The sequence below is a fragment of the Oncorhynchus masou genome, chromosome 8, assembly GCF_036934945.1.
Source record: "Oncorhynchus masou masou isolate Uvic2021 chromosome 8, UVic_Omas_1.1, whole genome shotgun sequence".
Classification (NCBI taxonomy): domain Eukaryota; kingdom Metazoa; phylum Chordata; class Actinopteri; order Salmoniformes; family Salmonidae; genus Oncorhynchus; species Oncorhynchus masou.
The window spans coordinates 44,065,453-44,129,894 of NC_088219.1; the positions used below are offsets into that span (position 1 = coordinate 44,065,453).

The 64,442-nt window shown below is 44.0% G+C and overlaps 1 protein-coding gene across 3 annotated transcripts; it reads left to right on the plus strand.

The window, feature by feature from the left end:
* Positions 1-254: 254 nt before the first annotated feature.
* LOC135544719 (volume-regulated anion channel subunit LRRC8A-like) lies at positions 255-45,396 on the plus strand. 3 transcript variants are annotated; one of them, XR_010456366.1, is made up of 7 exons: positions 255-374; positions 19,699-21,820; positions 38,928-39,134; positions 43,502-43,667; positions 44,049-44,151; positions 45,154-45,231; positions 45,385-45,396. XR_010456366.1 is itself a non-coding variant. In XM_064972561.1 (3 exons), exons 2-3 carry the CDS (start codon positions 19,709-19,711, stop codon positions 33,480-33,482), a joined length of 2,163 nt encoding a protein of 720 aa, XP_064828633.1. In that variant the 5' UTR covers positions 255-374; positions 19,699-19,708; the 3' UTR covers positions 33,483-33,847. The 3 variants fall into 3 exon arrangements, 2 of the variants coding, with proteins under 2 accessions (XP_064828633.1, XP_064828632.1); XM_064972561.1 differs by lacking the exons at positions 38,928-39,134; positions 43,502-43,667; positions 44,049-44,151; positions 45,154-45,231; positions 45,385-45,396 and adding an exon at positions 33,432-33,847; XM_064972560.1 differs by lacking the exons at positions 38,928-39,134; positions 43,502-43,667; positions 44,049-44,151; positions 45,154-45,231; positions 45,385-45,396 and adding an exon at positions 28,610-30,166.
* The last annotated feature ends 19,046 nt before the right edge of the window (positions 45,397-64,442 follow it).

Genomic DNA, 64,442 nt, shown 5'->3' on the forward strand with positions numbered 1-64,442 from the left:
TGCACAATCCAGAGGTTAGTCTGTACAGTGTATATAAGTATGCCCCCAATGAAATTCTGAATTCAAATACATCCCCATCAACTGATTTATACTTTTGGGAGGTTCAAATTAACTAATAATTGTATTTTGTTAATTTGTATATAATTATAGTTCAATTGTGGCATGTTTTGACTTTTTATCCGTTTGCATCAGTTTCAATTGCAGACTTTTATTTTGAAGGCGAACCGCCGATTCCACTATATGCTAATGTTGCTCACGACACAAACGTGCTGCGGATGGTTAGTGTGAACGGTAACATTGCCCGTCTGTGAAACAATACGAAATGTTTCAATTATGTGCTGAAGAGGATAAAGACAGTTACTGTAACAAATTAGGTGAGTAAGGACTTTACACATTATGATGTTCAGAGAAAAAATGCGACTCCTGTGTATGACATCGTAACAGCGTCACCGGGGTGTTGTTTAGGAATCCAACAAAGACTGTCGGTGATAACGTAATTCTACCTTTGTTATAGACACGAAACGACTTTATATATAAACTTAAACTGTATTTTGTGGCTTGTTGCTTCATTATCAGATTGCATTTTGTTGGAGCCATAACACGTGCCATTCAACCGGCACCTGGCACACGCATTTAGACTGTTAGTCTTTTTATGATTTCACAGCGGGTTAATGTTACACCAGTCTATAGGTAGGCAATTGTATATCACTTTCCTATAAATCGTTTCAATGTGGATAAAATGTTGGTGACGATTATGAATGATTTCTGGATATACACTTGTTAAATTAATGTCATGGGATGATATTTCAATATGGAATGATTATTTGGAAAAATGTAAAGTAGGCCTTTACAACATGTATTGTAAAAAACAACAACTAATATCAGCTCAAACAATGGCACACAGAAGCACATATTGAGTGGGCCTTCAAATGCTCAGGTCTTGGATTATCTACAGTCTGTAATAGCACATCAGTTGAAAACATGTCATTCTATGCAATTGCATTTCAGCAAATAATGGATTTGGATAGTGATGGGGGAAGAATGTATACAGTTACATGTCGCGATATTATTTTGGACGACATATCGATACTTTGACTCCAAGAATCGATTTGTAAAACAACAAATAATAATGTTTTGCTAGTTAGCGTTAGTTGGCGCTAGTGCCAAAAGCAATATTCTGCTGTCTGTTGGCATTTTACCTGCCCTGGGGGCACCTCAGGTAGGCTACTGTCCAGAACATCATATAGGACTGCCAGCCAGGCCACTTAACATTGTCCACTGAACCTCATGGAGAAAATTATAAATGAAATGCACACATCACATTGATGCCATCAGAACCCTGTATGTGAGTTAGACATCAAGGCTAAATTGGAGTGTTTTTATTTCAGAGGTTGAACTGTTCACAAACTTGCTATTTATTCCAAAAGAAACGGCCACCACTACATGTCCCCCTCCACCCAATTATAACACCTGAGCATGGATGCCCTGACATAAAATGATGATGACATCTTGTCTCTCTGTGACACTGTCTGTCCCCAGGGATGGACATCGGCGAGGTCACTGGAATGTTCTGCAGAGTGTTATTTTTGAAGTTACTCACCAGATCATAACAAACACAAACAGCCTTCATGCTAATCCTATGCACTGGACTGTGCTACTGTCTCAGCCTTGGTCTCCTTTCAAAACATTGTTGAAGAAAGTCAACATCTCTTTTACAAGGCTGACATAAAGAGGGACACAATGTAATTACCCTGTGTGTAAAAATGTTACAAACAACTTGACCTCTAACTTCTTCGTCGAGTACGTGGTGTTGATTAGGTTGCTAACAAATGGCTTGTTTGTCTGCTACGCACCACCATGTTTGTAAATCAAATGTCATTTGTTTTTAAATGTTGAGTCTCTCAACTGTCCTTGGATCCTCTTGGCAGTGCAAATCACCCTCTGATGAATTTCAGCTACATCACTCAACATCTTAATGCTCTTTTAGAGGTATAGTATTTGTTCCCTATTTTCACAGGGACCATTCTTTGATATTTTCTCTAAGATTGTCTCCCTGTAGTTCCAGGTAAAGAGCAGTAATGCCCTTGGAGGATGTTATTTGGCCTTGACTCAGGGATATAAGTTTGGCTCAGGTTTGGCCCCATAGAAATATAATTATTAGAACTAGCATCTCCAATTAGTGTACCTATCATGGTACATACAAATCGCAGTGGTGACGGGCCTTCTAGTAATTATATTTCTATGTTTGGCCCTTTTTCTAATGTATGCCAGTCAACACTGCCTGGACAAAGCAGCCCTGCCTGGACAATGGTAGCTTTGTCTTCAGAAGGTGGGAGCACTGACTCACTGTACCTACATAAGGCTGAGGGTAGGATCGGAAAACCGGCCACCAAATTCTCTTATTTTACTCCTCTCCTCAAAGCCTTACATAAAACAAGCCATAGTATTTAACAGACTCGTCATCATCTTTGCTTGTTCTGGATGGAGACCGAAAACAGACTCAGGTAATCTCTTACTGAAATGCATTACCGTTCAGTGTTCAGCTGGGCATTACTATTCTCCTGTACCCCCATTTCTACACAAGGACTGTTCTGTTAGGGGTATGCTTTCAGATTTCTGTAGCCCAGACGATCAGACTACGTCGATCAATCTACCGGGGAATAACGTAAATTAAGATGCAGGAGGGGTGGCAGGTAAGCCTTAAGCTCTCTACCTGCCTACTTGAATACTATGTCAGGCAACTGTCAGGGAAACAATTTGAGTGGTAAAGATATGTTGCAGTTCAATCAGGCTTCACCATGTGATTATAATGTAATATATATATATATATATATATATATATATTGCACACACACACACACACACACACACAGTGGCAATACAGTATGTGAACCCTTTGGAATTACCTGGATTTCTTCATAAATTGGTCATAAAATTTGATCTGACCTTCATCAAAGACACAACAATAGGCACACACAGTGTGCTTAAACCAATAACACACAAATTATTGTATTTCTCTAGTCTATATTGAATACATAATTTAAAAATTCACAGTGTAGGTTGGGAAAAGTATGTGAACCTTCTCCAAAAGATAATTGGAGTCAGGAGTCCGCTAACCTGGAGTCCAATCATTGAGACCAGATTGGAGATGTTGGTTAGAGCAGCCTTGCCCTATACAAAACACTCACAAAATGTGAGTTTGCTATTCACAAGAAGCATTGCCTGATGTGAACCATGCCTCAAACAAATGAGATCTCAGAAGACCTAAGATTAAGAATTGTTGACTTGCATTAAGCTGGAAAGGGTTACAAAATTATCTCTAAAAGCCTTGATGTTCATCAGTCCATGGTAAGACAAATTGTCTATAAATGGAGAAAGTTCAGCACTGTTGCTACTCTCCCTAGGACTGGCCGCCCTGCAAAGATGACTGCAAGAGCACAGCTCAGAATGCTCACTGAGGTTAAGAATAATTCTAGTATGAGTAGTAGAGTGTCAGCTAAAGACTTACAGAAATCTCTGGAACATGTCTTGAAGCTATGGAGGCGCTATTTCATTATTGGATAAAAAGAATTGCCCGTTTTAAGCGCAATATTTTGTCACAAAAAGATGCTCGACTATGCATATAATTGACAGCTTTGGAAAGTAAACACTCTGACGTTTCCAAAACTGCAAACATATTATCTGTGAGTGCCACAGAACTGATGCTACAGGCGAAACCACGATGAAACTTCAAACAGGAAATGAGCAAAATTTTTGAAGCGCTGTTTTCCAATGTCTCCTTATATGGCTGTGAATGCGACAGGAATGAGCCCACAATTTCTGCCGTTTCCCCAAGGTGTCTGCAGCATTGTGACGTATTTGTAGGCATATCATTGGAAGATTGACCATAAGAGACCACATTTACCAGGTGTCCGCCCGGTGTCCTGCGTCGAAATTGGTGCGCAAACCTCAGCTGCAAGTATTTTTCCATGGAATTCAGAGAAGAAAGCAGGCTTCCACAAACGATATATCAATGAAGAGATATGTGAAAAACACCTTGAGGATTGATTCTAAACAACGTTTGCCATGTTTCAGTCAATATTATGGAGTTAATTTGGACAAAAGTTTGGCGTTTTGGTGACTGAATTTTCGGTTTGTTTTGGTAGCCAAAAGTGATGTACAAAACGGAGCGATTTCTCCTACACAAAGAATCTTTCAGGAAAAACTGAACATTTGCTATGTAAGTGAGAGTCTCCTCATTGAAAACATCTGAAGTTCTTCAAAGGTAAATTATTTTATTTGAATGCTTTTCTGGTTTTTGTGAAAATGTTGCCCGCTAAATGCTACGCTAAATGCTACGCTAGCTATCAATACTCTTACACAAATGCTTGATTTGCTATGGTTCAAAAGCATATTTTGAAAATCTGAGATGACAGTGTTGTTAAGAAAAGGCTAAGATTGAGAGCTAGCACATTTATTTCATTTTTTTTGCGATTTTCATAAATAGTTAACGTTACGTTATGCTAATGAGCCTGAGGCTATAACTGGATACAGGTTTTTTTCATAGCCAAACGTGAACAAAACGGAGCGATTTGTCCTACACAAATAATATTTTTTGAAAAACTGAACATTTGCTATCTAACTGAGAGTCTCCTCATTGAAAACATCTGAAGTTCTTCAAAGGTAAATGATTTTATTTGAATGCTTTTCTTCTTTTTGTGAAAATGTTGCTGGCTGAATTCTAGGCTTATAGCTATGCTAGCTATCAATACTCTTACACAAATGCTTGTTTAGCTATGGTTGAAAAGCATATTTTGAAAATCTGAGATGACAGTGTTATTTATTTCATTTAATTTGCGATTTTCATGAATAGTTAACGTTGCGTTATGCTAATGAGCTTGAGGCTATAAATAGGATCCCGGATCCGGGATTGCTCGTCGCATGGAGTTAAAATCTCTGTTGACGAGTCTACGATATGTAAAACACTGAACAAGAATGGTGTTCATGGGAGGACACCACGGTAGAAGCCACTGCTGTCCAAAAAACCCATTGCTGCACATCTGAAGTTCGCAAAGGAGCACCTGGATGTTCTACAGAGCTACTGGCAAAATATTCTGTGGACAGATGAAACTACAGTTAAGCTGTTTGGAAGGAACACAACACTGTGTGGAGAAAAAAAGGCACAGCACACCAACATCAAAACCTCATCTGAACTGTAAAGTATGGTGGAGGGAGCATCATGGTTTGGGGCCTCAGGGCCTGGACAGTTTGCTATCATCGACAGAAAACTAAATTCCCAAGTTTATCAATACTTTTTGCAGGAGAATGTAAGGCTATCTGTCCGTCAATTGAAGGTCAACAGAAGTTGGGTGACGCAACGGGACAACGACCCATAACACAGAAGTAAATCAACAGAATGGCTTCAACATAAGAAGATTCGCCTTTTGGAATGGCCCAGTCAGAGTCCTGACCTCAACCCGATTTGAGATGCTGTGGCATGACCTCGAGCGGTTCACACCCGACATCACAAAAATATTGCTGAACTAAAACAAGGGTTCACATACTTTTCCCACCCTGCACTATGAATGTTTACACGGTGTGTTCAATAAAGACATAACTCATAATTGTTTGTGTGTTATTAGTTTAAGCAGACTGTGTTTGTCTATTGTTGTGAGTAGATGAATGTCAGATCAAATTGTATGACCAATTTAAGCAAACATCCAGATAATTCCAAAGTGTTCACATACTTTTTCTTGACACTGTACACTACCGGTCAAAAGTTTTAGAACACCTACTCGTTCAGGGTATTTCTTTATTTTTACTATTTTCTACATTGTAGAATAATAGTGAAGACATCAAAACTATGAAAGAACACATGGAATCATGTAGTAACCAAAAAAAGTGTTGAACATATCAAAATATATTTTATATTTGAGATTCTTCAAATAGCCACCCTTTGCCTTGATGATAGCTTTGCACACTCTCTCAACCAGCTTCACCTGGAGTTCCCACATATGCTGAGCACTTTCCCTTCACTCTGTGGTCTGACTCATCCCAAACCATCTCAATTTGGTTGAGGTTGGGGGATTGTGGATGCCAGGTCATCTGATGCGGCACTCCATCACTCTCCTTCTTGGTCAAATAGCCCTTACACAGCCTTGAGGTGTGTTGGGTCATTGTCCTGTTGAAACACAAATGATAGTCCCACTAAGCCTAAACCAGATGGGATGGCGTATGGCTGCAGAATGGTATGGTAGCCATGCCAGTTAAGTGTGCCTTGAATTTCAAATAAATCACAGACCGTGTCACCAGCAAAGCACCCCCATACCATCACACCTCCACATCCATGCTTCACAGTGGGAACCACACATGCGGACATCATCCGTTCACCTCCTCTGCATCTCACAACGACTTGGCGGTTGGAACCAAAAAAATCTCAAATTTGGACTCATCAGACCAAAGGACAGATTTCCACTGGTCTAATGGCCATTGCAAGTGTTTCTTGGCCCAAGCGACTTTCTTCTTTATTATTGGTGTCATTTAGCAGTGGTTTCTTGGCAGCAATTCGACCATGAAGGACTCATTCATCAGTCTCCACTGAACAGTGGATGTTGAGATCTGTCTGTTACTCTGAAGCATTTATTTGGGCTGCAATTTCTAAGGCCTCTAACTCTAATGAACGTATAGTCTGCAGCAGAGGTAACTCTGGGTCTTCCATTCCTGCGGCGGTCCTCATGAGAGCCAGTTTCATCATAGCGCTTGATGGTTGTGAAAGATGGCGTCAGCAGAGAGTGTGTCCTCGCTTCCAGTTCTTAGGAAACTTTGCAGAATTTCGTTTTTTTATGTATAATTTCTTACATTGTTAGCCTAGAAAATCTTAAGTGTTATTGCATACATCCAGGAAGAACTATTGGATATCAGAGTGACGTCAACTTACCACAACCAGGAATACGACTTTCCCGACGCAGATCTGTCCGCCCCAGGGCATTTGAACTGATTCCAGAGGCCGACCCAAAGCAACGCAGCCGGAGAAGAGAGAGACTGGAGCGGTCTTCTAGTCAGACTTCGGCGGCGCACACACCACCCACCACTTTCGAGTATATTACTCACTAATGTCCAGTCCCTCGATAACAAGGTAACAACACAATCAGAAAACAACAAAATCAGGACAAGGGTTGCTTTCTAGATTGGCATCAGGGATTTTAACATACTCTGTTTCACGGAAGCATGGCTCTCTCGGGATATGCTGTCGGAGTCGGTACAGCCACCTGGATTCTCAGTGCTTCGCGCTGACAGGAATAAACATCTCTCCGGGAAGAAGGGCAGGGGTGTATGTTTCATGATTGATGACTCATGGTGTAATTGTATAAACATACAGAAACCCAAGTCCTTTTTGTTCACCTGACCTACAGTTCCTCACAATCAAATGCTGACCGTATTATCTCCCAAGAGAATTCGCGTCGGTTATTGTAACAGCTGTATATATCCCCCCTCAAGCCGATACCACAACGGCCCTCAAGAAACTTCACTGGACTTTATGCAAACTAGAAACCATATATCCTGAGGCTGCATTTATTGTAGCTGGGGATTTTAACAAAGCAAATTTGAGAACAAGGCTTCCTAAGATCTATCAGCATGTCGACTGTAGCACTCGCGCTGGGAAAAACACGAACACTGTTACTCTGACTTCCACAATGCTCACCCGCCCTTGTTTCAGAAAATCTGACCATTTTTCTCCTCCCTTCCTATAAGTTGAAACTCAAACAGGAAGTACCCGTGCTAAGGACTATTCAATGCAAGGCTGACCAGTCGGAATCCACGCTTGGAGATTGTTTTGATCACGCGGACTGGGATAGGTTAAGGTAGCCTCAGAGAATAATATCGACGTATGATTCAGTGAGTGAGTTTAGAAGGAAGTGTAAAGGAGTTGTTGTACCCACTATTATTAAAACCTACCCAGAAACCATGGATAGATGGCAGCATTTTCACACAACTGAAAGCGTGTACCACTGCATTTAACCGTGGCAAGGCGACTGGAAATATGGCCAAACTGTGTAGTTATTCCCTCTGGAAGGCAATCAAACAAGGATAATGTCCGTATAGAGACAAAGTGTAGTCGCAATTCAACTGCTTATACATGACTTATGTGGCAGGGTCTACAGACAATCACGGACCACAAAAGGAAAACCAGCCACTTCATGGACACTGACGTCTTGTTTCCAGACAAACTAAACACCTTCTTTGCCCGCTTTGAGGATAATACAGTGCCACCGACGCGGCCCGCTACCAAGCACTGTGGGCTCTCCTTCCCTGTGGCCGTCGTGATTAAGACATTTAAACGTGTTAACCCTCGCAAGGCTTCCGGCCCAGACGGCATCCCTATCCACGTCCTCAGAGCAGCTGGCTGGTGTGTTTACGGACATATTCAATCTCCACCTATCCCAGTCTGCTATCCTATCCCCACCCTATCCCCACATGCTTCAAGATGGCCACCATTGTTCTGTACCCGAGAATGCAAAGATAACTGAACCAAATGACTATCGCCCCATAGCATTCACTTCTGTCATAAAGTGCTTTGAGAGACTAGTCAAGGATCATATCACTTCTATCTTACCTGTCACCCTAGACCCACTTGAATTTGCTTACTGCCCAAATAGGTCCACAGATGACGCAATCACCGTCACATTGCACACTGCCCTATCCCATTGGGACAAGAGGAATACCTATGCAAGAATGCTGTTCATTGACTACAGCATTCAACACCATAGTACCCTTCAAGATCATCATTGAGCTTGAGGCCCTGCGTCTCAACTAAGGATGCCCGATATATTTCTAAAAAAGCCAGCATCGGCCCAATGTCTAGTTTAACACCAATGTGCAAAACTAATGTCAAAGCTGACCTGCATACCTAATAAGGTATACTGAATAAGTTTGGCATGTCACCTAAAACCCTCACAAACTTTAACAGATGCACATTTGAGAGCATCCTGTCGGGCTGTATCACCGCCTGGTACGGCAACTGCATTGCCCACAACCGCAGGGCTCTCTTGAGGATGGTGTGGTCTGCACAACGCATCACCGGGGACAAACCACCCGAGCCACTGCCTGTTCATCCCGCTACCATCCAGAAGGAGAGGTCAGTGCAGGTGCATCACAGCTGAGACCGAGAGACTGAAAAACAGCTTCTATCTCAAGGTCATCAGATGTGTTAAATAGCCATCACTAGCACAGAGAGGCTGCTGCCTACATACATACTTTAAATCATTAGCCACTTTAACACTAGTCACTTTAATAATGCCACTTTAATCATATTGACATATCTTGCATTACTCATCTCATACTGTATTCTATACTATCAATTGCATCTTAGCCTTAGCATATTCCGCTCATTCATTGCTAATCCATATACGGTGGGGCAAAAAAGTATTTAGTCAGCCACAAATTGTGCAAGTTCTCCTACTTAAAAAGATGAGAGGCCTGTAATTTTCATCATAGGTACACTTCAACTATGACAGACAAAATGAGAGAAAGAAATCCAGAAAATCACATTGTAGGATTTTTAATGAATTTATTTGCAAATTATATGATGGAAAATAAGTATTTGGTCAATAACAAAAGTTTATCTCAATACTTTGTTATATACCCTTTGTTGGCAATGACAGAGGTCAAACGTTTTCTGTAAGTCTTCACAAGGTTTTCACACACTGTTGCTGGTATTTTGGCCCATTCCTCCATGCAGATCTCCTCTAGAGCAGTGATGTTTTGGGGCTGTTGCTGGGCAACACGGACTTTCAACTCCCTCCAAAGATTTTCTATGGGGTTGAGATCTGGAGACTGGCTAGGCCACTCCAGGACCTTAAATCTTCATACGAAGCCACTCCTTCATTGCCTGGGCAGTGTGTTTGGGATCATTGTCATGCTGAAAGACCCAGCCACGTTTCATCTTCAATGCCCTTGCTGATGGTAGGCTTTGTTACTTTGGTTCCAGCTCTCTGCAGGTCATTCACTAGGTCCCCCAGTGTGGTTCTGGGATTTTTGCTTACCGTTCTTGTGATCATTTCGACCCTATTATTTGAGCTGTTTTGCCATAATATGAAGTTAGTCTTTCACCAAATAGGGCTGTCTTCTGTATTCCCCCCTACCTTGTCACAACACAACTGATTGGCTCAAACGCATGAAGAAGGAAAGAAATTCCAAAAATTAATTTTTAAGAATGCACACTTGTTAATTGAAATGCATTCCAGGTGACCACCTCATGACACTGGTTGAGAGAATTCCAAGTGTGCAACGCTGTCATCAATGCAAAGGGTGGCTATTTGAAGAATCTCAAATATATTTTTATTTGTTTAACTCTTTTTTTGATTATGACATGATTCCTTGTGTTATTTCATAGTTTTGATGTCTTCACTATTATTCTACAATGTAGAAAATAGTAAAAACAAAGATAAATCCTTGAATGAGTAGCTATTCTAAAACTTTTCACCGGTAGTGTAACTCCAGCAGAAAGAGAGAAAGTATGTTGTGTGTTCTGTTGTTGGATGGATATGTTTAATACCCCAGGGGCAAACGGTAATGATTTCTCAAGCTGCCGTATAGTGATCCATGTGAACTGCCTTTACAGTGTCAGATCTGCCAGATAGTGCTCAGTGTGCAGCTAGGTACACTGTGAACTGTGCAGCTGTATAACGGCCTGTTTGAGTCACCCAGTAGGCTGGCACACATTATTCATTATGCTCTCAGACGGAATTGTAGAAGTCATGCCACCACGACTTGAAATTTGTGCAAACAAAGACTTCATTTGATAGGTTACTTGGTTCGTGCTACAGAGGGGAGGGGGTGGAGGGAGGGGGGAATGGACAGCGTAGAGAGAGAAACAAACCTTTTTTTCCCCGGTCACAATCGGAGTGTTTAAACTAGACTTCTGACAAACTGGGAGCTACTGTAAGAGTGGGCAGCGATCCAAAGAAATAGAGTGACTTAAGATGTTTTTTTCTGACTGGTTTGGACTGGATGAGGCTCTTTTGTGAGCTTCCATTGACCACACTCCCTTATTCTCTTCCTGTTAGTTCGTGCAGGTAGAAGGGGAGGTGCACATGGAGAGAGGGAGCTGGAAACTAAAGTCTACACCCAGTCCACCCCAACTGACCTCACACATACAAAAAGGAAACGGGAAATCTCTTTCAACTGATTAGATAGCTTATGTCTGAAATTTGTCTGTGATACTGGAAGGGGTTTTTCTGCTGGGGGTAGGCACTCTAAGCTTCACTATGATCTCAGTTTGAGATGTTTTCATTGTTTCCCCAGTAGACCGTAGTAGTATTAATTTCTCAGGACAAAGGTGTTTCTGACCTCTTGTCCTGACTAGGGTAGAGATTATTTTCCCTAATCAGGTCATGTGATCAGTAAAAACTCCTGGCCCCAAAAATGTCCTAATAAATGGGTCGTTCTCTTTCAAATATTAATTTTGATATCTCACATGTGGGGGTTCGCTACGACCGCCTATTCTCATGGAAGTACCTATCAAAAGCGTCTGTTGGAGACAGAGGTAGAGTGGTGAATGAGGTGAGACTCTCACTTCTATAAAAGGAGCCACTTTCCCACCCTCTCCTTATTCTTGCTTCTCTTCCTCACGAATGGTCTCACTACTCTAACTCGCCGCATATTGACTAGATACCCAGAAATGAACCCTGAAGGATAACTTCTGACTTCAACTGGTGGTCTTCATACCCTGTCGAGAGGTTGTGTACTAACCGGAAGGTTTTTGTTTTGAAATCCTTTTCTACTTCTCAGTCTCCGCTAGCTACTGAGACTCAGTTAGCCCACCCTGCAAGGCTAATTTGGCTACCTTGCTGAGAGGCAAGCTAACCTTGCTAGCATACCCTACCTGCAACACGGTAGCATTGTGAGCACCCTTTTATCGTCAACATTCACCTGTTGTGTTTTACTAGACTGACCATCTCAGCCTTCACGGCATCTTCGGATGAAGGCTAACTTGGCCAGCACTGAGCTAGCCACGGCACACCTTCACCACAAGGTAGCTTCTAGCTAGCTAACGCCCCACTAGCCTCCACTCTCTCCCCTCAATGGCTGACGACATAGTGTCAGGGGAAGGCGAGTTGGGTGATCACAATGGGATTAATATCATGGAGATCCTTCGATAGAGTGCCGGAGATGGGGACTGACGACCCCGTTCTCCCACCCTCTCAGGCCCACAGACTTTTATGTCTGAAAGCGGCTGCGGCCAGACTAGACATCGAGTGGCCATCCCCTGTTGTGGCTCAGCGCCCGTCAATGGATCTATACAATGGGAAAGCCCAGATTTTTTTTTTCCCCACAATTTTTTTATTTATTAACTGCTCCCCGCAGTACCAGTTTGCCTTAGCCTCAGGGAAGCTAAGAGGCCCTCACTAGCAGGATTCTTGCTAAGGCTATCCTGAGCCTGGACATTGGATTACTCAAACTCAGTAATGTAATCTCATTTGCTTTCCGTTACTTTTGTATTACTTTCGCCTTAAGATGCATTAGAAGAAGACAAAAAGGATATGTGATCTCTGACTTGTGGTCAGACTCACTCAGCTGAAACAAACTTCAAATTGTGCCTTTTTTCCAATGCTGAATTGAATGTCATTGAGAACAGAAAGGTGTCTTTTCTTTCACAAACATTCTTTCTAAATTTAAAAGTAATGTTTTTGTAATCAGTATACATTAATCAGTTACTCCCCAACCCTGGCTGTCGTCATGCAGGGTTTAAACCCTAGCGAACGAAGCAATTCTCCACCCTCACCCAGATTCTTTAGAAAAAAAGGGAAAGAGACAGGCTTGCAACTCTTGGAAAAGAGTGGCAGCCACTTATGCAAGCTTTCTGTTTTCACAGTTGGTGTGTTGTTTTTTGTGGAGAAGTGGTGTAACTAGACAGATTGTTTTTCACTACACTGTTTTCCATGGTCCTATGCTCCTTGCAGGATTTGTTGAGGTGAGAGAAGGTTCATCTTTGTTATGGTCCTTTAGCCACTTTTTCACCCTTCCAAGGCTCAAGGTTTTCTAGCGGCAGGGATTGGGAGACTAGTCAGGATCAAGGCAAAGATGAATGGAGCAAAGTTCAGAGATGCTTGAAACAGATTATCCATAACTGTTGTGTAGTCTCTAAACAGGGCACTTTGCTTAAGCCCAGTCTGAGATTTTAGCTCGTCCTGGGACGTGTCTATTATTAGCCACTGGAAAGTGTGGAGATGTATTATTCCTCCTTCTTTACTAAGGCCTTTGGCATCACGAAACGTATGTGTGGACTGTGCTTTACCAGTCACTGTTCGCGCCAACAGTCTGCCCTGGGGTTTTTCAGGTCAATGTACCTAACCCTATCTTTGGCCCGGGTCGACTTTTTCCCATTGTTAGCATTGGATTTATTATAATCAGACAGGCTGTCTATGACATTTAGCTGTTGGCCCATAAATACCGTCATTAAATCTCCTGCATTGAATAATATGTCTTCATAAAGTTAACATTTAGAAACATGTTCACTCTTGCAGCCAGTCCCTGTTTTCTTAATGTACTTTTAAAGGCCAAAGTTCTCAAAAGCTCGCCTTCCTGACAATGTCAAGTTTGCCTACCTGATGGGCTTGTCCTTTTTAGAACTTTGTGTTTTTAAAGTACGAGTCACAATGATTACTCATTTTTGTGCGGGGTCTTCTGACAATACATTTATTGCTTACTTTAGCATTTGTGTGCTGTGTCAGTTTCTGTTCCCCTCTGCATCCAGCTTCCGCTGTCTTCTTGGAGCCACATAGTGTTCTCTGTCTGCTCACAGGATGTCTGGGATGTCCCTGACATGGAGTACACACCCCCCCCCCCCCCCACACACACACACCACTCTGGCAACCCACACACTGGCTTGACCTGAAAGTAGCTGACTGGGTTGTAGGCCTATTGTAAAAGGCATCATTACTTCCTAATTGTTTGAATTAACTTGGTGATGAAGGGTAGCCTAAACATTTGGCTGGAGCAGGGTTTCCTAACCTTTTTTCCCCAAGCCCCCCTTTTGGACAATGTTGTTTTGAAGCTAATTTCCTGAAATTGTACTTAGTTTAAAAAGACTGACATATTTTAGGCAGGCTATTTAATGATGATGAATGAATCCAAGATGGCGTAGCAGTCAGACGTCTTTGTTCTGTCGTGTCCCTTGTATATATCGTGTTACATCTTTTTCGTCACATATCCTTTAAAATATTTTGCTAAACCTCAACATCTAAATACTCTCCTGCAAGCTGCCTCACCCAATGTGGCGTGGATCTGCTTTTTTCCCCTATTTATATTTACTTCGGATCTGGAATCCCTCAACTGAAGCTAGCCAGCTAACTACCAGCGATCAGTCAGCAAACCATTGCCAGCGGTCATCAGCTAACCTTCAGCTCGGAAAGCTCTCATCAGTTTGAACAACGTGACTCTAACCAGAGCATAACGGATCTGTTATTTTTATCTCCGGAGTCCTACCGCAAACTGAACATTTTCATCTGGATCTTCACAACTAGCTAACCGCAATCCCGGATGACTACTCCCGGCTAGCGTTTCCATCCCAGAGCAAGCACCAATTAGCTTGAAGCTTGCCCGGCCAGGGCTCCTGTGCTACCACCGAAGTATACTTCTGGGCTACAATATCCGGACCCCTTCTACAGCCGGTACGGGGCATGGAACCCCGCAGATCCCCTACGACTGGAATACCGACATAATCTGCCCGAGGACTCCAACAGGCCCCTCAGGCGCGACGCCCGCTGAAGGTCCATTATGCTAACCAGCTAGGCCTGCTAGCTACCTAGAGCTACTTGTAACCCTACTAATTCCACGACTGGTCTATCGACGTCACCGCACGAAGAGGCAAAAACATACTTACCCCCATCGCGACGTCCCCCAAAGGCTAACTTTCTAGCCCCTGCTATCTGCTTGCTTGCCTGCCCGGTCTGCTAACTGCTAGCCCTTGCTAACTGCTTTTCTTGCTAACCCGGTCTGCTAACTGCTTGCTTGCTAACCCGGTCTGCTAACTGCTGGCCCTGCTAACTGCTTGCTAACCCGGCCTGCTAACGGCTAGCTTGTTTAGCCCCGGCCTACTAACTTTTAGCTTGTTAGCCTGCTAACTGTCTGAATCGCCGTGTCCCCAGCCAGCCCAACCACTCACTGGACCCATATGTTCACTTGGCAACGCATGTCTCTCTCTAATGTCAATATGCCTCGTCCATTACTGTCCATTACTGATTACGGTCTTATTTCACTGTAGAGCTTCTAGACCTGCTCAATATGCCTTAACCAACCATGTTGTTCCACCTCCTACATATGCGATGACATCACCTGGTTTAAACATCTCTAGAGACTTATATCTCTCTCTTCATTACTCAATGCCTAGGTTTACCTCCAATGTACTCACATCCTACCTTACCTTTGTCTGTACACTATGCCTTGAATCTATGCTATCGTGCCCAGAAACCTGCTCCTTTTACTCTCTGTTCTGAACGTGCTAGACGGCCATTTCATATTAGTCTTTAGCCGTACCCTTTTCCTACTTCTCCTCTGTTCCTCTGGTGATGTGGAGGTTAATCCAGGTCCTGCAGTGCCTAGCTCCACTCCCACCCCCCAGGTGCTCTCATTTGTTGACTTATGTAACCGTAAAAGCCTTGGTTTCATGCATGTTAACATTAGAAGCCTACTCCCTAAGTATGTTTTACTCACTGCTTTAGCACATTCTGCCAACCCAGATGTCTTAGCCGTGTCTGAATCCTGGTTTATGAAAACCACCAAAAACCCTGAAATTTCCATTGCTAACTATAACGTTTTCCACCAAGATGGAACTGCCAAATGGGGCGGTGTTGCAATCTACTGCAAAGATAGCCTGCAGAGTTCTATATTACTATCTAAGTCTGTACCCAAACAATTTGACCTTCTACTTCTAAAAATTCACCTTTCCAGAAACAAGTCTCTCACTGTTGCCGCTTGCTATAGACCTCCCTCTGCCCCCAGCTGTGCCCTCGATACCATATGTGAATTGATTGCCCCCCATCTATTTTCTGAGCTCGTACTACTAGGTGACCTAAACTGGGACGTGCTTAACACCCCGGCCATCCTACAAAATAAGCTTGATGCCCTCAATCTCACACAAATTATCAATGAACCTACCAGATACAACCCCAAATCAGTTAACACGGGCACCCTCATAGATGTCATCCTAACTAATTCACCCTCCAAATTCACCTCTGCTGTTTTCAATCAAGATCTCAGCGATCACTGCCTCATTGCCTGCATCCGTAATGGGTCTGCGAGCAAACAACCATCCCTCATCACTGTCAAACGCTCCCTAAAACACTTCTGCGAGCAGGCCTTTCTAATCGACCTGTCCGGGGTATCCTGGAATGACATTGACCTCATCCCGTCAGTAGATGAAGCCTGGCTATTCTTTAAAAGTGCCTTCCTTACCATCTTAAATAAGCATGCCCCTCTCAAAAAAAATTTGAACTAGGAATAGATATAGTTCTTGGTTCACTCCAGACCTGTCTGCCCTTGACCAGCACAAAAACATCCTGTGGCGTTCTGCATTAGCATCGAATCGCCCCCGTGATATGCAACTTTTCAGGGAAGTTAGGAACAAATATACACAGGCAGTTAGAAAAGCTAAGGCAAGCTTTTTCAAACAGAAATTTGCATCCTGGAGTACTAACTCAAAAAAGTTCTGGGACACTGTAAAGTTAATGGAGAATAAGAGCACCTCCTCCCAGCTGCCCACTGCTCTGAGGCTAGGAAACACCGTAACCACCGATAAATCCACTATAATTGAGAATTTCAATAAGCATTTCTCTACGGCTGGCCATGCTTTCCACATGGCTACCCCAACCCCGGTCCACTGCCCGGCACCCTCCACAGCAACCTGCCAAAGACCCAACCATTTCTCCTTTACCCAAATCCAGATAGCCGATGTTCTGAAAGAGCTGCAAAATCTGGACCCTACAAATCAGCCAGGCTAGACAATCTGGACACTCTCTTTCTCAAATTATCTGCCGAAATTGTTGCAGCCCCTATTACGAGACTGTTCAACCTCTCTTTCGTATCGTCTGAGATTCCCAAAGACTGGAAATCTGCCGGGGTCATCCCCCTCTTCAAAGTGGGTGACACTCTAGACCCAAACTGCTACAGACCTACAGTGGGGCAAAAAAGTATTTAGTCAGCCACCAATTGTGCAAGTTCTAATTTTCATCATAGGGACACTTCAACTATGACAGACAAAATGAGAAAAAAATCCAGAAAATCACATTGTATGATTTTTTAAATGAATTTATTTGCAAATTGGTGGAAAATAATTATTTGGTCACCTACAAACAAGCAAGATTTCTGGCTCTCACAGACCTGTAACTTCTTCTTTAAGAGAATCGTCTGTCCTCCAATCGTTACCTGTATTAATGGCACCTGTTTGAATTTATTAGTATAAAAGACACCTGTCCACAACCTCAAACAGTCACACTCCAAACTCCACGATGGCCAAGACCAAAGAGCTGTCAAAGGACACCAGAAACAAAATTGTAGACCTGCACCAGGCTGGGAAGACTGAATCTGCAATAGGTAAGCAGCTTGGTTTGAATAAATCAACTGTGGGAGCAATTATTAGGAAATGGAAGACATACAAGACCACTGATAATCTCCCTCGATCTGGGGCTCCACGCAAGATCTCACCCCGTGGGGTCAAAATGATCACAAGAACGGTGAGCAAAAATACCAGAACCACACAGGGGGACCTAATGAATGACCTGCAGAGAGCTGCAACCAAAAAGTAACAAAGCCTACCATCAGTAACACACTACGCTGCTAGGGACTCAAATCCTGCAGTGCCAGACGTGTCACCCTGCTTAAGCCAGTACATGTCCAAGCCCGTCTGAAGTTTGCTGGAGAGCATTTGGATGATCCAGAAGAAGATTGGGAGAATGTCATATGGTCAGATGAAACCAAAATATAACTTTTTGGTAAAAACTCAACTCGTCGTGTTTGGAGGACAAAGAATGCTGAGTTGCTTCCAAAGAACACCATACCTACTGTGAAGTATGGGGGTGGAAACATCATGCTTTGGGCCTGTTTTTCTGCAAAGGGACCAGGACGACTGATCCGTGTAAAGGAAAGAATGAATGGGGCCATGTATCGTGAGATTTTGAGTGAAAACCTCCTACCATCAGCAAGGGCATTGAAGATGAAACGTGGCTGGGTCTTTCAGCATGACGATGATCCCAAACGCCCGGGCAACGAAGGAGTGGCTTCGTAAGAATCATTTCAAGGTCCTGGAGTGGCCTAGCCAGTCTCCAGATCTCAACCCCATAGAAAGTCTTTGGAGGGAGTTGTAAGTCCGTGTTGCCCAGCAACAGCCCCAAAACATTACTGCTCTAGAGGAGATCTGCATGGGCCAAAATACCATTAACAGTGTGTGAAAACCTTGTGAAGACTTACAGAAAATGTTTGACCTCTGTCATTACCAACAAAGGGTATATAACAAAGTATTGAGAAACTTTTGTTATTGACCAAATACTTATTTTCCACCATAATTTGCAAATAAATTCATTAAAAATCCTACAATGTAATTTTTGGGATTTTTTTTCTCATTTTGTCTGTTATAGTTGATGTGTACCTATGATGAAAATTACAGGCCTCATCTTTAAGTGGGAGAACTTGCAGAATTGGTGGCTGACTAAACCCTTTTTTGCCCCCCTGTATATGGTTACTCCTTCAAGACTGTTGGAAAAGCATTCCAGGTTAAGCTGGTTGAGAGAATGCCAAGAGTATGCAAAGCTGTCATGACAAAGGGTGGCTACTTTGAAGAATCTCAAATCTCAAATATATTTTTATTTTAACACTTTCTTTTACTGCATGATTCCATATGTGTTATTTCATCGTTTCACTATTATTCTACAATGTACGAAATGGTACACATAAAGAAAAATCCTTGAATGAGTAGGTGTGTCACCTTTTGGCAGGTACTGTGGGTCTACACCATCACTGGTATTATCAGGCTGTATAGCTAGTTACGTTTGCTCTGACTCAGTACATTTATTAGCTAGTTAGAGATTAGCATTAGCGGCTAACAAGATTCAGGCCCAATTTGCTAAGTAAAGACAATCTAGCTGTTTGCAGATATAAGAAACACAAACTAATAGAACACTAGTGGATATATATTAAGAAACAAAGTGAAAACAGCCTCTTTGTCTTCAACATTGTTTAATGTGCTGCATTAATCATGCAGAGACTGAATGCAAGAATCTCGTGGTTGAGGAACAACATCTGCTTCTTGAGTGACGGGGCGGGGCTAGGTCTGTGTGGAAAGAGGCATGGAGAGAGAGCAGAGAGAGATGACTTAAGTAGCGAAGTAATCTATAAAAATGTACGTTACACATGGCATATCACATTTAACAAACCAAACATTCAAATACGTTTTTTGAAGGTAAAGTAAAAACCCAAACCGGTCCCTGAATCAATACCGGTATATCATAAAATATACATGGCGCAGCCCTAACTCATGCTGACATGACGTATTTCCCCACAACGGAAATAATTCTCTGACTTTATTATGCAATCCTGTCCGATTTGATGAGCTTTGTTGGAGCCAACCTGAGAACCTTCTGAAGCTTTTACTCTAATGAACTTTGAAGTATACGAGTGGCGTTGTGAATGTCTTGTGTTACATTTTTTCTCTCTCCCTTTCTATAGGTAAACCATCATGATCCCCATCACAGAGCTCCGGTACTTTGCCGACACACAGCCGGCGTACCGCATCCTGAAGCCATGGTGGGACGTCTTCACAGACTACATCTCCATCGTCATGCTCATGATCGCCGTGTTTGGGGGCACGCTACAGGTAACCCAGGACAAGATGATCTGCCTGCCCTGCAAGTGGGTGGTCAACAAATCCTGCGAGTACCTCAATATGAGCTTCCGTGACCCCTTTGATCCAGAGCCAAAAGGCATCCAGTATGAACTGGACCGGCACCAGTACAACTACATTGACGCGGTCTGCTATGAGAACAAGCTGCACTGGTTTGCCAAGTACTTCCCCTACCTGGTGCTACTGCACACCCTCATCTTCCTGGCCTGCAGTAACTTCTGGTTCAAGTTCCCCCGGACTAGCTCCAAACTGGAGCACTTTGTGTCCATCCTGCTCAAGTGTTTTGACTCGCCATGGACCACCAGGGCTCTGTCTGAGACTGTAGTGGAGGAGAGCGACCCCAAGCCTCTGGGGAAGATGAACGGTACCATGGACAAGAAGGCATCATGCATCAGCGAGGACGTGGAGGCCAGCGTGCCCATGCTCCAAAGGACCAAGTCCCTCATCGAGCAGGGCATTGTTGACCGCTCCGACACGGGTGTCCTGGACAAGAAGGAAGGCGAGCAGGCCAAAGCTCTTTTCGAGAAGGTCAAGAAGTTCCGGATCCACGTCGAAGAAGGGGACATTGTCTACCGGCTCTACATCCGCCAGACCATCATCAAAGTCATCAAGTTCATTCTGATCATCTGCTACACGGCCTACTATGTGCACTACATCAAGTTCAGTGTGATCTGCACGGTGGACATTGAGAAGCTGACGGGCTATAGGATGTACCACTGTGCTCACCCCCTGGCCACACTCTTCAAGATTCTGGCATGTTTTTATATCAGCCTGGTGGGGATTTACGGTCTCATCTGCATGTACACCCTCTGCTGGATGCTCAGCCGCTCGCTTAAGCGCTACTCCTTTGAGTCAATCCGCGAGGAGAGCAGGTACAGTGACATACCAGATGTGAAAAACGACTTTGCCTTCATGTTGCACATGATAGACCAGTATGACCCGCTCTACTCCAAACGCTTTGCGGTCTTCCTGTCGGAGGTTAGCGAGAACAAACTGCGTCAGCTGAACCTCAACAATGAGTGGACGCTGGACAAGCTGCGGCAACGTATCACCAAGAACTCCCAGGAGAAACTGGAGCTGCACTTGTTCATGCTTAACGGAATCCCTGAAACCGTGTTTGACCTAATAGAACTGGAGGTGCTCAAGCTGGAGCTCATCCCTGATGTCACCATCCCCCCCATCATTGCCCAGCTAGTCAGCCTGAGAGAGATGTGGCTCTACCACACACCGGCAAAAATTGAGGCCCCAGCTTTGGCCTTTCTGAGGGAGAACCTCAAGTCCCTCCACATAAAGTTCACTGACATCAAGGAGATTCCTCTATGGATCTACAGCCTGAAGAACCTGAGCGAGCTGCACCTCACAGGGAACCTGAGCGCAGAGAACAACCGCTACATTGTCATCGACGGGCTACGAGAGCTCAAGAGGCTCAAAGTGCTCCGTCTGAAGAGTAACCTGACCAAGCTGCCTCAGGTGGTGACAGACGTTGGGGTCCACCTCCAGAAGCTGTCAATCAACAATGAGGGCACCAAGCTGATGGTGCTCAACAGCCTGAAGAAGATGGTGAACCTGACAGAGCTGGAGCTGTTGCGCTGCGACCTGGAACGTATCCCGCACTCCATCTTCAGCCTGCACAACCTGCAGGAGATTGACCTGAAGGACAATAACCTTAAGACCATCGAGGAGATCATCAGCTTCCAGCACCTGCACCGTCTGGTAAACTTGAAGCTGTGGTACAACCAGATCGCCTATATCCCCATCCAGATCGGCACCTTGACGAACATGGAGAGGCTCTACCTAAACCGCAACAAGATCGAGAACATCCCGGGCCAGCTGTTCTACTGCCGCAAACTGCGCTTCCTGGACCTGAGTCACAACAACCTGACCAGTATACATGCCGATGTGGGCTTCCTCCAGAACCTGCAGTACTTTGCTGTGACAGCCAACAGGGTGAGTACAGATCTAGTAATTGAGCGTCCCAGAGAAAATATTTGATACACACTTGGAACTAACTCTATAACCAACAGTTTTTCTTCTTTCCTCTAACTATCTTTGTTAGGGCCCAGATTATTTCCTGGTCAGGTCAAATGGTCAAAGAAACACTTGTCTTTGCATTTATCTGTGTGTCACAGGAAAATGTTAGACATTTGTTCTTGAAAAGCCCTACTCCCGTCTACCTGCCTCTTTCACATGTGAATGGGAAGGTAGGGCTTAGCATAATGATGAAGACCGGAACGTAGTTATGTTCGGGATAATTTGCCCTAATGAACTTGTGCACATATTGTAGAGTACACTTTGTAGAGTTGTGTAGTAGACCGAGATGTCTCCAACTCCATTGAGTTGAAATTATCGCTTCAATAGTTCATTTGCCCAATATTCTGAGACAGTAACAGCCTACCCTGCTAGTGCTAATAATATGTTTCAAATGAGTTCAAGTTAAGTAACTGTCTGATGTGATGCAATGTGCCCGAGTTTTAAAAGTACACTGATGGGGGGGGGGCGCTAGTGAGCACCATGGAGTAGACACTTCTCCGACTACCTCCTCACCCTTGCTTAAATTTGATTTAAATTCTACTTTTACCAAACTGCTACTATGAGCAACTCCATTAGAAACACGGCCATGGGGAAACTAATTAATCCAAAAACAATCGTAAAGAACGATGGTAAAGTCCCCACCACAGCACAAGACGAGGATGGCAATGCTTGCGTTTGCCTGACCATAATGGCTAGCCCTGACTCGGAGCCCTCACCGACTATTATTTTAGCAGCTATCAAGACAATGGAAGAGGACATGAACGCTCGATTTAATCATCTTGACTCATCCTTACAATCAGTGCAAACCTCCCTGGCTGAACATACAAACATTGATACATATTGATATATTGATACTCCATATTGATCTGGAAGGAAACGCAGGTGACCACGAGACATGCATCGCCACCCTCGAGGGACAGTATGAAGAGCTACTAAATCTTTAATCTAAAATTGTCTAGACGTACACATGTTCATAAAATACATTTGATGGCCATAATCACCCCAAGACACACCTACTAATTTGATGGGTCATGTAATAATCGGGCCAAAGTGGAGTCTTTTTTTTGTTTAGACATGTAACTAGCTAGCTAAACAATGAACCGGCAAAACCCCAACTTATACTACTACCAATGCAAACTGTCTTAGCAAGAGCATGAATATGTAGGTAGCTAAAGCTAACGAACTAGGTTCAATGTTAACTAGCTAACATTATCCTATAACTAGCAATGCAAATGGATTTCTGATTTGAATAATATTACTACACAGATCAATACAGGTAACATTAGCTAGCAAGCAAACAGTATGCATTAACTTGCAATAAAAATGACTTTCTGACAAAATTAGAAACTTATCTGGGAAATGTATCTAGACTCTTATCTGTAAACGTGGATGAACGCTTCACGGCAGACTTGAACCATTTAACTTCGTTTTGTTTGTAGCTTCATCTTGTTTGGCCAGCTTTGTGTCAAGTCACTCCGTCAAGTCACACATCACTTTGTCTACTGATCTGTCGGTAGCACCTACTAAATTCAGGACAACGTTGAGAAAAGTAGCAAAACTTTTGTAGTTCCCAGTGGTTAACTTTATGTCTTTCAAAAAACGGCGCCGTAGAAAGGACTGTCAACACATACTGAACAGCTCACTTTATAGACAGAAGCGGGCTACATGGCAGACCAATCCAAACTCAACTCCCGGGCATTGTCCAGCCCATACATTCTCAGCTAATCATAGCTAGTGGGAAGGTTCCTCACTTTTTCTATGGCTAAACCAACTAAGCTCGTCATTTTTAACAATTTTATTAATATTTATGGAAGGAATACAACATTTTTTAAGGCACATGAACGTTCACATGTTCCAAAAGGCATTTCTGCCAGAAAATGCATTTTGATAAAAAATGTGTCTTCAAATGCTGCTCCTGTGAGGTAGTGACATGTGACATATGCCTAGTTTCCTGAAACGAGTCATGAATATCTATATACAGTGGGGAGAACAAGTATTTGACACACTGCCGATTTTTTCAGGTTTTCCTACTTACAAAGCATGTAGAGGTCTGTCATTTTTATCATAGGTACGCTTCAACTGTGAGAGACAGAATCTAAAACAAAATCCAGAAAATCACATTGATTTTTAAGTAATTGATTTGCATTTTATTGCATGACATAAGTATTTGATATATCAGAAAAGCAGAACTTAATATTTGGTACAGAAACCTTTGTTTGCAATTACAGAGATCATACCTTTCCTGTAGTTCTTGACCAGGTTTGCACACACTGCAGCAGGGATTTTGACCCACTCGTCCATACAGACCTTCTCCAGATCCTTCAGGTTTCTGGGCTGTCGCTGGGCAATATGGACTTTCAGCTCCTTCCAAAGATTTTCTATTGGGTTCAGGTCTGGAGACTGGCTAGGCCACTCCAGGACCTTGAGATGCTTCTTACGGAGCCACTCCTTAGTTGCCCTGGCTGTGTGTTTCGGGTCGTTGTCATGCTAGAAGACCCAGCCACGACCCATCTTCAATGCTCTTAGTGAGGGAAGGAAGTTGTTGGCCAAGATCTCGCGATGCAGTTGTCCTGTCCTCTTTGCAGAAAAGCATCCCCAAAGAATGATGTTTCCACCTCCATGCTTCACGGTTGGGATGGTGTTCTTGGGGTTGTACTCATCCTTCTTCTTCCTCCAAACACGGCGAGTAGAGTTTAGACCAAAACGCCCTATATTTTGTCTCATCAGACCACATGACCTTCTCCCATTCCTCCTCTGGATCATCCAGATGGCCATTGGCAAGCTTCAGACGGGCCTGGACATGTGCTAGTTTGAGCAGGGGGACCTTGCGTGCGCTACAGGATTTTAATCCATGGCGGCGGTCCCAGTTCTCTTCAGGTCATTGACCAGGTCCTGCCGTGTAGTTCTGGGCTGATCCCTCACCTTCCTCATGATCATTGATGCCCCAAGAGGTGAGATCTTGCGTGGAGCCCCAGACTGTGGGTGATTGACCATCATCTTGAACTTCTTCCATTTTCTAATAATTGCGCCAACAGTTGTTGCCTTCTCACCAAGCTGCTTGCCTATTGTCCTGTAGCCCATCCCAGCCTTGTGCAGGTCTACAATTTCACCCTGATGTCCATACACAACTCTCTGGTCTTGGCAAATTGTGGAGAGGTTGGAGTCTGTTTGAGTGTGTGGACAGGTGTCTTTTATACAGTTAACAAGTTCAAACAGGTGCAGTTAATACAGGTAATGAGTGGAGAACAGGAGGGTTTCTTAAAGAAAAACGAACATGTCTGTGAGAGCCGGAATTCTTACTGGTTGGTAGGTGATCAAATACGTATGTCATGCAATAAAATGAAAATGAATTACTTAAAAATCATACAGTGTGATTTTCTGGATTTTTGTTTTAGATTCCGTCTCTCACAGTTGAAGTGTACCAATGATAAAAATTACAGACCTCTACATGCTTTGTAGGTAGAAAAACCTGCAAAATCGGCAGTGTATCAAATACTTGTTCTCCCCACTGTATATAGATATATATATATATATGTATATATACCCGTGTGTATTTGTGTATATATATATCTCGAAGGAATGAGCGTTACACCGAGGCCTGTACTCTGGAGTAGGATCGATTTGAAGGTGGAGGGACCGTCATGGTCTGGGGCGGTGTCCCACCATCATCCGACTGAGATTATTGTCATTGCAGGCAATCTCAACGCTGTGCGTTACAGGGAAGACATCCGTCATGTGGTACACTTCCTGCAGGCTCATCCTGACATGACCCTCCAGCATGTCAATGCCACCAGCCATACTGCTCGTTCTGTGCGTGATTTCCTGCAAGACAGGAATGTCATAATTCTGCAATAGCCAGCGAAGAGCCCGAATCTCAATCTCATTGAGCACATCTGGTACCTATTTGACCGGAAGGTGAGGGCTAGGACCATTCCCCCCCAGACATTTCTGGGAATTTGCAGGTGCCTTGGGGGAAGAACTGGCAAATCTGGTGCAGTCCATGAGGAGGAGATGCACTGCAGTATTAAATGCAGCTGGTGGCCACACTAGATACTGACTGTTACCTTTGATTTTGACTCCTTCCCTCCCCCCTTTGTTCAGGGACATTATTCAATTTCTGTTAGTGACATGTCTGTGGAACTTGCTCAGTTTATGTCTCAGTTGTAGAATATTATGTTCATTCAAATATTTACACGTTAAGTTTGCTGAAAATTAACACAGTTTACAGTGAGAGGACGTTTCTTTTTTTGCTGAGTTAAAAAAATATATATATACACTTCCCTCAATTTTTTCAACTTGTACCGGGGGACCTTCTTGTGAGGTATGTGGGTATCCTAGAATTAGGAAGCATCCAATGCAACAACAAAAAACATCTCCAGCTAAAACTGTCTGATTTGTATGGGATGCTTTTTATTTAGCTAATTTGATTTCTGTGGGGGTGCAGACATCGACCTTGGGAGGTTAACCAATCACAGACCACATTTAGGATTGCACATTGAGAAAGTCACCAGCAGAGGGAGTTCCCTTTGAATCCATTTTTCCATTCACTGTGGTGGTGCTCATATAATTTTACATACCTTCAGAATTAGCAGAGAGCCCACTCTGGAAATGTGATGAACTTGTGGAGTATATTGTTCCAAACAAAGTGTCTTAAAATAAACAAATTCAAAAGGGTAGTTTAATTAATTAATGTGAAAATTATATTTTAGATTCAAGACATACTTCATATTTTAAAGCACAGTATAAGTAGTATAATGGCACCAATATGTTGTCTTTATCACATTCACAGGTCATATGGTTTTACAGAAGGCATGTATAGGTCTAAAAAATGACATTTTCATCATGATTTAAAAAAAAAGTGATACAAATGTCAAAAGAATTTCAAACATCATTCCTCCCAATGAAGTTGTAAAACTATTAAACACCCTTTGCTGCACTCCTTTGTCCTGAAACGAGTCCTGGAACAGAGTGTTATGCAAATTAGCCCCGTTCTGATGTGTTCCGTTTTTACGATCCTCTCTGGAGTCTTCTCTTTGCAATTTTCACATTATTGACTTAAATGAGTTGTGTAATTTGCAAAACGTCGTTCCCAGGTGGGCCCTAACGAGGATCCAATGCTTGCAGCTGGACACCAATGTGCTACATTTTTGTTTTTTGCTCGAAGAACAATGCCAAAGTAGCCCCAGCCATCTCACATCTTCAGCGCATGAAGCTAAGAAAAGCATTTTTAATTTGACAAGGCTATTTTTAGGGTCGTAAATCGGCTTACTCTGATCGTAATTGGCTTAAATTAACAATCTATATAGGATGCACTCATTGCGCTGAGAAATGTCGCATTGAAGGTCCCCAAGAACAGGGTGGCCTCCATCATTCTGAAATGGAAGAAGTTTGGAACCACCAAAAATCTTCCTAGAGCTGGCCGCCCAGCCAAACCAAGCAATCGGGGGAGAAGGGCCTTGGTCAGGGAGGTAAGCAAGAACCTGATGGTCACTCTGACAGAGCTCCAGAGTTCCTCTGTGGATATGAGAGAACCTTCCAGAAGGACAACCATCTCTGTAGCACTCCACCAATCAGGCCTTTATGGTAGAGTAGCCAGAAGGAAGCCACTCCTCAGTAAAAGGTACATGACAGCCCGCTTGGAGTTTGCAAAAATGCACCTAAAGGACTCAGACCATGAGAAACAAGATTCTCTGGTCTGATGAAACCAAGATTGGCCTGAATGCCAAACTTCACGTCTGGAGGAAACCTGGCATCATCCCTACGGTGAAGCATGGTGGTGGCAGCATCATGCTGTGGGGATGTTTTTCAGCGGCAGGGACTGAGAGACTAGTCAGGATCGAGGGAAAGATTAACAGAGCAAAGTACAGAGAGATCCTTGATGAAAACCTGCTCCAGAGCGCTCAGGACCTCAGACTGGGGTGAAGACAACAGGACAATGACCCTAAGCACACAGCCAAGACAACGCAGGAGTGGCTTCAAGACAAGTCTCTGAATGTCCTTGATCTCTTGAGACCTGAAAATAGCTGTGCAGCGACGCTCCCCATCCAACCTGACAGAGATTGAGAGGATCTGCAGAGAAGAATAACTCCCCAAATGTATGTGCCAATCTTGTAGCGTCATACACAAGAAGACTCAAGGCTGTAAGCGATGCCAAAGGTGCTTCAACAAAGTACTGATTAAAGGGTCTGAATACTTATGTACATGTGTTTTCAGTTAACTTTTTTTACAAATTTGTAAAAAAATAAAAATAAAATAAAAAGTATTATATTGATGTGTCATTATGGGGTGTTGTGTGTAGATTGATGAGGGGGAAAAACAATTGAATCCATTTTAGAATAAGGCTGTAATGTTACAAAATTTGGATGAAGTCAAGGGGTCTGAATACTTTCTGGTATGTCTGTACCTCTACCTAAATAATTTACTCTAGATTCTTGGCTAGGGTATCATGCCAGTCTTTGCTTTAGGGCAGATTGTTTTGATTTGTTTCTGATTGGTTTAAAGTTCTATGGGCTGGTGTGTGACTGGTTTTTGATTGGGTAACTACGGCGGGAACAGTGCACGGATTTCTCTCGCCTCTTTTTCCAAGTCTGCTATTACAAATATAGCTGTTAACTATGCACTGGGGAGAAGTTAACAAATACAAGAACCTTTCTCCTATTTTTCAACATTCATCCTCTCTCTGTTCTCCCTCCTTGTCCCTGTCAGATCGAGTCCCTCCCGCCGGATCTGTTCCAGTGCAAGAAGCTGCGCACCCTGAACCTGGGCAACAACTGCCTGCAGACTCTGCCCTCGCGCTTTGGCGAGCTGACTGGCCTGACCCAGCTGGAGCTGCGGGGGAACCGTCTGGAGTGCCTTCCCGTGGAGCTGGGGGAGTGCAGGCTGCTGAAGAGGTGTGGTCTAGTGGTGGAGGAGGACCTCTTTAACACCCTGCCCCCCGAGGTCAAAGAGCAGCTGTGGAGGGCCGACAAAGAACCGGTCTGAGGAGAGACTCCAGAGAGCCTAAAGAGAGGAGGAAAGCGGGAGAGAGAAGGGGTATTTGGCAGTGGAGGATGATGTCATTTTAAATCAGCAGCCATCCTCCAATTTCTCCCTCCACCAGCCTCCACTGGTATCGGGAAGGAGAAAGAGGTGTTAATATTTCTGGACGTACGTTTAGAGAAGGATGGCTAGTTGGTGTCTTGGCTTTACTGGTTGAATGAGTTTGTTTAGGTTCACAAGATGCTCTTTAACAGACTAACCAGACAGAAACCTCTCTGAGATCGAGGCCCTTTTTTAGTACTGAGTCGTCTCCGTATAGACAGAGACCACAAAGGGACAAGGGGTTACAAAGCTAAGCAGTACCCCCACGGTTCCCCCATGTGGTAAAAATAAAAAAACACACACACTCCTAGAACTCAGAAAAATAGTATCCACTGCTAGAAAGCCAGTGATCAACATGAAAAAGACGCTGTATGGGAGTGGAAGGCTCATGTAGCCTACCAAGCAATGTGTGTGTGCTCTGTTTTCCATCGTTTTCACTTTAAAGTATACAGTCCACCAATACCAGCAGTATGTGTTTATCCAAACGGCAGTGAGAGGACACAGGATCCGACTGGCTTAAGGGAACACATCTCGATGGCAATACATCCAAAGCAGGGCCTGTTCATCCAAATGGAAGAAAATGGTCTGAAACAGACGGACTATCAATAAGAAACACATATTTTTGTTTCCTGTTGCTAAATGTTTTGAAACGTTTGATACTGTGCCCTAATGAAAATGATCCAGATGTTTGCACTCCAAAACAATGTCCATGGATACGGCATTGGCTTATACAGTACACGTTAGTGCAATATATTCTGCCGGGATATCGAAGAAGAGACACTTTTATCGATTGGACTTGGAGTAAACAACATAATTTGGAGGGCAATTGCCACCTCAGCTGATTCCTTCAAGACCAGCCAGGCAACTCTTGTTACTAATATGGCCTTACCTTTTGGGTGCTGTGCTGTACGTCCCACATGGTCTGTGATTAAAACCATAATGTTCATGATTTTGCTAAATATGCAGACAAATGTATAGCTGTTGTAAAATTGTTTCGAGCATAGGCATTGATGGTTTTATTTTTCTCACCAACTGTCCCAAGTTATATTAGGAGAGGAAAAAGCCTTTGGAGGAAAGGGAGATTAACTCATTTTTGTTTTTATTTTCATTTTATGTATAAACTACATATGGCATTTCCCTTTTCTCGCAATGTTACTTACTGAATAAAACTTTCCAGCTAGGTGTTTTGAATCTAGCTCTGTTCTGAAAAGATAGCGGTTTTGGATTTGTTAGTAAAGGCTAGGGCCCAGATTTAAATGAATGGAGCAACGCTCACAGAGTAGGAGTGCATCAGAAAGGAGCAAGCGATCCCAGAGCAAAGGCTCGCTGGTCGAGACCGATGATGTATATAAACCCTGGATTGCTGATGCTAAAAATGCACCCAAAAAATATGTTTTTGTATGTTTAGCCAAAATAATATAATTTAAAAGTATGCATTAAGGTGTACCAAGATGGAGGCGTGGTGGTTTCAACACAGCATCCCCAATTAGTAATCAAGTGTGTATATAAATCATTGGTTGAGACCAATGATATATATAAACCCTCAATTGCTGATGCTATGTATTGGCCATTGAGAGGCCACCGGACGGTCATATTGGCACTCCCCAGTAGGAGCAGTCCTCTATAGGAATGCATGGAATTCTATAGTAAACTCAGCAAAAAAAAGAAACATCCTCTCACTCAACTGTGTTTATTTTCAGCAAACTTCACATGTGTAAATATTTGTGTGAACATAAAATTCAACAACTGAGACATAAACTGAACAAGTTCCATAGACATGTGACTAACAGAAATGGAATAATGTGTCCCTGAACAAAGGGGGGGGGGGGTTAACAGTCAGTATCTGGTGTGGCCACCAGCTGTATTAAGTACTGCAGTGCATCTCCTCCTCATGGACTGCACCAGATTTGCCAGTTCTTGCTGTGAGATGTTACCCCACTCTTCCATCAAGTCACCTGCAAGTTCCCGGACATTTCACCCTCCGATCCAATAGGTCCCAGACGTGCTCAATGGAATTGAGATCTGAGCTTTTTGCTGGCCATTGCAGAACACTGACATTCCTGTCTTGCAGGAAATCACGCACAGAACGAGCAGTATGGCTGGTGTCATTGTCATGATTGAGGGTCATGTCAGGATGAGCCTGCAGGAAGGGTACCACATGAGGGAGGAGTATGTCTTCCCTGTAACGCACAGCGTTGGGATTGCCTGCAATGACAACAAGCTCAGTCTGATGATGCTGTGACTGGAGGTCAACCGATTAATCGGGATGGCCGATTAATTAGGGCCGATTTCAAGTTTTCATAACAGTCGGAAATCTGTATTTTTGGGCGCCGATTTTGCCGATGTTTTTAATTTAATTTTTTTACACCTTTATTTAATCTTTATTGAACTAGGCATGTCAGTTAAGAACACATTCTTATTTTCAATGACGGCCTAGGAACGAGGCAGAATGACAAATTTTTACCTTATCAGCTCGGGGGATTCAATCTTGCAACCTTACAGTTAACTAGTCCAACACTCTAATCACCTGCCTCACGAGGAGGCTACCTGTTACGCGAAAGCAGTAAGCCAAGGTAAGTTGCTAGCTAGCATTAAACTTATCTTATAAAAAACAATCAATCAACGACTGTCGTTGCTCCAATGTGTACTTAACCATAAACATCAATGCCTTTCTTAAAATCAATACACAAGTATATATTTTTAAACCTGCATATTTATCTCAAATAAATCCAGGTTAGCAGGCAATATTAACCAGGTGAAATTGTGTCACTTCTCTTGCGTTCATTGCACACAGAATCAGTGTATATACAACAGTTTGGGCCGCCTGGCTCTTTGCGAACTAATTTGCCAGTTATTATGACATAAAATTGAAGGTTGTGCAATGTAACAGGAATATTTAGACTCATGGATGCCACCCGTTAGATAAAATACGGAACGGAATAAACGTTTTGTTTTCGAGGTGATCGTTTCCGGATTTGACCTAAGGCTCGTATTTGATATTTGATAGAGCAGTCTGACTGAGGGGTGGTAGGCAGCAGCAGGCTTGTAATAGTCAAAGGTATATGGTTTAGAGAGAAATAGTTGACACATTATAATTCCTGTAATAAGTTGCTGCTGAACTTGAAAGAGGTTCCTTCATTATTTTACCGTTCATGTCTTCCATAGAGAATGTCTTGATACTTCAAATAAGGTCTGTGTTTCGTGCAGGCTTAAACCGCCTCTGCGTTTTGATACCCGTGTAAATCTCACTAGGATAAGGTAACGTTTGTCAAAATATTTTCATAAATCCACTCTACAAAAAAAAAGATCTTTGCTTATATTTAGCCAATATTGATCAGAGTTACCTTGTCCTATGGATATCTACACAGCTATACAATTGGCAAGGTGGTGTAAGCCTACACGAAACACAGACCTTATTTTAAGTGAATCTAAAAAATATCCTATGGAATAAATTAATGAAGGAACCCGCTTTTCAGATTTTGCTAGAAGGTGTCATGGGAATTATGACTCGCACTTTGGTAGTCAATTCTTACCATGTCCGTTATTAAAATAGGATTTCCTGTATATAGAAATGACAGTTTCTGTTTTCAACATTCATCACAGGTAACTTAAACTCTATTTTTATTCAAACAGTTGAGAGTATTTGTCTCCTAAGCAGACTCTTCAGCATCATTGTCACTTCAGAGCTGTGTGTGTTTACAGATGGCAGAGAAAAGCAGAGCACCAGTGTGGGACTATTACATGGAATTGGCACCAGGGAAAGCAAGGCGTCTTATTTGTGATAAAGATGTAAACATGGGGTCAGCAACGGCTAAATCAAAACATACCACCAACCTGTGGAATCACCTTAAGAACACCCATCCAAAAACCCATATGTATTATATTAAGTTAAAATAAAAGTGTTAATTCAGTATTGTTGCAATTGTCATTATTACAAAAATGTGTATATATACAGTATATCACAAAAGTGAGTACACCCCTCACATTTTTGTAAATATTTTGAGTATATCTTTTCATGTGACAACACTGAAGAAATGACACTCTGCTACAATATAAAGTTGTGAGTGTGCAGCTTGTTTAACAGTGTAAATTTGCTGTCCCCTCAAAATAACTCAACACACAGCCATTAATGTCTAAACCAGGTTCCTAATAAAGGGATGTTTATTTTTTTTGCTGATTTTATTTCAATTAAATGTTTCAACTACAAAATTGCATGTATTTAAGATTTGTTTTGTTTGTAGTAGCATTAATCCCCCAAAAAGTGTCCTTTAATATTATTAATCTCCAAAAATGATGCTTTAAGGAAAATGTTTATATATTTTTTCATTTTCTATTTGTATGTTTAAGTATGCATTAAGGTGTCTGTAATTATAATACATGTGGCAAAAACAAATGTAGACATTTAATAAATGCATTTCTATAGCTTCTAAAATATATTTTTTAACAGTGGGGGAGTACCAAGATGGAGATATGGTGGCTTCAACATAGCGCCCCCTAACAGTCATCTAGTGAGTTTATATAAATCGTTGTTTGACTACAGACATACTATAATGTCCAAGTATTCCTCTCTGACTTGTTCCAGGCTTTTTAGAACATTTGATAACAACTGCAAACAGGTACAGCTCTCAAACGGACTCCTGGTCATTCCTTGACAGGGCTGTTATGATTGATGACCAAAACTGATCTGAGTGCCATAGGATTTAATCTCAGGGCTTCACTGGCGAGCTCATTGATTCACAGCTTTAGTGTGGCGCGGGCTTGAAAGGGTGAATATGATAACAGCGCTGACTGACTCAGAGTAGGAAATAGAGATTCTGCAAATAAAACTGGATCATATATTTGAGTATATTTCTCTTCTTTGCTGTGGCCATATATGTATATAATTAAAGTAATACTTTAACAGCCTTATAGCGTCACAAAAAATCCCCCCTCTTTGTGTAGGCCTCTATGTTCAGCTGAGGTGATGGTTACATGCTATTGTTTTGAATCACATCTAACTCTGCGTATGTACTGTTTTTACACTGTTAAAACATAATTTTTAATGAACTATTTGTATCTAACTCATCTCTAGCTTTTTATGTCCTTTCCATGCCCCTCCCCCAACAAGCAAAAATGTGTATCTGTTTTGTACTTGGCCTGACCTTCAACACAGTGGCAACACTTTCACCTTTGAGTCACAAGACTGTAGACGTTCCCCCCTAAATGCACATTGAACATCTATCCCCACTCCACTCCAGCATGTCACCATAGAGGGAACAGGCGAGTTAACGGACCGATGGTGAGGTCAGCCAAGTGTTTACAGAGCAGTGACACCTGTGTGTGTGTGTGTGTGTGTGTGTGTGTGTGTGTGTGTGTGTGTGTGTGTGTGTGCGTGTGTGTGACCCACAGAAAATAGCTGATTACAAGATGACTTAGGCCCCTGTAGGAACGATATCTGGCTCTACATGTTGCCCTTAACAACAGATCTAGGGTCAGATTGCAATACCCTCAATTATGAGCTTAGTCATTGGGGAGATTAAATAGCATGTAATCTTGTATCAGTCTTTGGGGAAGACCTCTGCACCTACCACCACTGTGCCGTCACTTTAGGTAGGTCGTTATGCCATGGTCCCAACAGTTTATGCATACCCTGTAACTTCTTTTGTTGTTCCATCAGCAATGTGCCGGTTTTTGCATATTTTACATACAGTACCAGTCAAACGTTTGGACACCTACTCATTCAATGGGTTTTCTACATTGTAGAAAAATAGTGAAGACAAACTATGAAATATCACATATGGAATCATATAGTCACCAATAAAGTGTTAAAAAATAAATATTTTATATGAGATTCTTTAAAGTAGCCACCCTTTATCTTGATGACAGCTTTGCACACTCTTGGCATTCTCTCAACCAGCTTCACCTGGAATGCTTTTCCAACAGTCTTGAAGGAGTTCCCACATATGCTGAGCACTTGTTGGCTGCTTTTCCTTCACTCTGCAGTCCAACTCATCCCAAAACATCTCTATTGGGTATATTGTGAATTGTTTAACACTTGTTTTGCTTACTCCATGATTCCATATGTGTTATATCATAGTTTGTCTTCTATTATTCTACAATGAAGAAAATAGTAAAAATAAAGAAACTCTTGCATGAGTAGGTGTCGAAACTTTTGACTGTACATGTATATGTCCCCAAATTCCTATATGTTTCTGCAGAATGACTGACAGTTTGCTTTCACAAGCAAAATTGTAATTCTCACAGAAATGGTCTTCAGTGCTCCATGGGATGCATGCCTTGCTTCGACAATCCTTTTGTGCATCCAGTGTGGGTGGAGCGCCCCCGTGTGAGCACTGAGTAGGCCTTAATTTTGTCATGTAAGAAAAAGATTCTCTGGTTGTGTATTACCATAAAAATATCATAAATGTCTGGCCATGAAGATTAGAGAAATTATCGGCATTCTCAATCCATAATTTGGGTTGCATAGTTTGGGAAACACTGCACGACCTGCTTAAGTTCATGATATAGTTAAAAAGTTCTCACATTTTTAGGGAGGCTGAGATAGAAAACTGCTTTTTACTTTCATTACATAATGTACTTGGCTTAGCAACAAAATGTGCAGGTGCAAAAGGTTGACATGGTACGATGGCATTAGTTAAATAATAGCTCAGCAGCATGACAAATGACAAATGGACAAGGCATGCTCTCTCAGTATTGGAAGGCCCATGGAAGTTCAGATTGTGTTTGTCAAACAATTTCGTTGTTTCTTATAAGCCATACATATTTGGGTGGTTGACAGGACAATGATACATATTTCAGTCAGCCAACTGAATGACTTCATAGATGTTTTTACTCTGTTTTGTGTTCACTCTGATTGAGGGGTTGGTTTAAATGCGGAAGACATTTCAATTGAGTCAACTGACTAGGTATCCCCCTTTCAATCTAGAACCGCGCCGGCTGGCATTGTAAGGGCCCGAGTGTGCTCTATGCTGGCTTTTGTCCAGTCAGGTTTTGGTTCCACTCCATCTTTTTTGATTTTTTGAGCTCTACAAAGGCTTGCCTCCCATCCCCATGGCTGAATATCCTGTGATGTAGTGGTGGTGGGAGAGTAGAGCTACTCTGCCCCTCCTCACAAACATTGCAAAAAGCTACCTCTGTGCTCAAGCCGCCTCCACCCCGAGCGAGAGAGTATATTCGACTGCAGGGAACACAATAAGCCAGGAGAGGTCCCGACTTCTGCCAGAAAAGGCAAATATGTTGATCTTTCTCCAGAATAACTGCTAAGAACTCTGTCCTTTTGCAGCCTACCTGCATGCCCCACCTGTGTTGCTGTATACCACTGTATAGTCCTTTTGGAGCCTACCTGCATGCCCCACCCGTGTTGCTGTATACCACTGTATAGTCCTTTTGCAGCCTACCTACATGCCCCACCCGTGTTGCTGTATACCACTGTATAGTCCTTTTGCAGCCTACCTACATGCCCCACCTGTGTTGCTGTATACCACTGTATAGTCCTTTTGCAGCCTACCTGCATGCCCCACCTGTGTTGCTGTATACCACTGTATAGTCCTTTTGGAGCCTACCTGCATGCCCCACCTGTGTTGCTGTATACCACTGTATAGTCCTTTTGCAGCCTACCTGCATGCCCCACCCGTGTTGCTGTATACCACTGTATAGTCCTTTTGCAGCCTACCTACATGCCCAACCTGTGTTGCTGTATACCACTGTATAGTCCTTTTGCAGCCTACCTGCATGCCCAACCTGTGTTGCTGTATACCACTGTATAGTCCTTTTGCAGCCTACCTGCATGCCCAACCTGTGTTGCTGTATACCACTGTATAGTCCTTTTGCAGCCTACCTACATGCCCCACCCGTGTTGCTGTATACCACTGTATAGTCCTTTTGCAGCCTACCTGCATGCCCCACCTGTGTTGCTGTATACCACTGTATAGTCCTTTTGCAGCCTACCTGCATGCCCCACCTGTGTTGCTGTATACCACTGTATAGTCCTTTTGCAGCCTACCTGCATGCCCAACCTGTGTTGCTGTATACCACTGTATAGTCCTTTTGCAGCCTCCCTGCATGCCCCACCTGTGTTGCTGTATACCACTGTATAGTCCTTTTGCAGCCTACCTGCATGCCCAACCTGTGTTGCTGTATACCACTGTATAGTCCTTTTGCAGCCTACCTACATGCCCAACCTGTGTTGCTGTATACCACTGCATTACCACTGTATAGTCCTTTTGCAGCCTACCTACATGCCCAACCTGTGTTGCTGTATACCACTGTATAGTCCTTTTGCAGCCTCCCTGCATGCCCCACCTGTGTTGCTGTATACCACTGTATAGTCCTTTTGCAGCCTACCTGCATGCCCAACCTGTGTTGCTGTATACCACTGTATAGTCCTTTTGCAGCCTACCTACATGCCCAACCTGTGTTGCTGTATACCACTGCATTACCACTGTATAGTCCTTTTGCAGCCTACCTACATGCCCAACCTGTGTTGCTGTATACCACTGTATAGTCCTTTTGCAGCCTACCTACATGCCCAACCTGTGTTGCTGTATACCACTGCATTACCACTGTATAGTCCTTTTGCAGCCTACCTACATGCCCAACCTGTGTTGCTGTATACCACTGTATAGTCCTTTTGCAGCCTCCCTGCATGCCCCACCCGTGTTGCTGTATACCACTGTATAGTCCTTTTGCAGCCTACCTACATGCCCAACCTGTGTTGCTGTATACCACTGTATAGTCCTTTTGCAGCCTCCCTGCATGCCCAACCTGTGTTGCTGTATACCACTGCATTACCACTGTATAGTCCTTTTGCAGCCTACCTGCATGCCCCACCTGTGTTGCTGTATACCACTGTATAGTCCTTTTGCAGCCTACCTACATGCCCCACCCGTGTTGCTGTATACCACTGCATTACCACTGTATAGTCCTTTTGCAGCCTACCTGCATGCCCCACCCGTGTTGCTTTATACCACTGTATAGTCCTTTTGCAGCCTACCTGCATGCCCCACCCGTGTTGCTTTATACCACTGTATAGTCCTTTTGCAGCCTACCTGCATGCCCCACCTGTGTTGCTGTATACCACTGTATAGTCCTTTTGCAGCCTACCTGCATGCCCAACCTGTGTTGCTGTATACCACTGTATAGTCCTTTTGCAGCCTACCTGCATGCCCCACCTGTGTTGCTGTATACCACTGTATAGTCCTTTTGCAGCCTACCTCCATTCCCAACCCGTGTTGCTGTATACCACTGTATAGTCCTTTTGCAGCCTACCTACATGCCCCACCTGTGTTGCTGTATACCACTGTATAGTCCTTTTGCAGCCTACCTGCATGCCCCACCTGTGTTGCTGTATACCACTGCATTACTACTGTATAGTCCTTTTGCAGGAATATATTGTTTATTTCCCTTGATCTACATTTTCATCACAACGTTAGTCTGTAATACTGATTTGTTCAAAACATTGAAGTTTCTTTTGCTGTAAATAATATTTTATTTTACATTTTGTAAAAAAATAACAAAAAGAACTGATGAGAATAATGTTAAAGTACCGGTTCGATAAGCAGTATCAGTAAGAGTAGTAATGCTGTTAAAATCTTCCCTAGTGGCTAGTGAGCCCAAAAAATCTACAGGTATGTTACTCTAGAGCTCTACTTCGTCATTGCGCTAATGCTAGTTAGCATCCGGCTCGTGATACTACCTCTAACTTCCTTTATACTGGACGCGGAGACATGAAAATGGTACCTACGAGTTCATCTGACTCTGGCCTGGTAGAAAAATGCCTTGACTGCTAAAATCTGACGGTATAGCCTTTTTGACATCCCCAGGTTGTACAGTGCTTGAAAGCGGAGAGCAGTGAGCAGCTGTTCACATTTCCTTTGACCAAGACTACAGTCCCACTAGTCTATCAATATCCAGTGTAATATTTACGGAACCTGCTGATTTCCAGGTGGCGCCCATGTCGGTGTACGCCTGCCCGGGTGGTGACGTGGCGGCCATCCGGGACACCTTCCTGACGCGGCTGCAGAGCAAGGCGGAGGACATGAGGATCAAGGTCATGACCGTGGAGCTTCTCACCATGGCCGTGGAGAGCCAGCTGGGCCTCATTGAGCTCTTCCTCAACCTGGAGGTCAAGGACAGCACAGAGGGGTCTAAGGTGAGGAGCTAGACTGGGCAGTCTGAGAATAGGACTGAAATATGTTGGGACTCCATTTTGTTTACTTGTTAACAGACTTTGTGTATTGATTTTTGCCACATATAACGGAACAAAAATGTAAACAACATGCAACAATTACAAAGATTTTACTGAGTTACAGTTCATATGAGGAAATCAGTCAATTTAAATCCATTAGGCCCTAATCTATGGATTTCACATGATTAGTATAACATCTGAAGAGTGATGGGTGTGGAGTCAGGCGCAGAGACCAGATGATACCAGGGAAAAATGCTTTAATGTCCAAAACAACCAGGAACACGTACAAATGGGTGACGCCAAAACACAGGCACAAACACAAGCCAAGGACCACTGGTAACCCGGACAGCGAAAACCCAAACAATACACCTCTTGTGTACATAGCAACAAGCACAAACACAACCCAAGGACCACTGGTAACCCGGACAGCGAAAACCCAAACAATACACCTCTTGTGTACATAGCAACAAGCCCGCACAAACACAACCCAAGGACCACTGGTAACCCGGACAGCGAAAACCCAAACAATACACCTCTTGTGTACATAGCAACAAGCACAAACACAACCCAAGGACCACTGGTAACCCGGACAGCGAAAACCCAAACAATACACCTCTTGTGTACATAGCAACAAGCCCGCACAAACACAACCCAAGGACCACTGGTAACCCGGACAGCGAAAACCCAAACAATACACCTCTTGTGTACATAGCAACAAGCACAAACACAACCCAAGGACCACTGGTAACCCGGACAGCGAAAACCCAAACAATACACCTCTTGTGTACATAGCAACAAGCCCGCACAAACACAACCCAAGGACCACTGGTAACCCGGACAGCGAAAACCCAAACAATACACCTCTTGTGTACATAGCAACAAGCACAAACACAACCCAAGGACCACTGGTAACCCGGACAGCGAAAACCCAAACAATACACCTCTTGTGTACATAGCAACAAGCCCGCACAAACACAACCCAAGGACCACTGGTAACCCGGACAGCGAAAACCCAAACAATACACCTCTTGTGTACATAGCAACAAGCACAAACACAACCCAAGGACCACTGGTAACCCGGACAGCGAAAACCCAAACAATACACCTCTTGTGTACATAGCAACAAGCCCGCACAAACACAACCCAAGGACCACTGGTAACCCGGACAGCGAAAACCCAAACAATACACCTCTTGTGTACATAGCAACAAGCCCGCACAAACACAACCCAAGGACCACTGGTAACCCGGACAGCGAAAACCCAAACAATACACCTCTTGTGTACATAGCAACAAGCCCGCACAAACACAACCCAAGGACCACTGGTAACCCGGACAGCGAAAACCCAAACAATACACCTCTTGTGTACATAGCAACAAGCCCGCACAAACACAACCCAAGGACCACTGGTAACCCGGACAGCGAAAACCCAAACAATACACCTCTTGTGTACATAGCAACAAGCCCGCACAAACACAACCCAAGGACCACTGGTAACCCGGACAGCGAAAACCCAAACAATACACCTCTTGCGTACATAGCAACAAGCCCGCACAAACACAACCCAAGGACCACTGGTAACCCGGACAGCGAAAACCCAAACAATACACCTCTTGTGTACATAGCAACAAGCCCGCACAAACACAACCCAAGGACCACTGGTAACCCGGACAGCGAAAACCCAAACAATACACCTCTTGTGTACATAGCAACAAGCCCGCACAAACACAACCCAAGGACCACTGGTAACCCGGACAGCGAAAACCCAAACAATACACCTCTTGTGTACATAGCAACAAGCCCGCACAAACACAACCCAAGGACCACTGGTAACCCGGACAGCGAAAACCCAAACAATACACCTCTTGTGTACATAGCAACAAGCCCGCACAAACACAACCCAAGGACCACTGGTAACCCGGACAACGAAAACCCAAACAATACACCTCTTGTGTACATAGCAACAAGCCCGCACAAACACAACCCAAGGACCACTGGTAACCCGGACAGCGAAAACCCAAACAATACACCTCTTGTGTACATAGCAACAAGCCCGCACAAACACAACCCAAGGACCACTGGTAACCCGGACAGCGAAAACCCAAACAATACACCTCTTGTGTACATAGCAACAAGCCCGCACAAACACAACCCAAGGACCACTGGTAACCCGGACAGCGAAAACCCAAACAATACACCTCTTGTGTACATAGCAACAAGCCCGCACAAACACAACCCAAGGACCACTGGTAACCCGGACAGCGAAAACCCAAACAATACACCTCTTGTGTACATAGCAACAAGCCCGCACAAACACAACCCAAGGACCACTGGTAACCCGGACAGCGAAAACCCAAACAATACACCTCTTGTGTACATAGCAACAAGCCCGCACAAACACAACCCAAGGACCACTGGTAACCCGGACAGCGAAAACCCAAACAATACACCTCTTGTGTACATAGCAACAAGCCCGCACAAACACAACCCAAGGACCACTGGTAACCCGGACAGCGAAAACCCAAACAATACACCTCTTGTGTACATAGCAACAAGCCCGCACAAACACAACCCAAGGACCACTGGTAACCCGGACAGCGAAAACCCAAACAATACACCTCTTGTGTACATAGCAACAAGCCCGCACAAACACAACCCAAGGACCACTGGTAACCCGGACAGCGAAAACCCAAACAATACACCTCTTGTGTACATAGCAACAAGCCCGCACAAACACAACCCAAGGACCACTGGTAACCCGGACAGCGAAAACCCAAACAATACACCTCTTGTGTACATAGCAACAAGCCCGCACAAACACAACCCAAGGACCACTGGTAACCCGGACAGCGAAAACCCAAACAATACACCTCTTGTGTACATAGCAACAAGCCCGCACAAACACAACCCAAGGACCACTGGTAACCCGGACAGCGAAAACCCAAACAATACACCTCTTGTGTACATAGCAACAAGCCCGCACAAACACAACCCAAGGACCACTGGTAACCCGGACAGCGAAAACCCAAACAATACACCTCTTGTGTACATAGCAACAAGCCCGCACAAACACAACCCAAGGACCACTGGTAACCCGGACAGCGAAAACCCAAACAATACACCTCTTGTGTACATAGCAACAAGCCCGCACAAACACAACCCAAGGACCACTGGTAACCCGGACAGCGAAAACCCAAACAATACACCTCTTGCGTACATAGCAACAAGCCCGCACAAACACAACCCAAGGACCACTGGTAATAACCCGGACAGCGAAAACCCAAACAATACACCTCTTGCGTACATAGCAACAAGCCCGCACAAACACAACCCAAGGACCACTGGTAATAACCCGGACAGCGAAAACCCAAACAATACACCTCTTGCGTACATAGCAACAAGCACAAACACAAGCGGGATAAACAAACTTAAATAATACCAACCCCAAAACCCCAACAAGAAACAGGTGAACAATTAGACAATTAGACAAAACAAAACGAAAAGGGATCGGTGGCATCTAGTAGGCCGGCGATGACGACAGCCGAGCGCCACCCGAACAGGAATGGGAGCCACCTTCGATGATATTTGTGACAACTAGGGAATATAGATATGCATATGTTAGTCACAGATACCTTTCTGTGCATTCAAATTGCCATCGATAAAATGCAATTGTGTTCGTTGTCCATAGCTTATGCCTGCCCATACGATAACCCCACCTTCACTATGTGGCACTCTGTTCACAACGTTGACAACAGCAAACCGCTTGTGGTCTGTGGTTGTGAGACCGGTTGGACGTACTGCCAAATTCCCTAAAACAATGTTGGAGACGGCTTATGGTAGAGATATTTACATTAAATTCTCTGGCAACAGCTATGTTGGGCATTCCTGCAGTCAGCATGCTAATTGCACGCTCCCTCAAAATTTCAGACATCTGTGGCATTGTGTGACAAAACCACATTTTAGAGTGGCATTTTATTGTCCCCAGCACAAGGTGCACTTGTGTCATAATCATTCTGTGTTAATCAGCTTCTTGATATGCCATAACTGTAATGTAGATGGATTAACTTGGCAAAGGAGAAATGCTCACTAACAGGGATGTAAAAAGAAAAGTGCACATTTTGAGCGAAATAAGCATTTTGTGTGTGTGTAACATTTTTGGGATTGTTTATTTCAGAGCATGAAACATGGGAACAACACTTTACATGTAGCGTTTATTTTTTAGTTTCTGCGTCTTTATTCAAGATGAATTCTTCTTCCCATCTCAAGGCTGTGGACTCAGAGTTCAGTCATTTAAAATACCTTTCTTTCTCTCCCTCCCTCCTTCCCCCTCAGGAGTTTCTGCTGGGTGAGTGGAGCTGTCTGCAGGTGCTGTTGGACCTAATCGACTCGGCAGCAGGGGAAGTACTGGTGTCCCCCCACTGCATCACGCCATCCTGGCCTTCCTCCACGCCCTGTGGCAGGACCAACGGGACAGAGCCATCTCTGTCCTACGCACCAAGTGAGTGAGCTATGACACTGCCTAGGTGCGCACACAACCTGAGACACACACGTGAACACACACAGACCGACATGAGAGATGATACAGTAACATTGTTTTTATGAGTTTTAATATATTAAATTTATGATATTTCCTCCTCTGTTTGGATTGGTGGATTGAGTTGTTACTGGTATCAATGGCTCCGTCAACCTGAATTGCATGTGATGTGTCAAGTTTTGTATATCTGTGGGAATTGGAGCGAAATGCAAAAAACGTCTTGAGAAAATTAGTAAAATAGAGATATGAAATTAACTAAATGAGATGGACTTTTGAAACGTAATGGATAGATACGTCACAAATTCCTTATCCTACCTGAGATGCATTCATATCTATTCTACGCAGTACTCTTCCATCTGAACGAACCTCTGATCCCCAGTGTCTCCCTGGAGAAGAGTCTGAAGGACGCACTGCAGAAGTTCTCCAGTGGGCGGCACTACTGGTCCCAGTACGTCAAGTCTCTGGTGGTGCACATAGCTGAGACTGAGGAAGAGGGCATGCGCTCATTCTCAGAGACCCAGATGGTCATGTCAACCTGGTTCTTGCTGCTCATCCTCTCCACCAGTCACGTACACCATGACCCAATAATGTATACAAAATATATGTGTGCATGTTTATACACTGAGTATACAAAACATTAAGAACACCTGCTCTTTCCATAACATAAACTGTCCAGGTGAATCCAGGTGAAAGTTATTATCCATTATTGATGTCACCTGTTAAATCCACTTCAATCAGTGAAGGGGAGGAGACCGGTTAAAGAAGGATTTTTAAGCCTTGAGAAAATTGTGACATGGATTGTGTGTGTGCCATTCAGAAGATGAATGTGCAAGACAAAATATTTAAGTGCACTTGAACTGGTTAGATGCCAGGCGCACCGGTTTGTGTTAAGAACTGCAACACTGCTGGGTTTTTCACGCTCAACCATTTCCTGTGTGTATCAAGAATGGTCCACCATCCAAAGGTCATCCAGCCAGCTTGACACAACCATGGGAAGCATTGGATTTAACATGGGCCAGCATCCCTGTGGAACGATGTCAAGTCAATGCCACGATGAATTGCGCCTGTTCTGAGGGCCACAGGGGAGGGTTCAACTCAACATTAGGAATGTGCTCCTAATGGCTGGTATACACTGTATATATGGAATGCTGCGCAGCCATGGTCATGTACGTTATCACATCCCACTACCCACTGCTCTGCACTGAACTGTGACTTTCAAGTTCAAGGTTGAATTAATTTAAGTGCAGATTTTACTTTGGGTTATAGTAGCGATATGAGACTACCAATTTCATGTGATCAGTTGTATTAGTTTAGTTACGAGTACTGGAACTGGTTGTTGTATGTTATATAAACCTGATGTGTGTTGAGTCTTACATTTATTCTGTCCAGAGTGAAATGCAGATATGTCAATGTGATTGGTTGGTTGATTGATGTGTGGTATTGTCTCCAGTCAGATGTGATGCAGTTGAATGAGGACTCTGCCAGACTGAAGCCCTTCATGGATGTGCTGAATGGGACCAAAGCTGTTGTGAGTTAGTCACCATGACAACTGCTGCAATGTGTACTTGCCGTCACTTCCTCTCTTGTATTTAATCTCTGTACTTCTTTTAACTCAGTTGTTTACTCATCATCCCTGTCTCACTCATCTTTTCACTCATGTTCTCGTCCACTGTCTCTTCAGTTGCTGGTGCCCAGATCGGTGCACTGTCTACGTCTGGGATTACCCTGCTGCTGATCAAACAGTGGAGAAGGTGTGTGTGTGTGTGTGCGTGTTCGTGTGTGCGTGTGTGTGTTCGTGTGTGTGTGTGTGTGTGTGTGTGTGCGTGTGTGTGTGTGTGTGTGTGTGTGTGTGTGTGTGTGTGTGTGCGTGCGTGCGTGTGTGTGCGTGCATGTGTGTGTGTGTGTGTGTGTGCGCGTGTGTGTGCGTGTGTGTGTGTGTTTGAATTGATGTAATAGGTATACATTGTGTCCACTCAGGTAGAAAAATCACCTCCAACCTGTGTTGTATACTTAATTCAGTCTCAATTCTCTCTATACATCATTGGCTCTAACATCTTCCCCTCTTTTTACCCATCCTCCCTCCATCATCCTCCTTTTCCCCTCCAGTGTGGTGGCCACGACCTCTGACGTGTTGTCTCCCCTCTTTCTGATCCTGGATAGTGTCCTGCAGACCGACCAGCAGCTGATGGCAAAGACCAAGGCCTCTGCTCTCATCTCTGCGCTGCAGATGCATGACCTCGATGGTATGGAAGGGAACAACCGCTGTGTGTATCTAGGTGTGGGTGTGTGTATGGTATACCAGGTGTGAAAGTATATGTAATTTCTTCCCCGTACGGAACCTGCTATGTGTGCACACGCCTGCAGGCCTAATCATAGAATCTATAAAAATCGTCTTTCCTCGGTTGCAACACTCACTACCGAGTTCCAACCTGCCTCTGGAAGCTACTTCAGCACAAGAACTGTTAGTCGGGAGCTTCCTGAAGCTTCCTGAATTGGGTTTCCATGGCAGAGCTGCCACACACAAGCCTAAGCCATGCACAATGCCAAACATCTGCTGGAGTGGTGTAAAGCTCGGACTCTGGAGCGTCTCTGGAGTGATGAATCGCGCTTCACCATTTGGCAGTCCAAAGGACAAATCTGGATTTGGCGGTTGCCAGGAAAATGCTGCCTGCCCGAATGCATAGTGCCAACTGTAAAGTTTGGTGGAGGAGGAATAATGGTTTGGGGCTGTTTTTCTTGGTTCGGGCTAGGCCCATTCGATTCATTGAAGGGACATTTTTACGCTACAGCATACAATGGCATTATAGAGGATTCTGTACTTCCAACTTTGTGGCAACAGTTTGGCGAAGTTCCTGTTTCAGCATGATTACTGCCCCCGTTCACAAAGCGAGGTCCATACAGAAATGGTTTGTCGAGATCGGTTATAGCAGCAAAGAGGGGACCAAGTCCATATTAATGCCAAAGATTTTGGAATGAGAAGTTCGACAAGCAGGTGTCCACACATATTCGTTTGACGAGCATGTCTCCGAATACTTTTGGGTCATGTATTTCAAGCCTCCAAATAGTTGTGGAAAGAGACACCTTTTACACAAACATTTAATGACATTTGGCGTCCACTGCTGTCCTCCATTCATCTCTGCCATGGTTTCTTGTCGAAACACATCGTATTTTGGAGCGTAGCCTATATCGCCCGTTTTAATGTCCATTCGCAATTGTTCCATAACTCTGACATGTGGTAATGATAAATAACATTCTAATAGCCGGCAGTTCTCTTGACATTTTGTTTTGACAGACTCATGTTTTACTGGTACGGCTTACCCCCACTATTTATTTTACCGGGACGCCGTACCAGACTGTATCTCCTTATTTGCACCCCTGGGTATACCACTGTATACATGATATGTATACCACTGTAACAGTATTGCTCATTACATTTACCAGGTGGTGAGATCTGCCAACTTCCCCAGCTACTGCTGTGTGTGTGTGTGAGACTGTGCAGGACGAGGCACCGGCACTGATTGACAGCACGCATCACACGGCCCAGGCAGGGGATGTCCCCGAGGACAAGGATCGCATGGAGACTGATGCCCCCAGTAGCGTCCAGAAGGACCAGAGGGACGGGTGGCTCATACAACCAGACCGAGGCCGCCATTTTACTCTTCTAAACGTACACAGTGCCTACCTGTTGTTCCAAGTGTTTTGAAAAAGCATACCCAAAAAATGAACTCTGCATCTTTTATCAATTGTATGTGCTGAAAAAATGATAATCTATGACGAACTTAGTCAGGGCAACTCAGCAGTCAGAATGATCTATGACGAACTTAGTCAGGGCAACTCAGCAGTAAGAATGATCTATGACGAACTTAGTCAGGGCAACTCAGCAGTCAGAATGATCTATGACGAACTTAGTCAGGGCAACTAAGCAGTCAGAATGATCTATGACAAACTTAGTCAGGGCAACTCAACAGTCAGAATGATCTATGACGAACTTAGTCAGGTCAACTCAGCAGTCAGAATGATCTATGACGAACTTAGTCAGGTCAACTCAGCAGTCAGAATGATCTATGACGAACTTAGTCAGGTCAACTCAGCAGTCAGAATGATCTATGACGAACTTAGTCAGGGCAACTCAGCAGTCAGAATGATCTATGACGAACTTAGTCAGGGCAACTCAGCAGTCAGAATGATCTATGACGAACTTAGTCAGGTCAACTCAGCAGTCAGAATGATCTATGACGAACTTAGTCAGGGCAACTCAGCAGTCAGAATGATCTATGACGAACTTAGTCAGGTCAACTCAGCAGTCAGAATGATCTATGACGAACATAGTCAGGGCAACTCAGCAGTCAGAATGATCTATGACGAACTTAGTCAGGTCAACTCAGCAGTCAGAATGATCTATGACGAACTTAGTCTGGGCAACTCAGCAGTCAGAATGATCTATGACGAACTTAGTCAGGGCAACTCAGCAGTCAGAATGATCTATGACAAACTTAGTCAGGTCAACTCCGCAGTCAGAATGATCTATGACGAACTTAGTCAGGGCAACTCAGCAGTCAGAATGATCTATGACGAACTTAGTCAGGTCAACTCAGCAGTCAGAATGATCTATGACGAACTTAGTCAGGTCAACTCAGCAGTCAGAATGATCTATGACGAACTTAGTCAGGTCAACTCAGCAGTCAGAATGATCTATGACGAACTTAGTCAGGGCAACTCAGCAGTCAGAATGATCTATGACGAACTTAGTCAGGGCAACTCAGCAGTCAGAATGATCTATGACGAACTTAGTCAGGTCAACTCAGCAGTCAGAATGATCTATGACGAACATAGTCAGGGCAACTCAGCAGTCAGAATGATCTATGACGAACTTAGTCAGGTCAACTCAGCAGTCAGAATGATCTATGACGAACTTAGTCAGGTCAACTCAGCAGTCAGAATGATCTATGACGAACTTAGTCAGGGCAACTCAGCAGTCAGAATGATCTATGACGAACTTAGTCAGGGCAACTCAGCAGTCAGAATGATCTATGACGAACTTAGTCAGGTCAACTCAGCAGTCAGAATGATCTATGACGAACATAGTCAGGGCAACTCAGCAGTCAGAATGATCTATGACGAACTTAGTCAGGTCAACTCAGCAGTCAGAATGATCTATGACGAACTTAGTCTGGGCAACTCAGCAGTCAGAATGATCTATGACGAACTTAGTCAGGGCAACTCAGCAGTCAGAATGATCTATGACAAACTTAGTCAGGTCAACTCCGCAGTCAGAATGATCTATGACGAACTTAGTCAGGGCAACTCAGCAGTCAGAATGATCTATGACGAACTTAGTCAGGTCAACTCAGCAGTCAGAATGATCTATGACGAACTTAGTCAGGGCAACTCAGCAGTCAGAATGATCTATGACGAACTTAGTCAGGTCAACTCAGCAGTCAGAATGATCTATGACGAACTTAGTCAGGGCAACTCAGCAGTCAGAATGATCTATGACGAACTTAGTCAGGGCAGCTCAGCAGTCAGAATGATCTATGACGAACTTAGTCAGGGCAACTCAGCAGTCAGAATGATCTATGACGAACTTAGTCAGGGCAACTCAGCAGTCAGAATGATCTATGACGAACTTAGTCAGGTCAACTCAGCAGTCAGAATGATCTGACGAACTTAGTCAGGGCAACTCAGCAGTCAGAATGATCTATGACGAACTTAGTCAGGTCAACTCCGCAGTCAGAATGATCTATGACGAACTTAGTCAGGGCAACTCAGCAGTCAGAATGATCTATGACGAACTTAGTCAGGTCAACTCAGCAGTCAGAATGATCTATGACGAACTTAGTCAGGTCAACTCAGCAGTCAGAATGATCTATGACGAACTTAGTCAGGTCAACTCAGCAGTCAGAATGATCTATGACGAACTTAGTCAACTCAGCAGTCAGAATGATCTATGACGAACTTAGTCAACTCAGCAGTCAGAATGATCTATGACGAACTTAGTCAGGGCAACTCAGCAGTCAGAATGATCTATGACGAACTTAGTCAGGGCAACTCAGCAGTCAGAATGATCTATGACGAACTTAGTCAGGTCAACTCAGCAGTCAGAATGATCTATGACGAACTTAGTCAGGGCAACTCAGCAGTCAGAATGATCTATGACGAACTTAGTCAGGTCAACTCCAGTCAGAAGTCAGAATGATCTATGACGAACTTAGTCAGGGCAACTCAGCAGTCAGAATGATCTATGACGAACTTAGTCAGGGCAACTCAGCAGTCAGAATGATCTATGACGAACTTAGTCAGGTCAACTCAGCAGTCAGAATGATCTATGACGAACTTAGTCAGGGCAACTCAGCAGTCAGAATGATCTATGACGAACTTAGTCAGGTCAACTCCGCAGTCAGAATGATCTATGACGAACTTAGTCAGGGCAACTCAGCAGTCAGAATGATCTATGACGAACTTAGTCAGGGCAACTCAGCAGTCAGAATGATCTATGACGAACTTAGTCAGGTCAACTCAGCAGTCAGAATGATCTATGACGAACTTAGTCAGGTCAACTCAGCAGTCAGAATGATCTATGACGAACTTAGTCAGGGCAACTCAGCAGTCAGAATGATCTATGACGAACTTAGTCAGGGCAACTCAGCAGTCAGAATGATCTATGACGAACTTAGTCAGGTCAACTCAGCAGTCAGAATGATCTATGACGAACTTAGTCAGGGCAACTCAGCAGATAGAATGATCTATGACGAACTTAGTCAGGTCAACTCCGCAGTCAGAATGATCTATGACGAACTTAGTCAGGGCAACTCAGCAGTCAGAATGATCTATGACGAACTTAGTCAGGGCAACTCAGCAGTCAGAATGATCTATGACGAACTTAGTCAGGTCAACTCAGCAGTCAGAATGATCTATGTCGAACTTAGTCAGGTCAACTCAGCAGTCAGAATGATCTATGACGAACTTAGTCAGGGCAACTCAGCAGTCAGAATGATCTATGACGAACTTAGTCAGGGCAACTCAGCAGTAAGAATGATCTATGTTACTTGTCTGTGGTGGATCATCTCAAGTGTCGTTTATGTAAAGCAATTTGACTAAGTGTTCAGCCTTAATATTCTCTGTTCCCCTCTTCCTTTCATTCTTTCTCTTTCTCTAAGGTGTGTTTGCTGGCGTTACACCTGGCTATGGAGCTGTGTCGTGACGACGAGGAACACTGTGTTCCAGTGATGAGGAAGGTTCCCGTTCTCCACTCGGTTCTCGGCACTCTAGAACTGAGCCTGTGATCCAAACACAACCTCGCGCTGGCCCGCACGCCACAGTTACACACACACCACAAGTACACACTAGTCAACGACCGATCGATAATCAGTTTGGCCGATATTTAGGGCCAGTATTACCCCTTTCTTAGTCTTGACTATCGGCGCAGCCAATGTCCCCTTTCTAGCGAGAGCACACCGTGCCTCTTGTGTTGCAAACGACAGCCGGCGCCACTCACTCATTGCCTGCTAGCTTCACCGGAGCAACCTCTGGGCTGCATCTCTTGCTAGCTCCCCACAATTATGATTACATTTTTTAAATAATTATCTGTGATTGGAAAAAACTCTTTCAGCTGCCAGCAGCCCAGCCAATGATTTATATTTACACTAGATGACTGATAGGGGCCACTGTTTTGAAGCCACCGCGCCTTCATCTTGGTATCTGGCCATCCAGAATCAACTACTGCCCCATTTGAAGCGTGTGCATCGTTTTCGGGACGTTGTTCGTTGCTAACCCGTCTAGACTGCACTGAAATGAGCCGTAGCGCAGTAACTCGATGCATGCACACTTCTATTGCATATGCATTCACCTGTATTGTAGGCCTAGGCTACTGACCAGTGCCTCAATAGAGATTTACCATACAAATAAATTATGACCATTTATGGAATATATTGAATATCGCCATAGAATATCGTCCATCGGCTTCCTTGGTCCCCCAAAAATTGGTAGAGGCCCTAAAGGAAAACATGTTGGTCTCTATTGGTCTCTCTATTACACGCCCACCACAGGAACACACTTTCTCTGTCTCTCTCATTCACCCACCCACCACAGGTACAGAAGGACACCAATTGTCACACCCCAATAGCACAATGTAGAAAGACTTAGATGTAATATTATTAGATATCATCATCTATTCTGCAAAGACAAACCTATTTAGACATGAACATGTACTCTGTGTTTCAGCCATTGAGCATGTTCTGTGCCCTGTCCTCCAGGGGGCAGCAGCAGTAGCCAGGGCCAGCGTCACCCAGAGCATCTGTCTCCCTCTGCTCAGTGCCTATGCAGCGCCCTCCAATGGAGCCTCACAGGTAACACACATCCACAACATGGCTGCAAATGCATAAAAGCATTGATATAAAATGGCTAAATTACCTAAGTGATGATGAGTCTGAACGGGATGCAGTTGGTCACTGGGTTACGGGTCACATTCTGTGTCTCTGGGTTCAGTTCCCCACAGCACGTGTATTTTCAGTTGAAGACATAAAGGCATTTGTCTGAAGAGGGAATTACATAGGATGCATCCCGAATGGCACGCTATTCCCTACATAGTGCACTACTTTTGACCAGAGCTCAATAGGCCCTGGTCAAAAACATAATTGTTATTATAACGTTAGCTTCTCTCCATCTCCCTGATCAGGGTTTCTCCCGTAAGTCCCAGGACTCTCCCTGCTAGCCTGGGGTGTACCACCTCTTTATGTCCCTAATGGAAAGCCTGCTCAAGACGCTACAACTTCATCAACGAGGCCCCCGACTTTGTTGGGAGTGCACCAGGAACACATATTGCAGGTGTGTGTGTGGGAGGGGGGTTGGTAATCTCATTGTGTAATGTTTCCTGAGGTTTGTGTGTATGCGTGTGTCTGTCTGAACATGAGACCTAAGGTATCTGTTTGGTTCCGTCAGTGTCTGAATGCGGTGCAGAAGGTCCAGAGTCTGGTTTGCCTGGACGAGGCTGACCACACGATGGGCTTTCTGCTGCAGCTGTCCAGCTTCTGTAAGGACTGGCAGTTCCACCTGCCCCAGCTGCTCCAAGATGTACAGGTCAGCCAGCACTGACCAGTAGCACTGACCAGTAGCACTGACCAGTAGCACTGACCAGTAGCACTAACCAGTAGCACTGACCAGTAGCACTGAACAGTAGCACTAACCAGTAGCACTGACCAGTAGCACTGAGCATCATGTATACTGTCCATCTGTATTTTTATTTTTTTTACATGAATTTGCATTTAGCAGCCGTTCTTAACCAGAGCGACGATTTAGTGGATTCATCTTAAGTTAGCTAGATGAGACAACCACATATCACAGTCATAGTAAGTATATTTTTCCTCAGTAAAGAAGTTATCTGTAATATCAGTGCTAGTAGGAAAAGACAAGTGCAAGCCTTTTTATAAAAGCAATTAATGGGGGGGGGGGATAAGACTGAGCGGTCTTATTTAAGATGCTCTTTGAAGAGGTAGGGTTTCAGATGTTTTCTGAAGATGGGCAGAAACACTGCTGTCCTAGCATCAGAGGGAAGATGGGTAGAGACACTGCTGTGCTAGCATCAGAGGGAAGATGGGCAGAGACACTGCTGTCCTAGCATCAGAGGGAAGATGGGCAGAGACTCTGCTGTCCTAGCATCAGAGGGAAGATGGACAGGGACTCTGCTGTCCTAGCATCAGAGGGAAGATGGGCAGAGACACTGCTGTCCTAGCATCAGAGGGAAGATGGACAGAGACACTGCTGTCCTAGCATCAGAGGGAAGATGGGCAGAGACACTGCTGTCCGAGCATCAGAGGGAAGATGGACAGGGACTCTGCTGTCCTAGCATCAGAGGGAAGATGGGCAGAGACACTGCTGTCCTAGCATCAGAGGGAAGCTCATTCCACCATTGAGTTGCCAGGACAGAGAAGAACTTTGACGGGGTCGGATGGCCAAGAGACCCGAGGTGGCAGAACGGAGTGCTCTGGTTGGGGTGTAGGGTTTGTGCATAGCCGGTGGGGGGGTGGGGGCAGCAATTTCCCTTGCTACTCTGTGGTCAAATACCAACTGGAAGCCAGTGGAGTGTGCAGAGGAGCAGGGTGACATTAGCGTTAGCGTCCCACCTGGCCAACATCCAGTGAAATTGCAGAGCGCCAAATTCATTTTTTTTTTTTAAATAAAACATACAACTGTTATACATCGGTTTAAAGATAAACTTCTTGTTTATCCAACCATTGTGTCAGATTTCAAAAAGGCTTTACGGCAAAAGCATACCATGCGATTATCTGAGAACAGCGCCCAGCAGACAAATCATTACAAACAGTAACCAGCCAAGTAGAAGAGTTACACAAGAAATAGTGATAAAATTAATCACTTACCTTTGCTGATCTTCATATCAATGCACTCTCATGACTCCCATTTACTGAATAAATGTTTGTTTTGTTCGATAAAGTCCCTGTTTATATCGAAAAACCTTCATTTTGTTTGCATGTTTTCTTCAGTAATCCACAAGCTCAAACGTAGTCACAACAGGCAGACGAAAAATCCAAATAGTATCTGTAAAGTATCTGTAAAGTATCTGTAAACATGTCAAAAGATTTTTATAGCATAAATAATCAATAATATTTCCACCAGACAGTAACGTTGTCAATATAAAAGGTAAACAAGAAAGGCATGTTCTCGGTCGTGCGCATGAAAAAGCTCTGTGACACTTTAGGGTCCACTCATTCAGACTGGTCTTACTCCCTCAATTTTCAGAATAAAAGCCTGAAACAATTTCTAAAGACTGTTGACATCTAGTGGAAGGCATAGGAACTGGAATTTGAGTCCTAAGTCAATAGATACTGTGAAGGCATTCAATTGAAAACTACAAAAATAAAACAAATCCTACATCCTGGATGGATTTTTCTCAGGTTTTCGCCTGCCAAATTAGTGCTGTTATACTCAGACATTATTTTAACAGTTTTGGAAACCTTAGTGTTTTCTATCAAAATCTACCAATTATATGCATATCCTAGCTTCTGGGCCTGAGTAGCAGGCAGTTTACTTTGGGCACGCTTTTCATCCGGAGGTGAAAATAGTGCCGCCTACCCGAGAGAAGTTAACCGTGATGTAGAGAGCAGGTCTTCCCCGGGTAGAAGAGCAGCTTCGTCTTGTTGAGCTTGAGGTGGTGGCCCGACATCCAAGCTAAGTTGTCTGCCAGGCATACAGAGGTGTGTGTCGCCACCTGGGGGGGAAGGAGAAATGTAGTTGCGTGTCATCTGCATAGCAACGATAGGAGAGATCATGTGAGTGACGGAGTCGTGTGACTTGGTGAATAGAGAACAGAAGAGAGGGCCTAGAACCGAGCCCTGGGGACACCAGAGGTGAGCGCATGTGGTGCAGACACATTAGAATATCTGTGTAGGACAGAACTGCCAGGTAGGATGCAATCCATGAATGTGCAGAGCCTGAGACGCCCAGCCCCGAGAGGGTGGAGAGGAGGATATGATGGTTCGCGGTGTCGAAGGCAGCAGATGGATGTAGGAGGATGAGATTTTTATTTTTTATTTTTAATATTTTTCTTTCCATTCTTTGCAGATTAATCTGTGTTACCTTTGCCAGATGTGCACGTACCTCCTCCACAACAATCACTGATTGAATAAAGGTAACGTCCAAACTGATATTATTTCCATATATTTTACCTGATGTCTTCCATTGTTTCCCAGGCTAAGAATGGGGAGGCGCAGGCCCCCAAGCCCAGAGGGCTCATCATTCCCCCTCCAAAGCTGAAGCCGGAGGTGGGGTAGGGGAGAGGGTGGAGGCGGAGCAGAAGGCCCTGCTGGTAGTGCAGTCTGCTGAAGATCCTTAGTAAGAGTCTGGCCACGCTGCAGCACTTCACCCCTGACTACTGCCAGATAATACTGGACCAGGTGATACATCACTAATATTTATATTTTATTAGGATTCCTATTAGCTGATGCCATGACTAGGGCTGTGGCGGTCATGACATTTTGTCAGCCGGTGATTGTCAGCAAATAACCGCCGGTCTCACGGTAATTGACCGCACTAGCCACCCTTGCCTTGACAGCTTTGCACACTCTTGAGATACTCTCAACCAGCTTCATGAGGTAGTCACCTGGAATGCATTTCAATTAACAGGTGTACCTTGTTAAAAGTACATTTGTGGAATTAATGCATTTGAGCCAATCAGTTGTGTTGTGACAAGGTAGGGGTGGTATACAGAAGATAGCCCTATTTGGTAAAAGACCAAGTCCATATTATGTCAAGAACAGCTCAAATAAGCAAAGAGAAACAACAGTCCATAACTTTAAGACGTGAAGGTCAGTCAATCCGGAAAATGTCAAGACCTCAGTTATTTCAAGTGCATCAAACCACAGAGTTCAAGTAATAGACACATCTCAACATCAACTGTTCAGAGGAGATTGTGTGAATCAGGGCCTTCACGGGTTGAATTGCTGCAAAGAAACCACATCAAATGGGCACAAATAAGAAGAGACTTGGTCCAAATGTGAGATTTTGTTTACAGCCGCCTTAGTTGTGGACTTAGAGTGCACATATGATCTCCTCGTGTGGTTTCCACCGTGAAGCATGGAGTAGGAGGGGTGATGGTGTGGGGTTGCTTTCAAGGTAGCACTGTCAGTGATTTATTTAGAATTCAAGGCTCACTTAACCAGTATGGCTAATCAGCATTTAGCAGCATACTCCATCCCACCTGGTTTGTGCTTAGTGGGACTATCATTTGTTTTTCAACAGGACAATGACCCAAAACACACCTCCAGGCTCTGTAAGGGCTATTTGACCAAGAAAGAGAGTGATGGAGTGCTGCATCAGATGACCTGGCCTCCACAATCACCCGACTCCCAGCCCATTGAGATGGACTACTTCAAGACGGTTGGAAAAGCATTGAAGCTGGTTGAGAGAAGGCTAAGAGTGTGCAAAGCTGTCAAGGCAAAGGGTGGCTACTTTGAAGAATCTAAAACAGGGTGTCAAACTCAAATACCCAGTGGGCCAAAATGTAAAACCTGAACAAAGTCAATGGGCCAACATTGAACAAATTAACCTTTTAATATGGACCCAAACAAGTTTTGCTTTAACATTGAAAATGGAACAAGCATCGCTTATTACCATACAATATATAATTGAATAGTGGAGACATGCAAAATCAAATTTCAAATGAAAAAACACATCAATGGCATTCATTTATTAAATAAATAAAATTTAAATAAAAATTGTATGCCTCTTTTCTATTTGCAGCCTTCTGATTTAAATACAAAATAAACTTTTTCCACTGGCTAATAATTTTACAAATAAAATGATAATAAATCAATCAGCCATTCAAGCCCATGCCTTGTAGCAAGAAAAAGTGCATAAAGAAAACGTTAATAATTGCACACTGGTCTAATCTGATGTGCCCAAGCCAGATACCTGGCATCTCTTCTGGATGCTAGTTCATCAATATCTGGGCTCAAGCTCTGAGCTGAAGAAATCCTCAGTATCGAGCGAAGATGTTCATCAGTCAGACGCCTCCTGTGAGTTGTTTTGGTCATCTTCATCGAGGAGAAAAGTTGTTTCGCATAGATAAGTGCTGTCAACATGGAGAGCATCTGAGCAGCTTGGGTGCGGAGCTGAGGCATTGTGTCAGGGATGAACCGTGAAACTGTGCGGCGCCCACAGCATCATACTTTGACTTCAGCGTGTCGCTGCACTGGAGTTCAATCAGCTCCATTTGGATGTTGGTTGGTGCATTTTCCACATCAACTGCGAAGGGATTACTAAGCAGTTCAAACTTGCATTTCTGGGCATCGAAGTCGGCAATCGCCACAAACTCAGCAGCGCAGAACACTGAGTTTTTCAGCAAACTGTGCGCATGGGAACACGGCGGTAGAGATCTGCGTTTTATGGATTGGCAGCAGGGAAAATGGCAAGGGTTTCCTGCAGCATCTGATTCTCCCACAGGCACAGTTTAGTTTGGAAGGCCCTCACTGCAGCGTACATGTCTGTGATGATGCGCCCCCCGCCCCTGAAGCTGCAGGTTCAGCGCATCGAGATGGCTCGAGATGTCACAGAGAAAGGCCAGCTCACACAGGAACTTTGCTTCCCTCCCGGGAGCTCTGCTGTATCCTTCCCTTTGGTTTCCAGGAATTGACATATTTCCTCACGCAGCTCAAACATCTGTTCAGTACTTTTCCTCTGCTTAGCCATCTCACTCTGTGTGATACGGCACTTCTGCGTATTCGAACCACACTCCTCCAGAAAAGATTTAAACTGGCGGTGATTTAGACCTTTAGCTCTTATAAAGTTAACTACCTGTGTTACTGTGGTCATAACATGTTCCATCTTTAGGGCTTTGCACACAGTGCTTCCTGATGTATGATGCAGTGGTAAACAGTTAGCTCACCTGCACAGTCTTTCCCGCATCTTCTCCCGAACCATGCCCACCAGTCCACTCTTTTTACCGCACACGCTGGCGCACCATCTGTCGTTAATCCAACGAGTTTATCCCACGGCAGCTTTATTTAGGGTTACACATTTTGGAAACCTCCTCAAAGATTTCCTTTCCTGTGGTTGTGCCATGCATTGATTTGAATCCTAATAGCTCCTCCGTAACACACAGATTTGAGTCCACTCCACGGATGAAGACTGACAGCAGAGCAGTATCAGATGCGTCGCAGCTCTCATCCACAGCGAGGAGAACGCAACAAAATCTTTTCCCTTTTCCATCAGCTGGTCATACAGATTGGTGGCAAGATCACATGTGCGATCAGCTACTGTGTTCCTGCTCAGGCTCACGCTTGAAAATGCTTGTTTTTTCTCTGGGCATACGAGGTCACAAACCTTCATCATGCACTTTTTCATAAACTCTCCTCATTAAAGGGTCAAGCTGATTTTGCGATCTCTGCTGCCACTATATAACTAGCCTTTACAGCAGCCTCGCTTTTTTAAACATATTCTGTTGTGAAACCAAGCTTCTTTCATCTCCTCTACTTTCTGGCTCCTTTGAGTCATGTCCAGGTCCTTGTATTTGTCATGGTGTTTCGTTTCCATAGTGTCGTCTAATGTTGTACTCCTTACTTACAGCCACGTTGACCCACAAATAAGACAAACAGGTTTGTCTTTACATATGTAAACAGATATTCTGCCTCCCACTTGTCCAGAAAGCTCCTGTTTTCTTGCCTTTTTTTCGCCATTTTTGGAAAGGGGTTAGCTCGCTGACAGTTGTAGCTTCTATGTTGCTATGACTACTGTCAAAGAGGAGAGAGTGTTTCTGGGTCCTGTCCTGATTGGCGCGCGAAAAACAGCAGAGCATTATGGGATTCGTAGTATTAGTGGTGAATGCGCTGTATAATACCGGCGGGCCAGCTCTAGTAGTAATTTGGTATTGTCTCTCGGGCCAAATATAATACCCCTGGCACAAATTTGGCTCCACGGGCCAGAGTTTGACACCCATGATCTAAAATATATTTAGATTTGTTTACACTATTTTTGTTACTACATGTATCCATATGTGTTGTTTCATAGATTGATGTCTTCGCTTATTATTCAAAAAATAAAAATAGTATAAAAAAAGTATAAATGAAGAAAACCCTTTGAATGAGTAGGTGTGTCCAAACTTTTGACTGGTACTTTATGTGCATTACTTTTATGCTTTCCTTAAGTTTTGTTTTTGCGTCTTTTACTTTCAGGGCTGTACACCAGCTGAAAATACCATTTTGGGATATTGAACATATATTTCACAGTTTTGTTTTGTCACAAACTGAAATTAGGGAAACCATTCGAATTTTAGCAACTGGGAAATGGCAGAGCGATTTCAGATTCATATATTCGGGTTTGTACGTTATTACGCACCTGTCCATCGCAGGTTTTAAAACAAACGCCATTAACATTTTTAAGCTCAAATGGCACAGAAAATTCAGGGCACTCCCCTATATAAAAGTTGATGGCCCCACACCAATGCTCCGTTTTTGAAAGTCAAACTATTACTTAAATAACAACCAACACTTTTCAGTGGTGATATCCTATGCTGGGTCGTGATTCGTTGCAGTTAAATAACAAAGCAACTGATTTGTTTCTGCCCTGTTGTTAGCCTCCCAGAGACTTATCCAACATTCTAGAATTTAGATGACTGTCTTCAACTAATTCTCTTCTAACCAGTGATGTAAACATTATTCGGAGATTCCGTAGCCTTTGAATAGTGTTAAGGCACTGTCAGACAGGGCATGGCGGACCGTGGGATGCCCTTTCATTTTCAATGATGACTAAGCTGGGGTGAAATTCTATCCAGGCTGAATGGTCAGCGGGGCTCATGCCCATAGAAACTGCTCAGCCGAGGGAGAAAATAGGATTGTGCTCTATTTTTCAAGCAGTGCTGCCATTGTTGACAAATCACAGTAGAACACGAGCCTGTGTGGTGATACGTCAGCATGTAAGTCCAATAGCATGCCCAGCTAACTTGTCTTAGCTGGGCACAGGTAGCGTGTTCCTGGCATCCACCAAACCTAGATTTGTTTGCCGGACTGCCAGATGGTGAAGTTTGGATTCATCTCTCCAGAGAGCGCGCTGCCACTGCCCCAGAGTCCAATGGCGGTGAGCTTTTCACCACTCCATCTGAGGCTTGGCATTGCACATGGTAATCTTAGACTTGTGTGCGGCTTCTCGGTCATGAAAACCCATTTCATGAAGCTCCCGACGAACAGTTATTGTGCTGACGTTGCTTCCAGAGGCAGTTTGGAACTCTGTAATGAGTATTGCAACCGAGGACAGACAATTTTTATGTGCTTCAGCACTCGGGTGGTCCCGTCCTGTGAGCTTGTGTGGCATACCACTTCACAGCTGAGCCGTTGTTGCTCCTAGACATTTCTACTTCACAATAACAACACGTAAAGTTGAACGGGGCAGCTCTAGCAGGGCAGATCTTTCTCCCCAAGTTTGCGATATCCAATTGGTAGTCTCATCGCTGCCAGCTCCTCATGGGGCTCGGGAGAGGCGAGGTTGCGAAGCCATGCGTCCTCCGAAACACGACCCTGCCAAGCCGCATTCTTGACACACTGCTAGCTTAACACGGGAGCCAGCCTCACCAATGTGTCGGAGGAAACACCGTCCAGCTGGCAACTGAAGTCAGCTTGCAGGCGCCTGGCCTTTCACAAGGAGCGCGATGTAACAAGGAAATCCCAGCCGTCAAACCCGACGCTGGGCCAATTGTGCACCGCTCATGGGTCTCTGGTCACGGCTGGCTGTAACACAGCCCGGGATCCAACCCAGGGCTGTAGTGACGCCTCAAGCACTACGATGCAGTATAGCAGGGCAGAAATTTGGCGAACTGACTTGTTGGAAACGTGGCATCCTATGATGGTGCCACATTGAAAGACACTGAGCGTTCAATAAGTGGGCATTCTACTGCATATAACCGGATCCACTAATTTAAAGGAATGTCAACATACTTTTGTATTTTCAGTGTATATAGAGAGTTAAGCCAGGTTTTAGAATGTCTGACCATATTAGCACCCCATATTAGAATGTTATTCTTGAAATGTTGATGATATAACAATACAAGACCGCTTTAACAGTTCCCTTCGAAATGAAAGAGCGGTAAACAAGCAAAACAGAGCATCAAATTAGCGTTCGGGATATTGTGTATCCAAGTCTTTACTGTGTTGTAGTGTCAACAAATTGCATATCTGCTTTAACTTAGTGGGGAGTCGACTCCAAAAGAATCAACTCCTTGCCATCGACTCTAGGTGTTTATCGTTGTCAAGCTTATGGTTGTCAAGCTTTTTTGCCGCGGGAGATAACTATTTGCTGAAGTTCAACACAAGCTATCGCATCTTCACAGCAAAAATCAAAAGATAAAGGCTATCGCAATGCTGTATTTTCTGCTGTATAAATGAAGAAAACCCTTGAATGAGTAGGTGTGTCAAACTTTTGACTGGTACTTTATGTGCATTACTTTTATGCTTTCCTTAAGTTTTGTTTTGCGTCTTTTACTTTCAGGGCTGTACACCAGCTGAAAATACCATATTTTGGGATATTGAACATATATTCTCACAGTTTTGTTTTGTCACAAACTGAAATTAGGGAAACCATTCGAATTTTAGCAACTGGGAAATGGCAGAGCGATTTCAGATTCATATATTCGGTTTGGTACCGTATTACGCACCTGTCCATCGCAGGTTTTAAAACAAACGCCATTAACATTTTTAAGCTCAAATGGCACAGAAAATTCAGGGCACTCCCTATATAAAAGTTGATGGCCCCACACCAATGCTCCGTTTTTGAAAGTCAAACTATTACTTAAATAACAACCAACACTTTTCAGTGGTGATATCCTATGCTGGGTCGTGATTCGTTGCAGTTAAATAACAAAGCAACTGATTTGTTTCTGCCCTGTTTCGTTAGCCTCCCAGAGACTTCATCCAACATTCTAGAATTTAGATGACTGTCTTCAACTAATCTTCTAACCAGTGATGTAAACATTATTCGGAGATTCCGTGTAGCCTTTGAATAGTGTTAAGGCACTGTCAGACAGGGCATGGCGGACCGGATGCCCTTTCATTTTCAATGATGACTAAGCGGGTGAAATTCTATCCAGGCTGAATGGTCAGCGGGGCTCATGCCCATAGAAACTGCTCAGCCGAGGCGGAGAAAATAGGATTGTGCTCTATTTTTTCAAGCAGTGCTGCCATTGCTGACAAATCACAGTAGAACACGTAGCCTGTGTGGTGATACGTCAGCATGTAAGTCCAATAGCATGCCCAGCTAACTTGCCCGCTGGGCACAGTAGCGTGTTCCTGGCATCCACCAAACCTAGATTTGTTTGCCGGACTGCCAGATGGTGAAGTTTGATTCATCTCTCCAGAGAGCGTTTTCACTGCCCCAGAGTCCAATGGTGAGCTTTTCACCACTCCATCTGAGGCTTGGCATTGCACATGGTAATCTTAGACTTGTGTGCGGCTTCTCGTCATGAAAACCCATTTCATGAAGCTCCCGACGAACAGTTATTGTGCTGACGTTGCTTCCAGAGGCAGTTTGGAACTCTGTAATGAGTATTGCAACCGAGGACAGACAATTTTTATGTGCTTCAGCACTCCGGGTGGTCCCGTCCTGTGAGTTTGTGTGGCATACCACTTCACAGCTGAGCCGTTGTTGCTCCTAGACATTTCTACTTCACAATAACAACACGTAAAGTTGAACGGGCAGCTCTAGCAGGGCAGATCTTTCTCCCAAGTTTGCGATATCCAATTGGCAGTCTCATCGCCACAGCTCCCTTGCGGGCTCGGGAGCGAGGCATGAGCCATGCGTCCTCCGAAACACACCCTGCCAAGCCGCACTTCTTGACACACTGCTAGCTTAACACGGAGCCAGCCTCACCAATGTGTCGGAGGAAACACCGTCCAGCTGGCAACTGAAGTCAGCTTGCAGGCGCCTGGCCTTTCACAAGGAGTCGCGATGTAACAAGGAAATCCCAGCCGGCCAAACCCGACGCTGGGCCAATTGTGCACCGCCTCATGGGTCTCCTGGTCACGGCTGGCTGTACACAGCCCGGGGATCCAACCCAGGGCTGTAGTGACGCCTCAAGCACTACGATGCAGTATAGCAGGGCAGAAATTTGGCGAACTGACTTGTTGGAAACGTGGCATCCTATGATGGTGCCACATTGAAAGACACTGAGCGTTCAATAAGGGCATTCTACTGCATATAACCGGATCCACTAATTTAAAGGAATGTCAACATACTTTTGTATTTTCAGTGTATATAGAGAGTTAAGCCAGGTTTTAGAATGTCTGACCATATTAGCACCCCATATTAGAATGTTATTCTTGAAATGTTGATGATATAACAATACAAGACCGCCCTTAAACAGTTCCCTTCAAATGAAAAGAGCGGTAAACAAGCAAAACAGAGCATCAAATTAGCGTTCGGGATATTGTGTATCCAAGTCTTTACTGTGTTGTAGTGTCAACAAATTGCATATCTGCTTTAACTTAGTGGGGAGTCGACTCCAAAAGAATCAACCTTGCCATCGACTCTAGGTGTTTATCGTTGTCAAGCTTATGGTTGTCAAGCTTTTTTGCCGCGGAGATAACTATTTGCCGTAGTCTAACACAAGCTATCGCATCTTTCACAGCAAAAATCAAAAGATAAAGGCTATCGCAATGCTGTATTTCGCAATTTCCCTGGCTTTCAATGCCTTGCGCAAGTCTTAAAGTAGGGACTATCAATGAGTAGGCAGAGCTATTCTACAACAACAGACCGAAGACCATAGCAAAGTGAAAAGAGGAGCCAGCTAGGGCAACCTGAGGGAGAGAGAGGATTGGGGCAGACAGACAGTCAGAACTGTGCGTATAGGGTATATCTTGGTAATTTAATATACGTTTGGTTAATTTACGAGGCAGTGCTAGGTACGAAGTGCATATATTAGGCTAACAATGAGTATGCTGTTTATTCTTCATTGTAAGCCAGTGAATTGAATCTCAACATCGCCAAATGCATCAGTTTGATTAGACTAAATGTGCACAAAAAGTATTGTGCCTATAGGTTATTTAACGAAACCCAAGTTGGCTGTTGATGTCCTAGGTCAGGGCTCTCCAACCCTGTTCCTGAGAGCTACCTTCCTGTAGGTTTTCGCCTCCAAACCCCAGTTGTAAAATAACCTCATTCAACCTATCAACCAGCTAATTATTGAATCGGACGTGCTAGATTTGGAGTAAAAACGTATATGATGGTAGGAGAGCCCTGTCCTAGGCA

What these genes read in the sequence shown, in the direction of transcription:
- LOC135544719 (XM_064972560.1), top strand. Translation starts at nt 19,709, where the DNA reads ATGATCCCCATCACAGAGCTCCGGTACTTTGCCGACACACAGCCGGCG. An exon ending in TTGCTGTGACAGCCAACAGG is followed by an intron (nt 21,821 to 28,609) that starts GTGAGTACAGAT and finishes TGTCCCTGTCAG; the next exon opens with ATCGAGTCCCTCCCGCCGGA.